Source organism: Schistocerca gregaria, chromosome 8 (assembly GCF_023897955.1).
Source record: "Schistocerca gregaria isolate iqSchGreg1 chromosome 8, iqSchGreg1.2, whole genome shotgun sequence".
NCBI classification, from domain to species: Eukaryota; Metazoa; Arthropoda; class Insecta; order Orthoptera; family Acrididae; genus Schistocerca; species Schistocerca gregaria.
The window spans coordinates 43,051,125-43,123,213 of NC_064927.1; positions in this window are offsets into that span (position 1 = coordinate 43,051,125).

The window sequence follows — 72,089 nt, forward strand, 5'->3', positions numbered from 1 at the left end:
GCAAATGTAGAAAACGGTCGGATTTCTCAGGTTTTTACTAAATATGAACACTTTTCACATTCTCCCGTGCAACGTGGCTGCTAGACCTCCCTTCATGCAAAATCGTAAGTTCTTAGCTCATGTCCAAAGTTCCAAAGTCGGCTTAAAAGTCAATAATCGTTAACTAAAACTTTAATTGTACTGCTTCTTACTGGCTATTACATCAGCTTAGAAGCTTCGTCTGTATTGTACTATGGTGCTTTCAGTCTCTCCGGATACCGCAGCAGGCAACATAGCTTTGAGAACGAAAAGTGTAACCGTTTCATAGATAAGAGCTTCCAAAGTGACGATCTGGCATTAAGTCGATTCGATAGCAAATGACAAAAACGGGCGGATTTCACTGATTTTTACTACATATTAACACTTTTCAATCTATCCCGTGCAACGTGGCTGATAGACCCCCTTTCATGCAAAATCGTAAGGTCTTAGCACATGTCCAAGGCACAAAAGCCGGATTAAAAGTCAATAATCGATAAGTAAAACTTGAATTGTACTGCTTCTTGCTGTTTATTACATCAACTTAGAAGCTTCTTCTGTGTTCTACTATGGTGTTTTTAGTGTCTCGGCATAGCGCACCACGCAACATAGCTTTACAGACGATAAGTGTAACCGTTTCATAGAGAAAAGTGGCCAAACAGACGATCTGGCATTAAGTCGTTTCGATATCAAATGACCAAAACAGGCGGAATCCTCAGGTTTTTACTACATATTAACACTTTTCGATCTATCCTGTGCAACGTGGCTGGTAGACCCCCTTTCATGCAAAATCGTAAGGTCTTAGCTCATGTCCAAGGCACAAAAAACGGATTAAAAGGCAATAATCGATAACTAAAACTTGAATTGTACTGCTTCTTGCTGTGTAATACATCAACTTAGAAGTTTCTTCTGTGTTCTACTATGGTGCTTTCAGTGTCTCCGCATACCACAGCACGCGACATAGCTTTGCATAGAGAAGAGCGGCCAATGTGTCGATGTGGCATTAAGTCCATTCAATAGCAAATGACGAAAACCGGCAGATTTTTCAGGTGTTTACCACATATGAACAGTTTTCACATTCTCCCGTGCAACGTGGTTGCTAGGCCTCCCTTCAGGCAAAATCTCAAGGTCCAAGCTCATGTCCTTGGCACCAAAGAAGGCTAAAAAGTCAATAATAAATAACTAAAACTTGAATTGTACTACTTCATACTGTCTGTTTCATGAACTTAGAAGCTTCTTCAGTGTTCTACTATGGTGCTATTAGTGTCTCCGCATACCGCAGCACGCGACATAGCTTTGCAGACGACATATGTAACCGTTTCATAGAGAAGAGCGGCCGATGTGACGATCTGGCATTAAGTGGATTCGATAGCAAATTAAGAAAACGTGCGGATGTTACAGGTTTTTACTACATATGGACATTTTACTCATTCTACCGTGCAACGTGGCTGCTAGACCTCCCTTCGTGCAAAACCTTAAGGTCCTAGCTCAAGTCCAAGGCACCAAAGCCGGCTAAAAAGTCAATAATCGATAACTATAACTTGAATTGTACTTCTTCTTACTGGCTATTACATCAACTTAAAACCTTCTTCTGTGTTTTATTATGTTGCTTTACGTATCTCCGCATTCCGCAGCACCCGACATAGCTTTGCAGAAGAAAAATGTAACCGTTTCATAGATGATAGCGGCCAATGTGACGATCTGGCATTAAGTCGATTCCATAGCAAATGAAGAAAACGGGCGGATTTATCTGGTTTCTACTACATATGAACACTTTGCACATTCTCCCTTGCAACGCGGCTGCTAGACCTCCCTTCATGCAAAATCGTAACGTCTTAGCTCATGTCCAAGGCACCAAAGCCGGCTAAAAAGTCAATATTCAATAAATAAAACTTGATTTGTACTGCTTCTTACTTGCTATTACATCAACTTAAAAGCTTCTTCAGTGTTTTACTATGGTGCTTTTAGTGTCTCCGCATACCGGAGCATACGACATAGGTTTGCAGACGAAAAGTGTAACCGTCTCATAGAGAAGAGCAGCCGATGTGACGATCTGGCATTAAGTCGATTCGATAGCAAATTTAAATACGGGCGGATTTTACAGGACTTTACAACATATGAATATTTTTCACATTCTACCGTGCAACGCGGGCTGCTAGACCTCCCTTCATGCAAAATTTTAAGGTCCTAGCTCAAGTCCAAAGCACCAAAGCCGGCTACAAAGTCAATATTCGATAACTAAAACTTGAATTGTACTGCTTCTTACTGGCTATTACATCAACTTAGGAGCTTCTTCAGTGTTCTACTATGGTGCTTTTAGTGTCTCCGCATACCGCAGCAGCAGACATAGCTTTGCAGACGAAAAGTGTAACCGTTTCATAGAGAAGAGCGGCCAATGTGATGATCTGTCATTAAGTCGATTCGGTAGCAAATGCCGAAAACGGGTAGATTTTACAGGTTTTTACTACATATGAACACTTTTCACATTCTCCTGCGCAACGTGGTAATAGACCTCTCTTCAGGCAAAATCTTAAGGTACTAGCTCATGTCGAAAGCACCAAAGCCGGCTAAAGAGACAATAATCGATAACTAAAACTAGAATTGTAGTGCTTCTTACTGGCTAATACATCAACTTAGAAGCTTCTTCTGCGTTCTACTATGGTGATTTTAGTGTCTCCGCATACCGCAGCACGCGACATAGCATTACAGACGAAACGTGTAACCGTTTTATAGAGAAGAGCGGCCAATGTGACGAACTGGCATTAAGTCGATTCGATAGCAAAGGACGAAAACGGGCGGGTTTTACGGTTTTTTACTACATATGAACACTTTTCACATTCTCCCGTGCAACGTGGATAATAGACCTCTCTTCAGGCAAATTATTAAGGTCCTAGCTCATTCCCAAGGCATCAAAGCCGGCTAAAGAGACAATAATCGATGACTAAAACTCGATTTGTACTGCTGCTTACTGGCTATCACATCAACTTACGAGCTTCTTCAGTGTTCTACTATGGTGCTTCTAGTGTCTCCGCATACCGCACCACTCCACATAGCATTGCAGACGAAAAGTGTAACAGTCTCATAGAGAAGAGCGGCCGATGTGACGATCTGGCGTTAAGTTGATTCGATAGCAAATTTCGAAAACGTGCGGATTTTACAGGTTTTTACTACATATGAACATTTTTCACATTCTACCGTTCAACGTGGCTGCTAGACCAACCTTCGCGCAAAATCTTAATGTCCTAGCTCATGTCCAAGGCAAAAAGCCGGCTTAAAAGTCAATAATCGATAACTAAAACTTGATTTGTACTGCTTATTACTGGCTATTACATAAAGTTACAAGCTTTTTCTATGTTCTACTATGGTGCTTTTAGTGTCTCCGCATACCGCAGCACGCGACATAACATTACAGACTAAACGTGTAACCGTTTTATAGAGAAGAGCGGTCAATGTGACGATCTGGCATTAAGTCGATTCGGTAGCAAATGCCGAAAACGGGTAGATTTTACAGGTTTTTACTACATATGAACACTTTTCACATTCTCCTGCGCAACGTGGTAATAGACCTCTCTTCAGGCAAAATCTTAAGGTACTAGCTCATGTCGAAAGCACCAAAGCCGGCTAAAGAGACAATAATCGATAACTAAAACTAGAATTGTAGTGCTTCTTACTGGCTAATACATCAACTTAGAAGCTTCTTCTGTGTTCTACTATGGTGATTTTAGTGTCTCCGCATACCGCAGCACGCGACATAGCATTACAGACGAAACGTGTAACCGTTTTATAGAGAAGAGCGGCCAATGTGACGAACTGGCATTAAGTCGATTCGATAGCAAAGGACGAAAACGGGCGGGTTTTACGGTTTTTTACTACATATGAACACTTTTCACATTCTCCCGTGCAACGTGGATAATAGACCTCTCTTCAGGCAAATTATTAAGGTCCTAGCTCATTCCCAAGGCATCAAAGCCGGCTAAAGAGACAATAATCGATGACTAAAACTCGATTTGTACTGCTGCTTACTGGCTATCACATCAACTTACGAGCTTCTTCAGTGTTCTACTATGGTGCTTTTAGTGTCTCCGCATACCGCACCACTCCACATAGCATTGCAGACGAAAAGTGTAACAGTCTCATAGAGAAGAGCGGCCGATGTGACGATCTGGCGTTAAGTTGATTCGATAGCAAATTTCGAAAACGTGCGGATTTTACAGCTTTTTACTACATATGAACATTTTTCACATTCTACCGTTCAACGTGGCTGCTAGACCAACCTTCGCGCAAAATCTTAATGTCCTAGCTCATGTCCAAGGCAAAAAGCCGGCTTAAAAGTCAATAATCGATAACTAAAACTTGATTTGTACTGCTTATTACTGGCTATTACATAAAGTTACAAGCTTTTTCTATGTTCTACTATGGTGCTTTTAGTGTCTCCGCATACCGCAGCACGCGACATAACATTACAGACTAAACGTGTAACCGTTTTATAGAGAAGAGCGGTCAATGTGACGATCTGGCATTAAGTCGATTCGATAGCAAATGACGAAAACGGGCGGATTTTACAGGTTTTTACTACCTACAAACAACTTTCACATTCTACCGTGCAACGCGGTCTGCTAGACCTCCCTTCATGCAAAATCTTAAGGTTCGAGCTCATGTCCATAGACCAAAGATGGCAAAAATGTCAATAATCGATAACTAAAACTTGAATTGTAGTGCTTCTTACTGGCTATTACACCAACTTAGAAACTTCTTGTGTGATCTACTATTGTGCTTTTAGTGTCTCCGCATACCGCAGCACGCGACATAGCATTACAGACGAAACGTGTAACTGTTTCATAGAGAAGAGCGGCCAATGTGACGATCTGGCATTAAGTCGATTCGATAGCAAATGACGAAAACGCTCGGATTTTACAGGTTTTTACTACCTACAAACAACTTTCTCATTCTACCGTGCAACGCGGTCTGCTAGACCTCCTTTCATGCAAAATCTTAAGGTTCGAGCTCATGCCCATGGACCAAAGGTGGCAAAAATGTCAATAATCGAAAACTAAAACTTGAATTGTACTGCTTCTTACTGGCTATTACACAAACTTAGAAACTTCTTGTGTGATCTACGATTGTGCTTTTAGTGTATCCGCATACAGCAGGACGCGACATAGCTTTACAGACGAAACGTGTAAGAGTCTCATAGAGAAGAGCGGCCAGTGTGACGATCTGGCTTTGAGTCGATTCGATAGCAAAGGACGAAAACAGGCGGATTTTAGGGGTTTTTACTACATTCGAACACCTTTCACACCCTTCCGTGCAACGTGGCTGCTAGACCTCACTTCATGCAAAACCTTAAGTTCCTAGATTTTGTCCAAGGCACCAAAGCCGGCTAAATAGTCGATAATCGACAACTAAAACTTGATTTGTATAGCTTCTTACTGGCTATCACATCAACTTAGAAGCTTCTTCTGCGTTCTACTATGGTCCTTTTAGTGTCTTAGCATACCACAGCACGCGACGTAGCTTTGCAGACGGAAAGTGTAACCGTTTCTTAGAGAAGAGCGGGCAATGTGACGATCTGGCTTTCAGTAGATTCCATAGCAAATGACGAATACGGGCGGATTTTAGAGGCTTTTACTACATTCGAACACCTTTCACATTCTACCGTTCAACGTGGCTGCTAGATCTCTCTTCATGCAATATTTTAAGGTCCTAGCTCATGTCCAACGCACCAAAGCCGGCTAAAAAGACAATAATCGGAAACTAAATTTGATTTCTACTGCTTCTTACTATCTATCACATCAACTTAGAAGTTTCTTCTGCGTTCTACTATGGTCCTTTTAGTCTCTTCGCATACCACAGCACGCGACGTAGCTTTGCAGACGGAAAGTGTAACCGTTTCTTAGAGAGGAGCGACCAATGTGACGATATGTCATTAAGTCGATTCGATAGCAAATGACGAAAACGCTCGGATTTTACAGGTTTTTACTACCTACGAACACCTTTCACATTCTACCGTGCAACGCTTGCTGCTAGACCTCACTTCATGCAAAATCTTAAGGTTCGAGCTCATGTCCATGGACCAAAGATGGCAAAAATGTCAATAATCGATAACTAAAACTTGAATTGTACTGCTTCTTACTGGCTATTACACCAACTTAGAAGCTTCTTGTGTGATCTACGATTGTGCTTTTCGTGTCTCCGCATACCGCAGCACGCGACATAGCTTTGCAGACGGAAAGTGTATCCGTTTCTTAGAGAAGAGCGGCCAATGTGACGATCTGGCATTGAGTCGATTCGACAGCAAGTGACGAAAACGGGCGGATTTTAGAGGTTTTTACAACATACGAACACCGTTCACACCCTTCCGAGCAACGTGGCTGCTAGACCTCACTTCATGCAAAACCTTAATGTCCTAGCTCTTGTCCAAGGAACCAAAGCCGGCTAAAAAGTCAATAATCGACAACTAAAACTTGATTTGTAAAGCTTCTTACTGGCTATCACATCAACTTAGAAGCTTCTTCTGCGTTCTACTATGGTCCTTTTAGTGTCTTCGCATACCACAGCACGCGACGTACCTTTGCAGACGGAAAGTGTAACCGTTTCTTAGAGAGGAGCGGCCAATGTGACGATCTGGCAGTGAGTCGATTCGATAGCAAATGACGAAAACGGGCGGATTTTACAGGTTTTTACTACCTACAAACAACTTTCACATTCTACCGTGCAACGCGGTCTGCTAGACCTCCCTTCATGCAAAATCTTAAGGTTCGAGCTCATGTCCATGGACCAAAGGTGGCAAAAATGTCAATAATCGATAACTAAAACTTGAATTGTACTGCTTCTTACTGGCTATTACACCAACTTAGAAACTTCTTGTGTGATCTACTATTGTGCTTTTAGTGTCTCCGCATACCGCAGCACGCGACATAGCATTACAGACGAAACGTGTAACTGTTTCATAGAGAAGAGCGGCCAATGTGACGATCTGGCATTAAGTCGATTCGATAGCAAATGACGAAAACGCTCGGATTTTACAGGTTTTTACTACCTACAAACAACTTTCTCATTCTACCGTGCAACGCGGTCTGCTAGACCTCCTCCATGCAAAATCTTAAAGTTCGAGCTCATGTCCATGGACCAAAGGTGGAAAAAATGTCAATAATCGATAACTAAAACTTGAATTGTACTGCTTCTTACTGGCAATTACATCAACTTAGAAGCTTCTTTTGTGTTCTACTATGGTGATTTTAGTGTCTCCGCATACCGCAGCACGCGACATAGCATTACAGACGAAACGTGTAACTGTTTCATAGAGAAGAGCGGCCAATGTGACGATCTGGCATTAAGTCGATTCGATAGCAAATGACGAAAACGCTTGGATTTTACAGGTTTTTACTACCTACAAACAACTTTCACATTCTACCGTGCAACACGGTCTGCTAGACCTCCCTTCATGCAAAATCTTAAGGTTCGAGCTCATGTCCATGGACCAAAGGTGGCAAAAATGTCAATAATCGAGAACTAAAACTTGAATTGTACTGCTTCTTACTGGCTATTACACCAACTTAGAAACTTCTTGTGTGATCTACGATTGTGCTTTTAGTTTATCCGCATACAGCAGGACGCGACATAGCTTTACAGACGAAACGTGTAAGAGTTTCATAGAGAAGAGCGGCCAGTGTGACGATCTGGCTTTGAGTCGATTCGATAGCAAAGGACGAAAACGGGCGGATTTTAGGGGTTTTTACTACATTCGAACACCTTTCACACCCTTCCGTGCAACGTGGCTGCTAGGCCTCACTTCATGCAATATTTTAAGGTCCTAGCTCATGTCCAACGCACCAAAGCCGGCTAAAAAGACAATAATCGGAAACTAAATTTGATTTCTACTGCTTCTTACTATCTATCACATGAACTTAGAAGTTTCTTCTGCGTTCTACTATGGTCCTTTTAGTGTCTTCGCATACCGCTGCACGCGACATAGCTTTGCAGACGGAAAGTGTATTCGTTTCTTAGAGAAGAGCGGCCAATGTGACGATCTGGCATTGAGTCGATTCGACAGCAAATGACTAAAACAGGCGGATTTTACAGGTTTTTACTACAAATGTACACTTTTCACATTCTCCCGTGCAACGTGGCTGCTAGACCTCCCTTCAGGCAAAATCTCAGGGAACTAGCTCATGTCCACGGCACCTAAGCCTTCTAAAAATTCAATAATCGATAGCTAAAATTTTAATTGTACTCCTTCTCACTGGCAATTACATCAACTTAGAAGCTTCTTTTGTGTTCTACTATGTTGCTTTTACTGTCTCCGCATACCGTAGCAGCAGACATAGCTTTGCAGACGAAAAGTGTAACAATTTCACAGAGAAGAGCGGCCAATGTGACGATCTGGCATTAAGTCGATTCCATAGAAAATGACGAAAACGGGCAGATTTTACAGGTTTTTACTGCATATGAACACTTTTCACATTCTCCCGTGCAACGTGGCTGCTAGACCTCCCTTCAGTAGCTCATGTCCACGGCGCGAAAGCCAGCTAAAAAAACAATAATCGATAACTCGAACTTGAATTTTACTTCTTCTTACTGGCTATTACATCAACTAAGAAGCTTGTTTTATGTTCTACTATGGTGCTTTTAGTGTCTCCGCATGCCGCAGCAAGTGAAATAGCTTTGCAGACGAAAAGTGTAACCGTTTCATAGAGAAGATCGGCCAATGTGACGATGTGGCATTAAGTCGATTCGATAGCAAGTGACGAAAACGGACGGATTTTAGAGGTTTTTACTACATTCGAACACCTTTCACACCCTTCCGTGCAACGTGGCTGCTAGACCTCACTTCATGCAAAACCTTAAGGTCCTAGCTCTTGTCCAAGGCACCAAAGCCGACTAAAAAATCAATAATCGATAACTAAAATTTGAATTGTACTGCTTCTTACTGGCAATTACATCAACTTAGAAGCTTCTTTTGTGTTCTACTATATTGCTTTTACTGTCTCCAAATACCGCAGCACCCGACTTATCTTTGCAGACGAAAAGTGTTACCGTTTCATAGAGAAGAGCGGCCAATGTGACGATCTGGCATTAAGTCGATTCGATAGCAAATAACGAAAACAGTCAGATTTTACAGGTTTATACTACATACGAACACTTTTCACATTCTCCCGCGCAACGTGGTAATAGACCTCTCTTCAGGCAAAATCTTAAGGTACTAGCTCTTGTCCAAGGCACCAAAGCCGGCTGAAAAGTCAATAATCGACAACTAAAACTTGATTTGTATAGCTTCTTACTGGCTATCACATCAACTTAGAAGCTTCTTCTGCGTTCTACTATGGTCCTTTTAGTGTCTTCGCATACCACAGCACGCGACGCAGCTTTGCAGACGATAAATGTAACCGTTTCTTAGAGAAGAGCGGCCAATGTGACGATCTGGCATTAAGTCGATTCGATAGGAAATGACGAAAACAGTTGGATTTTACAGGTTTTTACTACATATGAACACTTTTTACATTCTCCCGTGAAGCGTGGCTGCTAGACCTCTCTTCATGCATACACTTAAGGTCCTAGTTCATGTCCAAGGCACCAAAGCCGGCTAAGAAGGCATTAATCGATAACTCAAACTTGAATTTTACTTCTTCTTACTGGCTATTACATCAAGTTAAAAGCTTGTTTTAAGTTCTACTATGGTGCTTTTAGTGTCTCCGCATACCGCTGCACGTGTCATAGCTTTGCAGACGAAAAATGTAACCGTTTCAGTGAGAAGAGCGGCCAATGTGACGATCTGGCTTTAAGTCGATTCGATAGCAAATGAAGAAAACTGGCCGATTTTACAGGTTTCTGCTACATATGAACACTTTTCACATTCTCCCGTGCAATGTGGCTACTAGACCTCTCTTCATGCAAAATCGTAAGTTCCTAGCTCATGTCCAAAATACCAAAGCCGGCTACAAAGTCAATAATCGATAACTAAAACTTGATTTGTAGTGCTTCTTTCTGACTATCACATCAACTTAGAAGCTTCTTCTGCGTTCTACTATGTTGCTTTTATTGTCTCCGCATACCGCAGCACGTGACATAGCTTTGCAGACGGAAAGAGTAACCGTTTCATAGAGAAGATCGGCCAATGTGACAATCTGGCATTAAGTCTATTCGATAGCAAATGACGAAAAGGAGCAGTTTTTAAGGTTTTTACTACATATGAACACATTTCACATTCCCGCGTGCAACATGGCTGATAGACATCACTTCAGGCAAAATCTTAAGGTAGTAGCTCATGTCCAAGGCACCAAAGCCGGCAAAAAAAACCATAATCGATAACTCGAACTTGAATTTTACTTCTTCTTACTGGCTATTGCATCAACTAAGAAGCTTGTTTTATGTTCTACTATGGTGCTTTTAGTGTCTCCGCATACCGCAGCAAGTGAAATAGCTTTGCAGACGAAAAGTGTAACCGTTTCATAGAGAAGATCGGCCAATGTGACGATCTGGCATTAAGTCGATTCAATAGCAAGTGACGAAAACGGGCGGATTTTAGAGGTTTTTACTACATTCGAACACCTTTCACACCCTTCCGTGCAACGTGGCTGCTAGACCTCACTTCATGCAATACCTTAAGGTCCTAGCTCTTGTCCAAGGCACCAAAGCCGGCTAAAAAGTCAATAATCGACAACTAAAACTTGATTTGTATAGCTTCTTACTGGCTATCACATCAACTTAGAAGCTTCTTCTGCGTTCTACTATGGTCCTTTTAGTGTCTTCGCATACCACAGCACGCGACATAGCTTTGCAGACGGAAAGTGTAACCGTTTCTTAGAGAAGAGCGGCCAATTTGGCGATCTGGCATTAAGTCGATTCGACAGGAAATGACGAAACCGGGCGGATTTTACAGGTTTTTACTACATATGAACACTTTTTACATTCTCCCGTGATACGTGGCCGCTAGACCTCTCTTCATGCATACTCTTAAGGTCCTAGCCATTGTCCAAGGCACCAAAGCCGGCTACAAAGTCAATAACCGATAACTAAAACTTGAATTGTACTGCTTCTTACTGGCTATTACATCAACTTCGGAGCTTATTTTATGTTCTACTTGGTGCTTTTAGTGTCTCCGCATACAGCAGCAAGCGACATAGCTTTGCTGACGATAAATATAACCGTTTCATAGAGAGGAGCGGACATTGTGACGATCTGGCATGAAGTCGATTCGATAGCAAATTACGAAAACGGGCGGATTTTACAGGTTTTTACTACATATGAACACTTTTCACATTCTACCGTGCAACGCGGGCTGATAGACCTCCCTTCATGCAAAATCTTAAGGTCCTAGCTCGTATCCAAGGCACTATAGCCAGCTAAATAGACAATAATAGAAAACTTAAACTTGATTTGTATTGCTTCTTACTGGCTATCACGTCAACTTACAAGCTTCTTCTGCGTTTTACTATGGTGCTTTTAGTGTCTTCGCATACCACAGCACGCGACATAGCTTTGCAGACGAAAAGTGTAACCGTTTCATAGAGAAGAGCGGGCAATGTGACGATCTGGCTTTCAGTCGTTTCGATAGCAAAGGACGAAAACGGGCGGATTTTTACAGGTTTTTACTACATATGAACACTTTTCACATTCTCCCGTGCAACTTAGATAATAGACCTCTCTTCAGGCAAAATCTTAAGGTTCCAGCTCATGCCCAAGGCATCAAAGCCGGCTAAAAAGACAATAATCGATGACTAAAACTCGATTTGTAGTGCTTCTTACTGGCTATCACATCAACTTAGAAGCTTCTTCTGCGTTCTACTATGGTGCTTTTAGTGTTTCCGCATACCGCAGCACGTGACATAGCTTTGCAGACGAAAAGTGTAACCGTTTCATAGAGAAGATCGGCCAATGTGACGATCTAGTAATTAAGTCGATTCGATAGCAAATGACGAAAACGAGCTGTTTTTAAGGTTTTTACTAGATATGAAATCATATCACATTCCCGTGTACAACATGGCTGCTAGACCTCGCTTAAGGCAAAATCATAAGGTACTAGCTCATGTCCAAGGCACCAAAGCCGGCTAAAAAGTCGACAATCGATAACTAAAACTTGAATTGTACTGCTCCTTACTGCCTATTACATCAACTTAGAAACTTCTTCTGTATTCTACTACGGTGCTTTTAGTGTCTCCGCATACCGCAGCACGCGACATAGCTTTACAGACGAAACGTGTAACCGTTTCATAGAGAAGAGCGGCCAATGTGACGATCTGGTATTAAGTGTGAGATGATCCACATGAGTTCCAAAAGAAATCCGCTGAAATTCCATTACTCGATAAATAGTATAATTCTCAAGGCTGTCAATTCAACTAAGTACCTGGGTGTTAAAATTACGAACAACTTCAGTTGGAAGGACCACATAGAAAATAATGTCGGGAAGGCGAGCCAAAGGTTGCGGTTCATTGGCAGGACACTTAGAAAATGCAACAACTCCACTAAAGAGACAGCTTACACTACACTCGTTCGTACTCTGTTAGAATATTCATGCGCAGTGTGAGATCCTTACCATGTGTCTCCACATACCGCAGCACTCGATATAGCTTTGCACACGATAAATTTAACCGTTTCAGGGAGAAAAGTGGCCAATGTGACGATCTGGCATTAAGTCGATTCGATAACAAATGACGAAAACGGGCGGATTTCTCAGGTTTTTACTACAAATGAACACTTTTCACATTCTCCCGTGCAACGCGGCTGCTAGTCCTCCTTTAATGCAAAAATCTTTAATGCCTAGCTCATGTCCAAGGCACCAAAGAGGGGTAAAAAGTCAATAATCCATAACTACAACTTCAATTGTACTGCTTCCTACTGGCTATTACATCAACTTAGAAGCCTCTTTTGTGTTGTACTATGGTGCCTTTAGTGTCTTCGCATACCGCAGCACGCGACATTGCTTTGCAGACGATAAATGTAACCATTTCAGGAAGAAGAGCGCCAATGTGAAGATCTTGCTTTAAGTCGATTCGATAACAAATGACGAAAACGGACTTATTTTTCAGGTTTTTACTATATCTGAACAATTTTCACATTCTCTCATGCAGCGAGGCTGCTAGTCCTCCTTTCATGCAAAATCTTAAGGTACTAGCTCATGTCCATGGTATCAAAGCCGGTTAAAAAGTCAGTAATCGATAACTAAAACTGGAATTGTACTGCTTCTTAGTGGCTGTTACATCAACTTAGAAGCTTCTTCTGTATTCTACTATGGTGCTTTTAGTGTCTCAGCATACTGCAGCACGCGACATAGCTTTGCAGACGATAAATGTAACCATTTCAGAGAGAAGGGCGGCCAATGTGACGACCTGGCTTTAAGTCGATTCGATAATAAATAACGAAAACGGACTTTTCACTACATGTGAACACTTTTCACATTCGTCCGTGCAACGCGGCTCCCTGACTTCCCTTCATGCAAAATCTTTAGGTCTTAGCTCATGTCCAAGACACCACAGCCAGCTAAAAAGTCAATAATCGATAACTAAAACTTGAATTTTACTGCTTCTAACTGGCTATTACATCAACTTCGAAGATTCTACTGTGTTCTACTGTGGTTCTTTTCGTGTCTCCACGTACCGCAGCACGCGATATAGCTTTGCAGACGATAAATTTAACCGTTTCCGAGAGAAGAGCGGCCAATGTGACGATCTGGCTTTAAGTCGATCGATAACAAATGGCGAAAAGGACGGATTTCGCAGGTTTTTACTATATATGAACACATTTCATATTCTCCCGTGCAACGTGTGTGCTAGACCTCCCTTCATCGAAAATCGTAAGGTCCTAGCTTATGTCCAAGACACCAAAGGCGGCTAAAAAGTCAATAATCGTTAACTAAAATTTGAATTGTACTGCTTCTTACTGGCTATTGTATCAACTTAGAAGCTTCTTCTGTGTTCTACTATGGTGGTTTTAGTGTCTCCGCATACCGCAGCACGCGACATAGCTTTACACACGAAGGATATAACCGTTTCAGAGAGAAGAGCGGCCAATGTGGCGATAAGGAATGAAGTCGATTCGATAGCAAATTACGAAAACGGTCGTATTTCTCAGGTTTTTAGTAGATATAAACACTTTTCACATTCTTTCGTACAACGCGGTTCCCTGACCTCCCTTCATGCAAAATCTTAAGGTCTTACCTCATGTCCAAGGCACCAAAGCCAGCTAAAAAGTCAATAATCGATAACAAAAACTTTAATTTTACTGCTTCTAACTGGCGATTACATCAACTTCGAAGCTTCTTCTGTGTTGTACTGTGGTTCTCTTTGTGTCTCCACGTACCGCAGCACGCGATATAGCTTTGCAGACGTTAAATGTAACCCTTTCAGAGAACAGAGCAGGCAATGTGACGATCTGGCCTTAAGTCGATTCGATACTAAATTACGAAAACGGACGGATATCTCTTGTTTTTACTACATATGAACACCTTTCACATTCTCCCGTGCAACGTGGCTGCTAGACCTCGATTCATGCAAAATCGTAAGGTACTAGCTCATGTCCAAGGCACCAAAGCCGGTTAAAAAGTCAATAATCGATAACTAAAACTTGAATTGTACTGCTTCTTAATGGCTATTACTTCAACTTAGAAGCTTCTTCTGTGTTCTACTATGGTGCTTTTAGTGTCTCCGCATACCGCAGCACGCGACATAACTTTGCAGACGATAAATTTAACCGTTTCTGAGAGAAGAGCGGCCAATCTGACGGTCTGGCTTTAAGTCGATTCGATAACAAATGACGAAGACGGATGGATTTATTATTTTTTTAATACATATGAACACTTTTCACATTCTCCCGTGCAACGCGGCTGCTAGTCCTCCTTTCATGCAAAATCTTAAGGTCCCGGCTCATGTCCAAGGCATCAAAGAATGGTAAAAATTCAATAATCGATAACTAAAACTTGAATTGTACTGCATCTTCCTGGCTATTACATCAACTTAGAAGCCTCTTCTGAGTTCTACTATGGTGCGTTTAGTGTCTCCGCATACCACAGCATGCGACATAGCTTTACACACAACAAATGTAACGGTTTCAGACAGAAGAGCGACCAATGTGGCGGTGTGGAATGAAGTCGAATCGATAGCAAATGACGAAATCGGCCGTATTTCTCAGGTTTTAACTACATATGAACACTTTTCTCATTCTTCCGTGCAACGCGGCACCCTGACCTCCCTTCATACAAAATCTTAAGGTCTTAGCTCATGTTCAAGGCACCAAAGCCAGCTAAAATCAATAATCGATAACTAAAATTTGAATTGTGTTGCTTCTAACTGCCTATTACATCAACTTCGAAGCTTCCTCTGTGTTCTACTGTGGTTCTTTTAGCGTCTACACGTATCGCAACACGCGATATAGCTTTGCACACGATAAATGTAACCGTTTCAGAGAGGAGAGCGGCCAATATGACGATCTGGCATTAAGTCGATTCGATAACAAATGACGAAAACGGGCGGTTTTCTCAGGTTGTTACTACATATGAACACTTTTCACATTCTCCCGTGCAACGCGACTGCTAGTCCTCCTTTCATCCTAAATCTTAAGGTCCTACCTCATGTCCAAGGCACCAAAGAAGGGTAAAAAATCAGTAATCGTTAACTAAAACTTGAATTGTACTCCTTCTTACTGCCTTTCACAACAACTTAGAAGCTTCTTCTGTGTTCTACTATGGTGCTTTTAGTGTCTCCGCATACCGCACCACGCGACATAGCTTTTCAGACGATAAATGTAACCGTTTCAGAGAGAATAGCAGCCAATGTGACGATCTGGCATTAAGTCGATTCGACAGCAAATGACGAAAACGGGCGGATTTTACAGGTTTTTACTACAAATGTACACTTTTCACATTCTCCCGTGCAACGTGGCTGCTAGACCTCCCTTCAGGCAAAATCTCAAGGAACTAGCTCATGTCCAAGGCACCAAAACCGACTAAAAATTCAATAATCGATAACTAAAATTTTAATTGTACTCCTTGTCACTGGCAATTACATCAACTTAGAAGCTTCTTTTGTGTTCTACTATGTTGCTTTTACTGTCTCCGCATACCGTAGCAGCAGACATAGCTTTGCAGACGAAAAGTGTAACAATTTCACAGAGAAGAGCGGCCAATGTGACGATCTGGCATTAAGTCGATTCCATAGCAAATGACGAAAACGGGCAGATTTTACAGGTTTTTGCTACATATGAACACTTTTCACATTCTCCCGTGCAACGTGGCTGCTAGACCTCCCTTCAGGCAAAATCTCAAGGAACTAGCTCATGTCCACGGCGCGAAAGCTGGCTAAAAAAAAATAATCGATAACTCGAACTTGAATTTTACTTCTTCTTACTTGCTATTGCATCAACTAAGAAGCTTGTTTTATGTTCTACTATGGTGCTTTTAGTGTCTTCGCATACCGCAGCAAGTGAAATAGCTTTGCAGACGAAAAGTGTAACCGTTTCATAGAGAAGATCGGCCAATGTGACGATCTGGCATTAAGTCGATTCGATAGCAAGTGACGAAAACGGGCGGATTTTAGAGGTTTTTACTACATTCGAACACCTTTCACACCCTTCCGTGCAACGTGGCTGCTAGACTTCACTTCATGCAATACCTTAAGGTCCTAGCTCTTGTCCAAGGCACCAAAGCCGGCTAAAAAGTCAATAATCGACAACTAAAACTTGATTTGTATAGCTTCTTACTGGCTATCACATCAACTTAGAAGCTTCTTCTGCGTTCTACTATGGTCCTTTTAGTGTCTTCGCATACCACAGCACGCGACGTAGCTTTGCAGACGGAAAGTGTAACCGTTTCTTAGAGAGGAGCGGCCAATCTGTCGATCTGGCATTGAGTCGATTCGATAGCAAATGACGAAAACGGGCGGATTTTACACGTTTTTACTACATATGTACACTTTTCACATTCTCCCGTGCAACGTGGCTGCTAGACCTCCCTTCAGGCAAAATCTTAAGGTAGTAGCTCATGTCCAAGGCACCAAAGCCGGCTAAAAAACCATAATCGATAACTCGAACTTGAATTTTACTTCTTCTTACTCTCTATTACATCAACTTAGAAGCTTGTTTTATGTTCTACTATGGTGCTTTTAGTGTCTCCGCATACCGCAGCAAGTGAAATAGCTTTGCAGACGAAACGTGTAACAGTTTCATAGAGAAGAGCGGCCAGTGTGACGGACTGGCTTAGAGTCGATTCGATAGCAAAGGACGAAAACGGGCGGATTTTACAGGTTTTTACTACATACGAACACCTTTCATATTCTACCGTTCAACGTGGCTGCTAGACCTCTCTTCATGCAATATTTTAAGGTCCTATCTCATGTCCAAGGCACCAAAGCCGGCTAAAAAGACAATAATTGAAAACTAAATTTGATTTCTACTGCTTTTTACTATCTATCACATCAACTTAGAAGCTTCTTCTGCGTTCTACTATGGTCCTTTTAGTGTCTTCGCATACCACGGCACGCGACATAGCTTTGCAGACGGAAAGTGTAACCGTTTCTTAGACAAGAGCGGCCAATGTGGCGATCTGGCATTAAGTCGATTCGATAGCAAATGAAGAAAACTGGCCGATTTTACAGGTTTCTGCTACATATGAACACTTTTCACATTCTCCCGTGCAATGTGGCTACTAGACCTCTCTTCATGCAAAATCGTAAGTTCCTAGCTCATGTGAAAGATACCAAAGCCGGCTACAAAGTTAATAATCGATAACTAAAACTTGATTTGTAGTGCTTCTTTCTGACTATCACATCAACTTAGAAGCTTCTTCTGTGTTCTACTATGTTGCTTTTAGTGTCTCCGCATACCGCAGCACGTGACATAGCTTTGCAGACGGAAAGAGTAACCGTTTCATAGAGAAGATCGGCCAATGTGACAATCTGGCATTAAGTCTATTCGATAGCAAATGACGAAAAGGAGCAGTTTTTAAGGTTTTTACTACATATGAACACATTTCACATTCCCGCGTACAACATGGCTGATAGACCTCACTTCAGGCAAAATCTTAAGGTAGTAGCTCATGTCCAAGGCAGCAAAGCCGGCAAAAAAAACCATAATCGATAACTCGAACTTGAATTTTACTTCTTCTTACTGGCTATTACATCAACTTAGAAGCTTGTTTTATGTTCTACTATGGTGCTTTTAGTGTCTCCGCATACCGCAGCAAGTGAAATAGCTTTGCAGACGAAACGTGTAACAGTTTCATAGAGAAGAGAGGCCAGTGTGACGATCTGGCTTAGAGTCGATTCGATAGCAAAGGACGAAAACGGGCGGATATTACAGGTTTTTACTACATACGAACACCTTTCACATTCTACCGTTCAACTTGGCTGCTAGACCTCTCTTCATGCAATATTTTAAGGTCCTATCTCATGTCCAAGGCACCAAAGCCGGCTAAAACGGCAATAATTGAAAACTAAATTTGATTTCTACTGCTTCTTACTATGTATCACATCAACTTAGAAGCTTCTTCTGCGTTCTACTATGGTCCTTTTAGTGTCTTCGCATACCACAGCACGCGACATAGCTTTGCAGACGGAAAGTGTAACCGTTTCTTAGAGAAGAGCGGCCAATTTGGCGATCTGGCATTAAGTCGATTCGACAGGAAATGACGAAACCGGGCGGATTTTACAGGTTTTTACTACATATGAACACTTTTTACATTCTCCCGTGATACGTGGCCGCTAGACCTCTCTTCATGCATACTCTTAAGGTCCTAGCCATTGTCCAAGGCACCAAAGCCGGCTACAAAGTCAATAACCGATAACTAAAACTTGAATTGTACTGCTTCTTACTGGCTATTACATCAACTTCGGAGCTTATTTTATGTTCTACTTGGTGCTTTTAGTGTCTCCGCATACAGCAGCAAGCGACATAGCTTTGCTGACGATAAATATAACCGTTTCATAGAGAGGAGCGGACATTGTGACGATCTGGCATGAAGTCGATTCGATAGCAAATTACGAAAACGGGCGGATTTTACAGGTTTTTACTACATATGAACACTTTTCACATTCTACCGTGCAACGCGGGCTGATAGACCTCCCTTCATGCAAAATCTTAAGGTCCTAGCTCGTATCCAAGGCACTATAGCCAGCTAAATAGACAATAATGGAAAACTTAAACTTGATTTGTATTGCTTCTTACTTGCTATCACGTCAACTTACAAGCTTCTTCTGCGTTTTACTATGGTGCTTTTAGTGTCTTCGCATACCACAGCACGCGACATAGCTTTGCAGACGAAAAGTGTAACCGTTTCATAGAGAAGAGCGGGCAATGTGACGATCTGGCTTTCAGTCGTTTCGATAGCAAAGGACGAAAACGGGCGGATTTTACAGGTTTTTACTACATATGAACACTTTTCACATTCTCCCGTGCAACTTAGATAATAGACCTCTCTTCAGGCAAAATCTTTAGGTTCCAGCTCATGCCCAAGGCATCAAAGCCGGCTAAAAAGACAATAATCGATGACTAAAACTCGATTTGTAGTGCTTCTTACTGGCTATCACATCAACTTAGAAGCTTCTTCTGCGTTCTACTATGGTGCTTTTAGTGTTTCCGCATACCGCAGCACGTGACATAGCTTTGCAGACGAAAAGTGTAACCGTTTCATAGAGAAGATCGGCCAATGTGACGATCTAGTAATTAAGTCGATTCGATAGCAAATGACGAAAACGAGCTGTTTTTAAGGTTTTTACTAGATATGAAATCATTTCACATTCCCGTGTACAACATGGCTGCTAGACCTCGCTTAAGGCAAAATCATAAGGTACTAGCTCATGTCCAAGGCACCAAAGCCGGCTAAAAAGTCGATAATCGATAACTAAAACTTGAATTGTACTGCTCCTTACTGCCAATTACATCAACTTAGAAACTTCTTCTGTGTTCTACTACGGTGCTTTTAGTGTCTCCGCATACCGCAGCACGCGACATAGCTTTACAGACGAAACGTGTAACCGTTTCATAGAGAAGAGCGGCCAATGTGACGATCTGGTATTAAGTGTGAGATGATCCACATGAGTTCCAAAAGAAATCCGCTGAAATTCCATTACTCGATAAATAGTATAATTCTCAAGGCTGTCAATTCAACTAAGTACCTGGGTGTTAAAATTACGAAGAACTTCAGTTGGAAGGACCACATAGATAATAATGTCGGGAAGGCGAGCCTAAGGTTGCGGTTCATTGGCAGGACACTTAGAAAATGCAACAACTCCACTAAAGAGACAGCTTACACTACACTCGTTCGTCCTCTGTTAGAATATTCATGCGCAGTGTGGGATCCTTACCAGGTGTCTCCACATACCGCAGCACTCGATATAGCTTTGCACACGATAAATTTAACCGTTTCAGGGAGAAAAGTGGCCAATGTGACGATCTGGCATTAAGTCGATTCGATAACAAATGAAGAAAACGGGCGGATTTCTCAGGTTTTTACTACAAATGAACACTTTTCACATTCTCCCGTGCCACGCGGCTGCTAGTCCTCCTTTAATGCAAAAATCTTAAGGGCCTAGCTCTTGTCCAAGGCACCAAAGAAGGGTAAAAAGTCAATAATCGATAACTAAAACTTCAATTGTACTGCTTCTTACTGGCTATTACATCAACTTAGAAGCTTTATCTGTTTTATACTATCGTGCATTTAGTGTCTCCGCATACCGCAGCACGCGCCATAGCTTTGCACACGATAAATGTAACCGTTTCAGAGAGAATAGCGGCCAATGTGACGTTCTGGTTTTAGGTCGATTCTATAACAAATGACGAAAACGGGCGGATTTCTCAGGTTTTTACTACATATTAACACTTTTCACATTCTCCCGTGCAACACGGCTGCTAGTCCTCCTTTAATGCAAAAATCTTTAATGCCTAGCTCATGTCCAAGGCACCAAAGAGGGGTAAAAAGTCAATAATCCATAACTACAACTTCAATTGTACTGCTTCCTACTGGCTATTACATCAACTTAGAAGCCTCTTTTGCGTTGTACTATGGTGCCTTTAGTGTCTTCGCATACCGCAGCACGCGACATTGCTTTGCAGACGATAAATGTAACCATTTCAGAAAGATGAGCGCCAATGTGAAGATCTGGCTTTAAGTCGATTCGATAACAAATGGCGAAAAGGACGGATTTCGCAGGTTTTTACTATATATGAACACATTTCATATTCTCCCGTGCAACGTGTGTGCTAGACCTCCCTTCATCGAAAATCGTAAGGTCCTAGCTTATGTCTAGGACACCAAAGGCGGCTAAAAAGTCAATAATCGTTAACTAAAATTTGAATTGTACTGCTTCTTACTGGCTATTGTATCAACTTAGAAGCTTCTTCTGTGTTCTGCTATGGTGGTTTTAGTGTCTCCGCATACCGCAGCACGCGATATAGCTTTGCAGACGTTAAATGTAACCCTTTCAGAGAACAGAGCAGGCAATGTGACGATCTGGCCTTAAGTCGATTCGATACTAAATTACGAAAACGGACGGATATCTCTTGTTTTTACTACATATGAACACCTTTCACATTCTCCCGTGCAACGTGGCTGCTAGACCTCGATTCATGCAAAATCGTAAGGTACTAGCTCATGTCCAAGGTACCAAAGCCGGTTAAAAAGTCAATAATCGATAACTAAAACTTGAATTGTACTGCTTCTTAATGGCTATTACTTCAACTTAGAAGCTTCTTCTGTGTTCTACTATGGTGCTTTTAGTGTCTCCGCATACCGCAGCACGCGACATAACTTTGCAGACGATAAATTTAACCGTTTCTGAGAGAAGAGCGGCCAATCTGACGGTCTGGCTTTAAGTCGATTCGGTAACAAATAACAAAGACGGATGGATTTCTAATTTTTTTAATACATATGAACACTTTTCACATTCTCCCGTGCAACGCGGCTGCTAGTCCTCCTTTCATGCAAAATCTTAAGGTCCCGGCTCATGTCCAAGGCACCAAAGAATGGTAAAAATTCAATAATCGATAACTAAAACTTGAATTGTACTGCATCTTCCTGGCTATTACATCAACTTAGAAGCCTCTTCTGAGTTCTACTATGGTGCGTTTAGTGTCTCCGCATACCACAGCATGCGACATAGCTTTACACACAACAAATGTAACGGTTTCAGACAGAAGAGCGACCAATGTGGCGGTGTGGAATGAAGTCGAATCGATAGCAAATGACGAAATCGGCCGTATTTCTCAGGTTTTAACTACATATGAACACTTTTCTCATTCTTCCGTGCAACGCGGCACCCTGACCTCCCTTCATACAAAATCCTAAGGTCTTAGCTCATGTTCAAGGCACCAAAGCCAGCTAAAATCAATAATCGATAACTAAAATTTGAATTGTGTTGCTTCTAACTACCTATTACATCAACTTCGAAGCTTCCTCTGTGTTCTACTGTGGTTCTTTTAGCGTCTACACGTATCGCAACACGCGATATAGCTTTGCACACGATAAATGTAACCGTTTCAGAGAGGAGAGCGGCCAATATGACGATCTGGCATTAAGTCGATTCGATACAAATGACGAAAACAAGTTGATTTCTCAGGTCTTTACTACATACGAACACTTTTCACATTCTCCCGTGCAACGCGGCTGCTAGTCTACCTTTCATGCAAAATCTTAAGGTCCTAGCTCATGTCCAAGGCACCAAAGCCGGCTAAAAGTTTAATAATCGACAACTAAAACTTGCATTGTACTGCTTCTTACTGGCTATTACATCAACTTAGAAGCTTCTTCTGTGTTCTACTATGGTGCTTTTAGTGTCCCCGCATACCGCACCACGCGACATAGCTTTGCACACGATAAATGTAACCGTTTCAGAGACAATAGCGGCCAATGTGACGATCTGGCTTTAAGTCGATTCGATAACAAATGACGAAAACGGGCGGTTTTCTCAGGTTGTTACTACATATGAACACTTTTCACATTCTCCCGTGCAACGCGACTGCTAGTCCTCCTTTCATGCAAAATCTTAAGGTCCTACCTCATGTCCAAGGCACCAAAGAAGGGTAAAAAATCAGTAATCGTTAACTAAAACTTGAATTGTACTCCTTCTTACTGCCTTTCACAACAACTTAGAAGCTTCTTCTGTGTTCTACTATGGTGCTTTTAGTGTCTCCGCATACCGCACCACGCGACATAGCTTTTCAGACGATAAATGTAACCGTTTCAGAGAGAATAGCGGCCAATGTGACGATCTGGCTTTAAGTCGATTCGATAACAAATGACGAAAACGGGCGGTTTTCTCAGGTTGTTACTACATATGAACACTTTTCACATTCTCCCGTGCGACGCGGCTGCTAGTCCTCCTTTCATGCAAAGTCTTAAGGTCCTAGCTTGAAACGTCCCCTTTGAAAAATTTATACACGACTGTGCTTAAACTGACACACAATATTTTAGCGCAACGCAATCTGACTTCCAAAAATCCCTACGAAAGAATGGCCCTGATTAACATTAACGTATACGTTTCACAAATCACTTACCTCAGAAAAATCTTCGTTACTCGAACTACCGCAATACAGCGAGCGCCACTACTGCCAGCTAACTAAAAGAATCAAACTACGGAAGGCACTAACTACTGATAGGTACAGTTAGCAAATGAAAGATTTTAATAGAGAACAAACAATGTATTTACCTTAATAGTCATAATATATATATCAGTTCATGACACCAATTCTTACAAATTTCAAAACTCCGCCATCTCTCTCCCCACGTCCACCACTGCTGGCGGCTCACCTCCAACTGCGCAACGCTACGCGCTGTTAGCCTCCAGCTGCCGCTGCCCAACACTACAATGGCAGACAACAATGCAAACTAAACACAGACTGCACACGGCACAGCCAGTGATTTTTTCATACCGAGCGCTATGTGGCGTTACAAGTAAGAAGACCTAAACAGCCTACTTACATAGCCCCCATGCTCCCCACAAAAAATTTTTACAAATTGTTAAGGGCAGTGGCCAATAATGATTTGATAAAATTTTTCATAATTACTATAACAAAGATATCAAATACACACACTTATTGATACAATGTTGGACAGAAGCTAAAACTTTCTCACAGTCCATAAAGACAGTCCTGATCGTTCATCATAGTAAAATAGTAGTGTTTTTGATCAATGTCTATGCAGTAAAAGAAAATGCACACTGAAGTAGTGGATTTCCATGCAGTCTTGAAGAAGTAGTGTTTTCCTTCCAACAGAAAGACAGTGCTGGCTCTTCAGATGCTGACAGGTAATGGGCCACCACATAGCAAACCCACAGCAAAATGGCTCTGAGCACTATGCGACTTAACATCTGTGGTCATCAGTCGCCTAGAACTTAGAACTAATTAAACCTAACTAACCTAAGGACATCACACACACATCCATGCCCGAGGCAGGATTCGAACCTGCGACCGCAGCAGTCGCGCGGTTCCGGACTGAGCGCCTAGAACCGCGAGACCACCGCGGCCGGCAAAAACCCACAGCAGAGTCAGCCCAAGTTTTGAAGAATATTGGTAGGTAGGTCGTCACAGAATAGGCCCATTGTAGTCCTGGTAGAGATTACGGTATTGGTGGGCCACCAGAGGTGCAGACCCATTGCAGTCCTTGTAGAAATAATGGTATTGGTGAGTCATCAAAGGTGTAGACCCACTGTAGTCCTTGTAGAGATGGCCAGCAGCTATCTGTTTGACTGTGCAGGCGCACAATCACCATTGAAGAGTCTTGCGGATAATATAACAAGAACATAACCACCACTTGTGCACTCAGAAAAATTGTTTTTGAATTGTCCTTAGAACCAGCAATGCTGTTATCCATTCCCTTACTGAGTTATTAACACACGTGCAAACACTATCAGTCCCTACTTCTCACATATTGTCCATATACTATGACCAACAGAAACGTATGACGTGAAATGTAATTTACAAGTTACTTAATTTGATGAACTGGTGTCAATTACAATTTTATAACATAAGAATGCAATAACAAAGGTACAAAATACATCTTTAAAGAACATAACAATACAGATAACATTTGCAGTAGTACAGGCTTTACAAAAGAATCGAAATAGCAAATATATCAGTGTTACAAAAATTACAACAAAAGTACATACATAAGGTTCAGAATAACTTTTGAAACATCAACTTCACACATGAGCATTAAAACAAAACACTATAAATAATGTCTGAACATATTTACAAAGAAAATGACATAGTATTTGAAAAATTCTACAACATAAATCTTATTAGCTAAACACATAAAGACAGGAAAAAGACAAATACACAAGGGTACATAAACACATAGAGGGATAATACGAAAGGAAAGGACAGGGTTTGTTTTACTGCAGTATTTTGCATAGAGATCTCCCTTAGTTCATCATTTTTCCAAAAAGTCCTATCTAAACCTGCTTTCTGTATTCGGTTCACATCCTCTTTCAAAAATAGTTTTTCTCCACTGTACACTACTTTTTTGGCCAAACCAGTTTCTTAAAGCTTCTCAATGCTTTTCTTCCAATTCATCATAGTTAGTTTCTTATATAGTCTACCCCCTCTTAAGCTAACTTAAATCTACTGAGCTCAGATACGAAACTAAGGGACGAGGCAATGCAGCAGCACAAAACAATTAACACAAACAGCAATGATAAAAAAATGGAAATTGGCAAAAAAAGGCAGCAATATTACAACTAATATAAGGCAAACAAGAAAAATAAATCAGTAATAAAATTAGCTTAACCTAGTAATACAAAGTGACATTCAGTAGCACTATGAATGGCAAGCAGCCGCAGCAAATGCTATAACTTATACCTAAACATGACAAAGCTGAAGCAGAAAAAATATTACAGTATAAATGTTTAATACCTATGTCACATCTTAACACTAGAGTGATGCATCACGAAAACATACACTAGCAGATAAGTTACCAAATCGTAAAAAGATTATTTTTGCAATTCCTGTGAAGGGAAATGTCTATTTGTGTTCTCTTTTCTAAGAAAGTATCATAAAATGATTCTTTACTGGGTCTGTAGACAGAAAATAGTGATATTAGTACATCTATTAAATTTTGTTTTAGCCAATGCTGCAGTGCAGATAGAAACTGGATATTAAAGAAAATGAGCAATCTCTCAGCAATAAAGACAATAGATATAAAATATTTCTCATCATTTCATTTCAGTAAATATCATAAATTAAGAGCTTCACAGTGTAATCATATGTTTTCAGGTTTGGGCGTGGCGTATTTGCGATGCTTTCTACAAAGGAATGAATGTCAATAGCGAGGATAATGGCCTCTTTTTTTTTACCTGTGTCGCTGAAAGGCACACACTAATGGCTTTCTTTTTGTCAGGTGGTTGTCGCGCAGCTGGGTGCCCACGACGCATTACATGCAGGTGGTCACTTAACTGTCTTATCGAAATATTTACGACACCAGTTTCCTCTACAGTGGCAGGCTCATATAAAAAAATTCACAGGTCAAGAATTTGCGTTACACATCTGTAGAAACAAAATACTATTGATATAACAGTGTCCAAAAAATTTTCGTCGGCATTGTAATACGTTCACGCATTTACATACATTTCATAACTCTTAAAGTACGATTCTTGGTTTCCAACAACTTTTTTCACAAACCAGAGTCCCTAACCTCTTCTCATTATTTCTTACCTTATTCGTCGACACTTCTTCAATATTTCATCATAACAGATACATAGCATAATCAAATGACTCATATAGCATCGGCTTATCGATCATAAACATACCGCAAGAGCATAATACACATAGTAATCGTAATAATAACATCATAACACCTCAGTCAACTCTCAAAATCTCCGTAACTTCCTCCAATAATTTCAAAACCTAAAAAAAAAAAATTCTCTGCTCATGTCAAAAGTGTCATCTGCCTCAAACGTACTTTAAAAATCGTGATCCCATACCAAATATGTCATTCAAAGCTCTCATAGTATCACAATGGTTCCGAAAAAATATGAACAGTTCACAAAGTACAGACAAAATACAACTTCGTAAGTGTGAAGTTATCCAATGGTGTAATTACGTAAACATCTGTCGCTGATGTAGTAAAGTAAATGTTTGTCTCTCTCAGTTAAATGATCAGATAGCTGTGTAATTTATGTGTTAGAGAAATATGGTACCGATGTGTAAAGTTGTATAAGCAAATACCATATTAGCTAGGGCTCCTTGTGCTTGCCAAACACATGGTACACAAAGCATGCGTGTACCCCCCTGAGGATAATGTAATTATATCCTCAAGTGTTACAGATTACAGCAATGGAATGAAATGTATTACGGAAAACTTTCTTTGTAATTAAAACATGTTGAAAAATAAATAGTTTAATGCGTGTCCTGTAGCGCTAAATGTGCGTCTTGCTGTAAGACAATCTCTGTGGAAGTGTCGTAGTTGTTGTCCTCCGAAGGCTAAGTTCTGCAGAAGTCAATGTACTTACCTCATGATAAACGAAATTGAAATGCTATGCGTATAGATATCATAGTTATTACACTTATTGCCGTGATGAAGTAAGTACTGTACTGTACGTATTGTTGTGCTACAGAAAAGGCTGTCTCATTGTAGCTATACCACAAACGTTACTACTAAAACATGTTTTACTTTCCAGAAAAATTCAGAAAAACTGTGTAGATATAAAACAGATAAACTGCAAAAGCAACGTTGTAAATTGTCACTCATCAGTAGTGTCGTGATAAAATCGTGTAGCTGTCACATAAACTAACCACTGTATCATCTGGTATCTCACAGAAAGTACTTTAAATCCAGAATGTATTTTCAAGTAAACCAAAATGTTGCATTAAAATCCCATTAGCAATACTGGTAAATGTTCTAAGTATGTGAACCTTATGGTCGTTACGTAATCGTGCAACTAACAAGCAAGAATGTACACGCACAATAACACTGTGACGTCTGTTCACTATAACAATGCATTCGTAATTTCTGTTTAAATATGTTCCGTAGGTTCTAAACTGGATAGTAAACTTCAAACATTGTTGCATGTTAACAGTTTCTCAGTGTGACAAAGCATACTAGAAATGTGAAGTGAAATGTTTTATGGCAAAGACAAAGTTAAAAAGCAGATTATCTTTCAATAAACGGTTTTACATGTGAAATGTGGTGTAAACCTTTACTCTTCCTAGTACGCAGAGTTTCAACTTCAACGCAATTATCATGTGGTATACGTCGGATTCTGCAAGGTCCATTGTAAACTAGAAAGAATTTGTGACTCAAGTGTTGCTTCTTATGTGACAATGGATGAGCTTTAATGAGAACTTTCTGACCAATATATAATTTCTTTGCATTTGCTTTACCGTGTAATTTTTTCCTTTTGTCTGCAGCAGAATTTATATTTTTAATAGCCAAATCAATTATGTCTCTGTGTCGAAGTTTACGTGTATTCGGAAAAGGTACAAGCTCTCTGATTCTGTTTGCTGGTTCTTTATTCTTCAGTACAAGAACAGGTGGTAAAGCAGTGGAGTCATGAGGCATTTCATTCAGCACGTTTTGAAATAAGTGTAAATATCTGTCCCAATGTTGATGCTTTCTGTGACAATAAAGTCTGCAAAGCTTATTGATTTCTTTCATAATCCGTTCAGACGGGTTACAATGTGGTGAGTACAATGAAATAAAAACAGATTTGATTTTATGGTTACGAAGCATGCGTGACCAAACAGCAGATCTGAATTGCGGTCCGTTATCTGAAATTACTTTACTAACGTGTCCAACTTCACGTAAGAAATTTCTAACAAAGGCGTTGGATACAGACCGTCCAGTGGCTTTACGTAACGGAGTGAAAGAAACGAATTTTGAAGTAAGTTCAACAGCGACTAGAACGTACGAAAATCCATTAGATGTTCTGACAAGCGGTCCCAAGAGATCAACAGCAGCAAATTCTTTTCATTTAGAAGGAATGATAGGAAACAATGGAGCACGATGAGTGACAGTAGATGGTTTCGCCTTTTGACAAAGTTTACAAGTAGACAAGACTCTTCGAATTCTCTTTTCCATATTGTTAAAATAACAAGTCGTTCGAAGAATATGATAACATTTTCGTGGACCAAAATGTGCATAGCTGAAATGAATGTACCAAATGAGCTTATTAACAAAATCGTCTGGAATGCAAAGTACCCATAGCTTGTCATCAACAGTGCATCGTTTGAACAGTATGTTGTTTCTAACCAGATAATAAAGCCGAATCTGTGTGTGTGTCTTTTCATGCCATTTACTTTTGATGTCTTTCCAAATCGGATCTTTGTCTTGTTCATGAGCAATGTCCTTTAAAGATGTGGTGATGAAGTTTTCAAAGGCGACTTTCTTGATGTAAAGAATACTGAAATTTCTCTCGAGGTTGCTTTCTGTGTTACTTTTCTCAAGCCCAGCCGGTGCGCGTGACAGTGCGTCCGCAACAATGTTCTCCTTGCCGGGAATGTAGACTATTGTGAAGTGGAATTCTTGCAGAAACAATGCCCAACGTTTTAACCTGTCATGATTTAATTTTGAAGACATAAGAAATTGTAATGTACGGTGGTCACTGTATACTTTTACGTGCTTACCACAAAGAAAGAAACGGAATTTGTTAAATGCCCAAACGATAGCTAAAGCTTCTAATTCAGTAACGGAATAATTTTTTTCAGATTTTGTTAGCACTCGGCTAGCAAAAGCAATGGGTTTCTGAACAGTAATGTCATTTTCTGTGGCTTCTTGAAATAAATGGGCACCAAGACCGACTTTAGAAGAATCCGTGCTTAGGCAAAAGTCTTGTGAAAGATCTGGATGAGCTAGTATTGGCGCGTTAAGGAGCGATTCTTTCAAAGAATTGAATTCCAACTGTGCTTGTTCGTCCCAGTTCCAAATAGTATTTTTTCCAGTGAGAGAACAAAGTTTTGGTGTAACTAGAATTTGCATATTCAGAAAACGACGGTAAAAATTTACGAGACCTAGAAAACTGCGGACTTGTTTTTTTGTGGATGGAATTGGAATGGCTCTGATTGCTTCTAACTTTTCAGGAACCGGCTGGATGCCTTCAGAAGAAATAATATGTCCCAAAAACTTCACTTTTGTCCTACCGAATTCAGACTTTTCCAAGTTAACTGTAATTCCAGATTCTGCAAAAATATGTAACACGCTGTTGAGGATGCGATTATGTTGTTCCCATGAGGCTTCTGCTATCAGAATATCGTCCACATATAAGGTGATGTGACGTTTTAAGAGCTCAGGTAATATGGAATTTAGCCCGCGAATGAATGCTGCCGGGGAAATGTTCAAACCAAAAGGAAGTTTCCGAAACTGATAACAAACGCCAAACAAAGAAAAGCTGTATATTTTCTACATTCTGGATGAAGTTCGATCTGATAAAAGCTGGATCTGAGATCAATGGAAGACAACACTTTTACACCATTAAAATTTTGAAGAAGTTCTTCCAACGTTTGCGGCCTGTCTGTTTCAGGAATAATGATAGTATTGATTTGTCTCGAATCTAAGACAAGCCTGATCGATCCATTTTTCTTCTCAACAACATGTAATGGATTGTTGTATGAGCTTACTGCAGGCTCAATAATGCCGTCGTCAAGCATGGATTGTATTTCTGTTCTAACACGGTCCCTATAATGTGCTGGAATTACGTATGGTCTAACACAAAATTTAGTATGCTCATGAACACGAAATTGGTATTGAAATCCCTTGATTGTTCCTGTTTTGTGAGTAAAAACTGTGGAATGTGCTTGTAAAATCTCAGAAAGGTCCTGCCTATCAGTGTCATTACAATTCTCAATTGTTTGAATTTTATTCTGAATTAACTCATTAGTTTCAATTGTGCCGTCGATATCATCCCTGTCAGTACTTGCAGAGCGACTGTTAGTGTCTAGTTCCGTAGAAAATTCCTAACTGTTGTCTAACAGAAGGTAAATCCGATTAATTTCCTCGTCATGGTTTGAGAGCCAATCTTCAAATTTCAAAGCTATTGACTTACCTTCTTTCTCTAAACTTATTTCAGCATCGTGAAAGTTTAAGATTGCTTTGTATTCATTCAAAAAGTCTACTCCCAGTATAATTTCCGTCGACAACAATGGAACAATAAGAAAGTTCATAGAGAAGCTGTGGCCTGACAAAAGAATTCTAAGTTGGTTTGTTGGTGTACATCTACACTTTTTCCAATGACTGCACTTTGTAATTTAATCTTGCGTAACGGAAGTGTGGGGCAATCGTTCGATTTATTGCATTTGCTAAAAGCTGTTTCACTAATTACTGAAATGGGACTGCCTGAGTCAAGTACTGCCGTAAATTTTACGTCATTTACAGTAATGTGAATCACAGGATATGCAATGTTGTTGTGTTTTACGTCGTGTTCCTGGAGTAATATGTCCCTAATGTCTTCCATTTTAACGTAATTACTAGCTACGGCAGCTGCGTCGTCAGTTTGATAAGTACGTTTTGAGGCTGCCAGCGGTATGAGTCATTGCCTATTGTGTCTTTGTTGGCGCGCGTCGTTATTGGGATTTGGAGACCTAACTTCTACAAATTCACCTTGTCGAGAGGGCCCTGCTCTGTTTGATTCCCGCCAGTTCTGCTGCAATTCAGGTCTGTCGTTACGATCATATCGTCTGTCGTCATGTCGGTAGATTCCATAGTTTCTTTCTTGTCGGTCACGTGGTGGAGAATTTCTCTCTGAATCGTAACTGCGCGCTGGACCGTTGCGTCTAAAGTTATTCTGTCTCCCTTGATAGTAATTATTTTGGTTCCCATATTGTCTGTTTCTCTGATTGTCTCTGTGATAGTCAATACTGCGGAGAGGTGACCTTTCCCTGTAATTATTACTACTCTGCCAACGGTTGTCATACGGGTGGTGTCTGTTTTGGTCACGATTTGTATTGTGAGAATAGCCTTGTCGTGTCCAGTTATTATTTCTTTCATCGCGGAATTGCGACGGATGTGACCTGTAATTGTTGTGTTCCTGTTTTCACGTTCCGCGATTGTCAGTGTCAATTTCTAATTCTTGTAAGAGTCCCTGAAAAGCTTCAATGTCGTCTTTGCAACGGCCTGCCAAAATAATATGCCGTAAATGTTCAGGCAATTTGATTAAGCAAATGCGGATGAGTTCTGACAGGCTGTATGGGTTTGACAGGTACTGATTCTTGTGCAACATGTCTTCAAAATATTTCACAAGACTGGAAAATTCAGATTGTTCGAAATGTTTCATCATCATGATGCCATGTTTTACTGGGTCTTGTGTGGCTTGCGGCCAATATGCTGAGAGGAAGGCATGGTAAAATTCTCCTTCACTGTGGCAATCGTGAATGACCGATCGCATTCTTACAGCTGGTTCATTCTCTAAGCGGCCATACATAAATTCTAATCTGTGCTCTAGTGACCAGTTGGGAGGAAAACAATGAGAGAATTGATGGAGCCACGCTTGTGGATGAATGTCGTTGCCAGAATTCTTAAATGTTTTGAATTTACGTGCAGTAATGAACAGCTTATAGTCAAAATCATCGTCTCGGCGGGTAGCATATCGGTCATTGTTACGTCGTGTCGGCGGTTCCATCTCAGAATTCGGTGTACCTTGCCAATTTCTTTCATAATTTCCGAAGTGCCCTGTGATATTATTTTGTGGCTGTTCCGTATTTCTATGTCCCTCTTTCCGTGTTGGAGCGCGAGTGTCCTCTGAAATACGTAATTGTTGTATTACCTGTGTCAGCTGATCTTGTACTTCCCGGATTTCTCTTTGGTGTTGCGTACTAATTTGATTCAGACTTTGTTTGAATTTCCTAATTTGTTCGCACTCTTCTGTGTCATTAAAGACTACCGGTTTTGTGTCATTCAAATTATCATCTACCTTCGTAGATAAATTAGTGAACTGATCCGAAAGTTCGGCTACTTTCTCCGATAGTGAACACATTTCCTCAGTGTGATTTTCTGAACCAAATTTCAGAATGTCCATTTGTGTTGAAATCGAATCTACTGTGTCCTTTAAGTTTTCCTGAGTTCTTGCAAGTTGCATAACCGAATCGGTGGATGCAACTGAGTCCATTTTAGCTTGCAAGGTGTCGTGATTTTCACGAACAACAGTTTGCAATTCTTTTATGGCTGCTTCGTGATTCTGTAATGAGTTTTCATGCCGCGAAAAAATAGGTTGAAAATGCTCACAAATTTGTGTTTTTACGTCATTACAGATTTTTTGACATTTCGATTCAATGTTATGTAACTCAGTAGTTAAATCTTCACGTGTTTGTTCAAGTGTGGTGTCTAACTTCCAAAGATTATGTTCCATTGTGTCCAACTGTTGCTGTGTTTGTCTCTGATTTTGTTCCATTGTGTCTAACTTTTGAAGATTTTGTTCCATTGTGTCTAACTTTTGAAGATTATGTTCCATTGTGTCTAACTTTTGAAGATTTTGTTCCATTGTGTCTAACTGTTGCTGTGTTTGTCTCTGGTTTTGTTTCATTTGTTGCATTAATTGCAATAATAATGTATTAGTGTCTGGAATTTGATCATCTATGCTTTTCGGCAGTGCATTTGCACCGGCAACATTCACAGTTTGACAAGCAGAAAATGTGTCTCGGCTTATTTGAGAAAACGGTGAGGACGCAAAACCTGAATGTACAGTATTTGCAAGATTGTGTCCTGTCATATCGGATTCCTGACGCGAGCTGTTGCCGACCAATCGATCGATAATGCTTCCCTGTTCACTAACTGTTTCACTTCCTACACCATTATTTGCAGCCCACTCCATTTTCCTATGCACTATTACCAAATTACTACTTTGAACATTTGTGAATTCATTACATGGTGGCGCTAACACATTGCTTCCGTCTTCACTGTCATTTCCCAGTTTACTTTGTAGCCTAGTATTACGTTTTTCACACGCCATTATTGTCACAATATTTCACACGATAAAACAGAAAAGCACAATTTGAAGAGCAAAAATAACAGAACACATTAACATAGCACTGAAAATAATATCTAGTTAATTGCAAGCGCAGCTGCGAAATACTTGGTGCAACTCTACATGCATGCCACAACTGTTGTACTGTACAACAATGAAAGACTACAACTACGAAGGAAATTCACTCTAAGATTAGGCGCTAGCAATAAACAAAAGCTACACTAATTACACAAACTACAAGGAAAAAATCAGAAGATTCCAGTGAGGTATCCTCGGCTAAGGGTCGACATATGAAACGTCCCCTTAGAAAAATTATACAAGACTGTGCTTAAATTGACACACAATAGTTTTCAGCGCAACGCAATCTGACTTTCAATAATCCCTACAAAAGAATGGCCCTGACTAACGTTAACCTATATGTTTCACAAATCACTTACCTCACAAAAATCTTCGTTACTCGAACTACTGCAATACAGCGAGCGCCACTACTGCCAGCTAACTAAAAGAATCAAACTGCGGAAGGCACTAACTACTGATAGGTACAGTTAGCAAATGAAAGATTTTGATAGAGAACAAACAATGTATTTACTTTAATAGTCATAATATATATATATCAGTTCATGACACCAATTCTTACAAATTTCAAAACTCCGCCATCTCTCTCCCCACGTCCACCACTGCTGGCGGCTCACCTCCAACTGCGCAACGCTACGCGCTGTTAGCCTCCAGCTGCCGCTGCCCAACACTACAATGGCAGACAACAATGCAAACTAAACACAGACTGCACACGGCACAGCCAGTGATTTTTTCATACCGAGCGCTATGTGGCGTTACCAATAAGAAGACCTAAACAGCCTACTTACAAGCTCATGTCCAAGGCACCAAAGATGGGTAAAAAATTAATAATCGATAACTAAAACTTGAATTGTACTACTTCTTACTGGCTATTACATCAACTTAGAAGCTTCATCTGTGGTATACTATGGTGCTTTTAGTGTCTCCGCATACCGCAGCACGCGACATACCTTTGCAGACGATAAATGTAACCGTTTCAGAGAGAAAAGCGGCCAATGTGACGATTTGGGCTTAAGTCGATTCGCTAACAAATGACGAAAACGGACGGATTTCTCAGGTTTTTACAACATATGAACACTTTTTACATTCTTCCGTGCATCGCGGCTGCTAGTGATCCTTCCATGCAAAATCTTAAGGTCCTAGCACATCTACAAGACACCAAAGAAGGGTAAAAAGTGAATAATCGATAACTAGTACATGAATTGTACTGCTTCTTACTGGCTATTACATCAACTGAGAAGCTTCTTCTGTGTTCTGCTATGGTGCTTTAAGTGTCCCCGCATACCGCACCACGCTACATAGCTTTGCAGACGATAAATGTAACCGTTTCAGACAGAAGAGCGGCCAATGTGACGATCTGGCTTTAAGTCGTAACGATAACAAATGACGAAAACGGACGGATTTCTCTGGTTCTAACTACATATAAACTCTTTTCACATTCTCCCGTGCAACGCGGCTGCTTGTCCTCTTTTCATCCAAAATCGTAAGGTCCTAGCTCATGCCCAAGGCAACAAAGAAGGGTAAAAGGTGAATAATCGATAAGTAAAACTTGAATTGTACTGCTTCTTACTGTTTAATACACCAACTTAGAAGGTTCTTCTGTGTTCTACTATGTTGCTTTTAGTGTCTCCGCATACCGCAGCACGCGACATAGCTTTGCAGACGATAAATGTAACCGTTTCAGAGAGAAGAGCGGCCAATGTGACGATCTGGCTATAAGTCGATTCGATAGCAAATGACAAAAACGGATGGATTTCTCAAGTTTTTACCACATATGAACACTTTTCACATTCTCCCATGCAACACTGCTGCTAGTCCTCCTTTCATGCAAAATCTTAAGGTCTTAGCTCTTCTCCTAGGCACAAAGACCGGCTAAATCGTCAATAATCGATAATTAAAACTTGAATTGTACTGCATCTTACTGGCTATTAAATCAACGTAGAAGTTTCATCTGTAATCTACTATGGTGCTTTTAGTGTCTCCGTATACCGCAGCACGCGACATAGCTTTGCAGACGATAAATGTAACCGTTTCAGAGAGTATAGCGGCCAATGTGACGATCTGGCTTTAAGTCGATTCGATAACAAATGACGAAAACGGACGGATTTCTCAGGTTTTTACCACATATGAACACAGTTCACATTCTCCCGTGCAACACGGCTGCTAGTCCGCCATTCATGCTAAATCTTAAGGTCCTAGCTCATGTCCAAGGATCCAAATAAGGCTAAAAAGTCAATAATCGATAACTAAAACTTGAATTGTACTGCTTCTTGCTGGCTTTTACATCAACTTAGAAGCTTCTTCTGTGTTCTACTATGGTGCTTCTAGTGTCACCGCATACCGCACCACGCGACATAGCTTTGCAGACGATAAATGTATCCGTTTCAGAGAAAATAGCGGCCTTTGTGACGATCGGGCTTTAAGTCGATTCGATAACAAATGAAGAAAACGGACGGATTTCTCAGGTTTTTACTACATATGAACACTTTTCACATTTTCCCGTGCGACGCGGCTGCTAGTACGCCTTTCACGCAAAATCTTAAGGTCCTAGCTCATGTCCAAGGCACCAAGGAAGGCTAAAAAGTCAATAATCGATAACTAAAACTTGAATTGTACTGCTCCTTACTGGCTATTACATCAACTACTATGGTGCTTTTAGTGTCTACGCATACCGCAGCACGCGACATAGCTTTTCAGACGATAAATGTAACCGTTCCAGAGAGAATAGCGGTCAATGTGACGATCTGGCTTTAAGTCAATTCGATAACGAATGGCAAAAACGGACGGATATCTCATGTTTTTACCACATATGAACACTTTTCACATTCTTCCGTGCGACGCGGCTGATAGTACGTCTCTCACGCAAAATCTTAAGGTCCTAGCTTATGTCCAAGGCACCAAGGAAGGCTAAAAAGTTAATAATCGATAACTAAATTTTGATGTACTGCTTCTTACTGGCTTTTACATCAACTTAGAAGTTTCTTCTGTGTTCTACTATGGTGCTTTTAGTGTCTCCGCATTTCGCAGCACGCAGCATAACTTGCAGGCGATAAATGTAACTGTTTCAGAGAAAATAGCGGCCAATGTGACGATCTGGCTTTAAGTCGATTCGATAACAAATGACGAAAACGGACAGATGTCTCCGGTTTTTACTACATATGAACACTTCTCACATTCTCGCGTGCAACGCGGCTGCTAGTCCTCCTTTCATGCAAACTCTTAAGGTCCTACCTCATGTCCATGGCACCAAAGAATGGTAAAAAGTCAATAATCCATAGCTAAAACTTGAATTGTACTGGTTCTTACTAGCTATTACATCAACTTAGAAGTTTCTTCTGTGTTCTACTATGGTGCTTTTAGTGTCCCCGCATACCGCACCACGCGACATAGCTTTGCACACGATAAATATAACCGTTTCAGAGACAATAGCGGCCAATGTGACGATCTGGCTTTAAGTCGATTCGTTGACAAATGACGAAAACCGGCGGATTTCTCAGGTTTTCACTACATATGAACACTTTTCACATTCTCCCAAGCGACGCGTCTGCTAGTTCTCCTTTCATGCAAAATCTTAAGGTCCTAGCTCATGTCCAAGGCATCAAAGCCAGATAAGAATTCAATAATCGATAACTAAAACTTGAGTAGTGCTGCTTCTTACTGGCTATTACATCAACTTAGAAGTTTTTTCTGTGTTCTACTATTGTGCTTGTAGTGTCTTCGCATACCGCAGAACGCGACATAGCTTTGCAGACGATATATGTAACCGTCCCAGAGAAAAGAGCGGATAATGTGACGATCTGGCTTTGAGTCGATTCGATAACGAATGACGAAAACGGACATATTTCTCCTGTTTTTCCTACATATGAACACAGTTCACATTCTGCCGTGCAACGCGGCTGCTAATCCGCCATTCATGCAAAATCTTAAGGTCCTAGCTCATGTCCAAGGCACCAAAGCCAGTTAAAAAGTCAATAATCGGCAACTAAAATTTGAGTTCAACTGCTTCTTACTGGCTATTACATCTACTTAGAAGCTTCTTCTGTGTTCAACTATGGTCTTTTTAGTGTCTCCGCATACCGCCGCACGCGACATACCTTTGCAGACGATAAATGTAACCGTTTCAGAGAGAATAGTGGCCAATGTGTCGATCTGGCTTTAAGTCGATTCGATAACAAATGACGAAAACGTACGGATTTCTCAGGTTTTTACCACATATGAACACAGTTCACATTCTCCCGTGCAACGCGGCTGCTAGTCCGCCATTCATGCTAAATCTTAAGGTCCTAGCTCATGTCCAAGGAACCAAATAAGGCTAAAAAGTCAATAATCGATAACTAAAACTTGAATTGTACTGCTTCTTGCTGGCTTTTACATCAACTTAGAAGCTTCTTCTGTGTTCTACTATGGTGCTTCTAGTGTCACCGCATACCGCACCACGCGACATAGCTTTGCAGACGATAAATGTATCCGTTTCAGAGAAAATAGCGGCCTTTGTGACGATCGGGCTTTAAGTCGATTCGATAACAAATGAAGAAAACGGACGGATTTCTCAGGTTTTTACTACATATGAACACTTTTCACATTCTCCAGTGCGACGCGGCTGCTAGTACGCCTTTCACGCAAAATCTTAAGGTCCTAGCTTATGTCCAAGGCACCAAGGAAGGTTAAAAAGTTAATAATCGATAACTAAATTTTGATGTACTGCTTCTTACTGGCTTTTACATCAACTTAGAAGTTTCTTCTGTGTTCTACTATGGTGCTTTTAGTGTCTCCGCATTTCGCAGCACGCGGCATAACTTGCAGGCGATAAATGTAACTGTTTCAGAGAAAATAGCGGCCAATGTGACGATCTGGCTTTAAGTCGATTCGATAACAAATGACGAAAACGGACAGATGTCTCCGGTTTTTACTACATATGAACACTTCTCACATTCTCGCGTGCAACGCGGCTGCTAGTCCTCCTTTCATGCAAACTCTTAAGGTCCTACCTCATGTCCAAGGCACCAAAGAATGGTAAAATGTCAATAATCCATAGCTAAAACTTGAATTGTACTGGTTCTTACTAGCTATTACATCAACTTAGAAGTTTCTTCTGTGTTCTACTATGGTGCTTTTAGTGTCACCGCATACCGCAGCACGCGACATAGCTTTGCAGACGATAAATGTAACCGTTCCAGAGAGAAGAGCGGCCAATGTGACGATCTGGCTTTGAGTCGATTCGATAACGAATGACGACAACGGACATATTTCTCCTGTTTTAACTACAGATGAACACAGTTCACATTCTCCCGTGCAACGCGGCTGCTAATCCGCCATTCATGCAAAATCTTAAGGTCCTAGCTCATGTGCAAGGAACCAAGGATAGCTAAAAAGTCAATAATCCATAACTATAACTTGAATTGTACTGCTTCTTACTGGCTTTTACATCAACGTAGAAGTTTCCTCTGTGTTATACTATGGTGCTTTTTGTGTTTCCGCATGCCGCAGCACGCAAAATAGCTTTGCAGACGATAAAAGTAAACGTTTGAGAGAGAATAGCGGCCAATGTGACGATCTGTCTTTAAGTCGATTCGATGACAAAAGACGAAAACGGACGGATTTCTCAGGTCTTTACTACATATGAACACTTTTCACATTCTCCCAAGCAACGCGTCTGCTAGTCCTCCTTTCATGCAAAACCTTAAGGTCCTAGCTCATGTCCAAGGCACCAAAGCCAGCAAAAAAGTCAATAATCGATAACCAAAACTTGAGTTCAACTGCTTCTTACTGGCTATTACATCAACTTAGAAGCATCTTCTGTGTTCAGCTATGGTGTTTTTAGTGTCTCCGCATACCGCCGCACGCGACATACCTTTGCAGGCGATAAATGTAACCGTTTCAGAGAGAATAGCGGCCAATGTGACGACCTCTTTAAGTCGATTCGATAACAAATGGCGAGAACGGACGGGTTTCTCAGGTTTTTACTACATATGAACACTTTTCACATTCTCCCGTGCAACGCAGCTGCTAGTCCTCCTTTCGTGCAAAATCTTAAGGTCCTAGCTCATGTCCAATGCACCAAAGAATGGTAAAAAATCAATAATCGATAGCTAAAATGTGAATTGTACTGCTTCTTACAGGCTATTACATCAACTTACAAGCATCTTCTGTGTTCTACCATGGTGCCTTTAGTGTCTCCGCATACCGCAGCACGCGACATAGCTTTTCAGACGATAAATTTAACCGTTTCAGAGAGAATAGCGGCCAAAGTGACGATCTGGCTTTAAGTCGATTCGATAACAAATGACGAAAGCGGACGGATATCTCAGGTTTTTACTAGATATGAACACTTTTCACATTTTCCCGTGCAAGGCGGCTGCTAGTCCTCCTTTCATGCAAAATCTTAAGGTCCTAGCTCATGTCCAAGGCACCAAAAAAGGGTAAAAAGTCAGTAGTCGATAGCTAAAACTTCAATTGTACTGCTTTTTAAAGGCTATTACATCAACTTAGATGCTTCTTCTGTGTTCTACTATGGTGTTTTTAGTGTCTCCGCATACCGCAGCACGCAACATAGATTTGCAGACGTTAAATGTAACCGTTTCAGAGAGAATAGCGGCCAATGTGGTGATCCGGCTTTTACTCGATTCGAGAACAAATGACGAAAACGGACGTTTTTCTCAGGTTTTTTCTACATATGAACAGTTTTTACATTCTCCCGTGCAACGCACCTGCTAGTCCTCTTTTCATGCAAAATCTTAAGGTCCTAGCTCGTGTCCAAGGCACCAAAGAAGGGTAAAAAGTTAATAATCGATAGCTAAAACTTGAATTGTGCTGCTTCTTACTGGCTATTACATCAACTTAGAAGCTTCTTCTGTGTTCTACTATGGTGCTTTTAGTGTCTTCGCATACCGCAGAACGCGACATAGCTTTGCAGACGATAAATGTAACCGTTCCAGAGAGAAGAGCGGCCAATGTGACGATCTGGCTTTAAGTCGATTCGATAACAAATGACGAAAATGGACGGATTTCTCATGTTTTTACTACATATGAACACAGTTCACATTCTCCCGTGCAATTCGGCTCCTAGTCCGCCATTCATGCTAAATCTTAAGGTCCTAGCTCATATCCAAGGAACCAAATAAGGCTAAAAAGTCAATAATCGATAACTGAAACTTGAATTGTACTGCTTCTTGCTGGCTTTTACATCAACTTAGAAGCTTCTTCTGTGTTCTACTATGGTGCTTTCAGAGTCTCGGCATTCCGCAGTACGCGCCATAGCTTTGCAGACGAAAAATGTAACCGTTCCATCGACAAGTGCGGCCAATGTGACGATCTGGCTTTGAGTCGATTCGATAACGAATGACGAAAACGGACGGATTTATCCTGTTTTTACTACATATGAACACAGTTCACATTCTCCCTTGCAACACGGCCGCTAGACCGCCATTCATGTACGATCTTGAGGTCCTAGCTCATGTCCAAGGAACCAAGGAAGGCTACAAAGTCAATAATCGATAACTAAAACTTGAATTGTACTGCTTCTTACTGGCTTTTACATCAACTTAGAAGTTTCTTCTGTGTTCTACTATGGTGCTTTTAGTGTCTTCGCATACCGCAGAACGCGACATAGCTTTGCAGACGATAAATGTAACCATTCCAGAGAGAATAGCGGTCAATGTGACGATCTGGCTTTAAGTCGATTCGATAACAAATGATGAAAACGCACGGATGTCTCAAGTTTTTACTACATATGAACACTTTTGACATTCTCCCGTGCAACGCGTCTGCTAGTCCTAATTTCATGTTAAATCTTAAGGTCCTAGCTCATGTCCAAGGCACTAAAGCTGGCTAAAATGTCAATAATCGATAGCTAAAACCTGAACTGTACTGCTCCTTTCTGGCTATTTACATCAACTTAGAAGGTTCTTCTGTGTTCTATTATGGTGCTTTTAGTATCTCCGCATACCGCAGCTCGCGACATAGCTTTGCAGACGAAAAATGTAACCGTTTCAGCGAGAACAGCGGCCAATATGACGATCTGGCTTTAAGTCGATTCGATTAAAAATGACGAAAACGGACGGGTGGCGTAGGTTTTTACTACATATGAACACTTTTCACATACTCCCGTGCAACGCGGCTGCTAGTCCTCCTTGCATGCAAAATCCTAAGGTCCTAGTTCATGTCCAAGGCACCAAAGAAAGGTAAAAAATGAATAATCGATAACTAAAACTTGATTTGTACTGCTCCATACTGACTACTACATCAACTTAGAATCTTCTGCTATGTTCTACAATGGTGCTTTTAGTGTCTCCGCATACCGCAGTACGCTACATAGCTTTGCAGACGATAAATGTAACGGTTTCAGAGAGAAGAGCCTCCAATGTGACGATCTGGCTTTGAGTCGATTCGATAACGAATGACGAAAACGGACGGATTTATCCTGTTTTTACTACAAATGAACACAGTTCACATTCTCCCGTCCAACGCAGCTGCTAGACCGCCATTCATGTAAAATCTTAAGGTCCTAGTTCATGTCCAAGGAACCAAGGAAGGCAAAAAAGTCAATAATCGATAACTAAAACTTGAATTGTACTGGTTCTTACTGGCTTTTACATCAACTTAGAAGTTTCTTCTGTGTTATACTATGGTACTTGTTGTGTCTCCGCATACCGCAGCACGCGACGATAAATGTAACCGTTTCAGAGAGAATAGCGGCCAATGTGACAATCTGGCTTTAAGTCGATTTGATAACAAATGACGAAAACGGACGGATTTCTCAGGTTTTTACTACATATGAAAACCTTTCACATTCTTCCGGGCAAAGCGGCTGCTAGTCCTCCTTCCATGCAAAATCTTATGGTCCTAGCTCATGTCCAAGGCACCTAAGCCCGCTCAAAAGTCAATAATCGATAACTAAAACTTGAATTGTACTGCTTCTTACTATCTATTACATCAACTTAGAAGCTTCTTCTGTGTTCTACTAAGGTGCTTTTAGAGTCTCGGCATTCCGCAGCACGCTACATAGCTTTGCATACGATAAATGTAAGTGTTTCAGAGAGAATAGCGGCCAATGCGACGATCTGGCTTTAAGTCAATTCGATAACAAATGACGAAAACGGACGGATTTCTCAGGTTTTTACTACATATGCTTTTAGTGTCTCCGCATACCGCAGCACGCTACATAGCTTTGCAGACGATAGATGTAACCGTTCGAGAGAGAAGAGCGGCCAATGTGACGATCTGGCTTTGAGTCGATTCGATATCGAATGACGAAAACGGACGGATTTCTTCTGTTTTTACTACAAATGAACACAGTCCACATTCCCCCGTGCAACGCGGCTGCTAGTCCGCCATTCATGCAAAATCATAAGGTCCTAGCTCATGTCCAAGGAACCAAGTAAGGCTAAAAAGTCAATAATCGATATCTAAAACGTGAATTGTACTGCTTCTTACTGGCTATTACATCAATTTAGAAGGTTTATCTGTGTTCTACTATGGTGCTTTTAGTGTCTCCGCATACCGCAGCACGTGACATAGGTTTGCAGACGATTAAAGTAACCGTTTCAGAGAGAAGAGCGGCCAATGTAACGATCTGGCTTTTAGTCGATTCTATAACAAATGACGAAAACGGACGGATTTCTCATGTTTTTACTACATATGAACACAGTTCACATTCTCCCGTGCAATTCGGCTCCTAGTCCGCCATTCATGCTAAATCTTAAGGTCCTAGCTCATATCCAAGGATCCAAATAAGGCTAAAAAGTCAATAATCGATAACTGAAACTTGAATTGTACTGCTTCTTGCTGGCTTTTACATCAACTTAGAAGCTTCTTCTGTGTTCTACTATGGTGCTTTCAGAGTCTCGGCATTCCGCAGTACGCGCCATAGCTTTGCAGACGAAAAATGTAACCGTTCCATCGACAAGTGCGGCCAATGTGACGATCTGGCTTTGAGTCGATTCGATAACGAATGACGAAAACGGACGGATTTATCCTGTTTTTACTACATATGAACACAGTTCACATTCTCCCTTGCAACACGGCCGCTAGACCGCCATTCATGTACGATCTTGAGGTCCTAGCTCATGTCCAAGGAACCAAGGAAGGCTACAAAGTCAATAATCGATAACTAAAACTTGAATTGTACTGCTTCTTACTGGCTTTTACATCAACTTAGAAGTTTCTTCTGTGTTCTACTATGGTGCTTTTAGTGTCTTCGCATACCGCAGAACGCGACATAGCTTTGCAGACGATAAATGTAACCATTCCAGAGAGAATAGCGGTCCATGTGACGATCTGGCTTTAAGTCGATTCGATAACAAATGATGAAAACGCACGGATGTCTCAAGTTTTTACTACATATGAACACTTTTGACATTCTCCCGTGCAACGCGTCTGCTAGTCCTAATTTCATGTTAAATCTTAAGGTCCTAGCTCATGTCCAAGGCACTAAAGCTGGCTAAAATGTCAATAATCGATAGCTAAAACCTGAACTGTACTGCTCCTTTCTGGCTATTTACATCAACTTAGAAGGTTCTTCTGTGTTCTATTATGGTGCTTTTAGTATCTCCGCATACCGCAGCTCGCGACATAGCTTTGCAGACGAAAAATGTAACCGTTTCAGCGAGAACAGCGGCCAATATGACGATCTGGCTTTAAGTCGATTCGATTAAAAATGACGAAAACGGACGGGTGGCGTAGGTTTTTACTACATATGAACACTTTTCACATACTCCCGTGCAACGCGGCTGCTAGTCCTCCTTGCATGCAAAATCCTAAGGTCCTAGTTCATGTCCAAGGCACCAAAGAAAGGTAAAAAATGAATAATCGATAACTAAAACTTGATTTGTACTGCTCCATACTGACTACTACATCAACTTAGAATCTTCTGCTATGTTCTACAATGGTGCTTTTAGTGTCTCCGCATACCGCAGTACGCTACATAGCTTTGCAGACGATAAATGTAACGGTTTCAGAGAGAAGAGCCTCCAATGTGACGATCTGGCTTTGAGTCGATTCGATAACGAATGACGAAAACGGACGGATTTATCCTGTTTTTACTACAAATGAACACAGTTCACATTCTCCCGTCCAACGCAGCTGCTAGACCGCCATTCATGTAAAATCTTAAGGTCCTAGCTCATGTCCAAGGAACCAAGGAAGGCAAAAAAGTCAATAATCGATAACTAAAACTTGAATTGTACTGGTTCTTACTGGCTTTTACATCAACTTAGAAGTTTCTTCTGTGTTATACTATGGTACTTGTTGTGTCTCCGCATACCGCAGCACGCGACGATAAATGTAACCGTTTCAGAGAGAATAGCGGCCAATGTGACAATCTGGCTTTAAGTCGATTTGATAACAAATGACGAAAACGGACGGATTTCTCAGGTTTTTACTACATATGAAAACCTTTCACATTCTTCCGGGCAAAGCGGCTGCTAGTCCTCCTTCCATGCAAAATCTTATGGTCCTAGCTCATGTCCAAGGCACCTAAGCCCGCTCAAAAGTCAATAATCGATAACTAAAACTTGAATTGTACTGCTTCTTACTATCTATTACATCAACTTAGAAGCTTCTTCTGTGTTCTACTAAGGTGCTTTTAGAGTCTCGGCATTCCGCAGCACGCTACATAGCTTTGCATACGATAAATGTAAGTGTTTCAGAGAGAATAGCGGCCAATGCGACGATCTGGCTTTAAGTCAATTCGATAACAAATGACGAAAACGGACGGATTTCTCAGGTTTTTACTACATATGCTTTTAGTGTCTCCGCATACCGCAGCACGCTACATAGCTTTGCAGACGATAGATGTAACCGTTCGAGAGAGAAGAGCGGCCAATGTGACGATCTGGCTTTGAGTCGATTCGATATCGAATGACGAAAACGGACGGATTTCTTCTGTTTTTACTACAAATGAACACAGTCCACATTCCCCCGTGCAACGCGGCTGCTAGTCCGCCATTCATGCAAAATCATAAGGTCCTAGCTCATGTCCAAGGAACCAAGTAAGGCTAAAAAGTCAATAATCGATATCTAAAACGTGAATTGTACTGCTTCTTACTGGCTATTACATCAATTTAGAAGGTTTATCTGTGTTCTACTATGGTGCTTTTAGTGTCTCCGCATACCGCAGCACGTGACATAGGTTTGCAGACGATTAAAGTAACCGTTTCAGAGAGAAGAGCGGCCAATGTAACGATCTGGCTTTTAGTCGATTCTATAACAAATGACGAAAACGGACGGATTTCTCAGGTTTTTACTGTATATGAACACAGTTCACATTCTCCCGTGCACCGCGGCTGCTAGTCCTCTTTTCATGCAAAATCTTAAGGTCCTAGCTCATGTCCAAGGCACCAAGGAAGGGTAAGAAGTCAATAATCGATAGGTAAAACTTGAATTGTACTGCTTCTTACTGGCTATTACATCAACTTAGAAGCTTGTTCTGTGTTCTACTATGGTGCTTTTAGTGTCGCCGCATACCGCAGCACGCGACATCGCTATTCAGACGATAAATGTAACCGTTCCTAGAGAGAAGAGCGTCCAATGTGACGATCTGGCTTTAAGTATATTCGAAATCGAATAACGAAAACGGACGGATATCTCAGGTTTTTACTACATATGAACACTTTTCACATTCTCCCGTGCGACGCGGCTGCTAGTACGCCTTTCACGCAAAATCTTAAGGTCCTAGCTCATGTCCAAGGCAACAAGGAAGGCAAAGAAGTTAATAATCGATAACTAAATTTTGATGTACTTTTTCTTACTGGCGTTTACATCAACTTAGAAGTTTCTTGTGTGTAATACTGTGGTGCTTTTTGTGTCTCCGCATACCGCAGCACACGACATTGCTTTGCAGACTATAAATGTAACCGTTTCAGTGAGAATAGCGGTCAATGTGACGATCTGGCTTTAAGTCGATTCGATAACAAATGACGAAAACGGACGGATTTCTCAGGTTTTTACTACATATGAACACCTTTCACATACTCCCGTGCAACGCGGCTGGTAGTCCTCCCTTCATGCAAAATCTTAAAGTCCTAGCTCATGTCCAAGGCACCAAAGCCGGCTAAAAAGTCAATAATCGAAAACTAAAACTTGAATTCTGCTGCTTCTTACTGGCTATTACATTATTTTGGAATCTTCTGCTGTGTTCTACTATGGTGCATATAGTGTCTCCGCATACCGTAGCACGCGACATAACTTTTCAGACGATAAATGTAACCGTTTGAGAGAGAATAGCGGCCAATGTGACGATCTGGCTTTAAGTCGATTCGATAACAAATGAGGAAAACAGACTGATTTCTTAGGTTTTTACTACATATGAACACTTTTCACATTCTCCCGTGCAACGCGTCTGTTAGTCCTCCTTTCATTCAAAATCTTAAGGTCCTATCTCATGTCCAAGGAACCAAAGCCGGCTAATAAGTCAATAATCGATAGCTAAAACTTGAATTTTACTGCTTCTTTGATCTACTATGACGCTTTTAGTGTCTCCGCGTACCGCAGAACGCGACATAGCTTTGCAGACTATAAATGTAACCGTTTCAGAGAGAAGAACTGTCAATGTGAAGATCTGGCTTTAAGTCGATTCGATAACAATGGAGGAAAACGGACGGATTTTTCAGGTTTTTACTACATATGACCACTTTTCACATTATCTCGTGCAACGCGGCTGGTAGTCCTCCTTTCATGCAAAATCTTAAAGTCCTAGCTCATGTCCAAGGCACCAAAGCCGGCTAAAAAGTCAATAATCGCTAACTAAAACTTGAATTGTACTGCTTCTTACTTGCTTTCACATCAACTTGGAAGCTTCTGCTGTGTTCTACTATGGTGCATATAGTGTCTCCGCATACCTCAGCACGCGACATAGCTTGGCAGACGATAAATGTAACCGTTTCAGAGAGAAGAGCGGTCAATGTAAATATCTGGCTTTAAGTCGATTCGATAACAAAGGAGGAAAATGGACGGATTTTTCAGGTTTTTACTACATATGAACACTTTTACATTCTCTCGTGGAACGCGGCTGCTAGTCCTCCTCTCATGCAAAATCTTAAGGTCCTAGCTCATGTCCAAGGAACCAAGGAAGGCAAAAAAGTCAATAATCGATAGCTAAAACTTGAATTGTACTGCTTCTTACTGGCTTTTACATCAATTTTGAAGTTTCTTCTGTGTTCTACTATGGTGCTTTTAGTGTCTCCGCATACCGCAGCACGCGACATAGCTTTGCAGACGAAAAATGTAACCGTTCCAGAGAAAGAGCGGCGGCCAATGTGACGATCTGGCTTTAAGTCTATTCGATAACGAATGACGAAAACGGACGGATATCTCAGGTTTCTACTACATATGAACACTTTTCACATTCTCCCGTGCACCGCGGCTGCTAGTCCTCACTTTTTTATGAAAATCATAAGATTCTAGCTCATGTCCAAGGCACCAAAGAAGGTTAAAAAGTGAATAATTGATAACTAAAACTTGAATTGTACTGCTTCTTACTGGCAATTACATCAACTACTATGGTGCATTTAGTGTCTCCGCATACCGCAGCACGCGACATAGCTTTGCAGACGATAAATGTAACCGTTCGAGAGAGAAGAGCGGCCAATATGACGATCTGGCTTTGAGTCGATTCGATAACGAATGACGAAAACGGACGGATTTCTTCTGTTTTTACTACATATGAACACTGTTCACATTCTCCCGTGCTACGCGGCTGCTAGACCGCCATTCATGTAAAATCTTAAGGTCCTAGCTCATGTCCAAGGAACCAAGCAAGGCAAAAAAGTCAATAATCGATAACTAAAACTTGAATTGTACTGGTTCTTACTGGCTTTTACATCAACTTAGAAGTTTCTTCTGTGTTCTACTATGGTGCATATAGTGTCTCCTCATACCGTAGCACGCGACATAACTTTGCAGACGATAAATGTAACCGTTTGAGAGAGAATAGCGGCCAATGTGACGATCTGACTTTAAGTCGATTCGATAACAAATGACGAAAACGGACGGATATCTCAGGTTTTTACTACATATGAACACTTTTCACATTCTCCCTTGCAACGCAGCTGCTAGTCCTGCTTTCATAAAAAATCTTAAGATCCTAGCTCATAGCCAAAGCACCAAAGCCAGCTAAATTGTCAATAGACGATAGCAAAAACTTGAATTGTACTGCTTCTGACTGGCTATTACATCAACTTGGAAGCTCATCTGTGTTCTACTATTGTGCTTTTAGTGTCTCCGCATACCGCAACACGCGACATAGCTTTGCCGAAGATAAATGTAACAGTTCCAGAGAGAAGAGCGTCCAATGTGACGATCTGGCTTTAAGTCTATTCAATAACGATGACGAAAACGGACGGATTTCTCCTGGTTTTACTACATATGAACTCTTTTCACATTCTACCGTGCGACGCGGCTGCTAGTACGCCTTTCACGCAAAATCTTAAGGTCCTAGCTCATGTCCAAGGCACCAAAGAAGGGTAAAAAGTCGATAATCGATAGCTGAAACTTGAATTGTACTGCTTCTAACTGGCTATTACATCTACTTAGAAGCTTCATCTGTGTTCTACTATGGTGCTTTTAGTGTCTTCGCATACCGCAGCACGCGACATAGCTTTGCAGACGATAAATGTAACCGTTTAAGCGAGAAGAGCGGCCAATGTGACGATCTGGCTTTGAGTCGATTCGATAACGAAAGACGAAAACGGACGGATTTCTTCTGTTTTTACTACATATGAACACAGTTCACATTCTCCCGTGCAACGCGGCTGCTAGTCCGCCATTCATGCAAAATCTTAAGGTCCTAGCTCTTGTCCAAGGAACCAAGGAAGGCTACAAAGTCAATAATCGATAACTAAAACTTGAATTGTACTGCTTCTTACTGGTTTTTACATCAACTTAGAAGTTTCTTCTGTGTTATACTATGGTGCTTTTTGTGTCTCCGCATACCGCAGCACGCGACATAGTTTTGCAGACGATAAATGTAACCGTTTCAGAGAGAATAGCGGTCAATGTGACGATCTGGCTTTAAGTCGATTCGATAACAAATGACGAAAACGGACGGATCTCTCAGGTTTTTACTACATATGAACACCTTTCACATTCTCCCGTGCAACGCGACTGGTAGTCTTCCTTTCATGCAAAATCTTAAGGTCCTAGCTCATGTGCAAAGCACCAAAGCCGGCGAAAATATCAATAATCGATAACTAAACCTTGAATTGTACTGCTTCTTACTCGCTATTGCATCAACTTGGAAGCCCATCTGTGTTCTACTATGGTGCTTTTAGTGTCTCCGCTTACCGCAACACGCGACATAGCTTTTCCGACGATAAATGTAACCGTTCCAGAGAGAAGAGCGTCCAATGTGACGATCTGGCTTTAAGTCGATTCGATATCGAATGACGAAAACGGACGGATTTCTCCTGTTTTTACTACATATGAACACAGTTCACATCTCCCGTGCAACGCTGCTGCTAGTCCGACATTCATGCAAAATCTTAAGGTCCTAGCTCATGTCCAAGGAACCAAGGAAGGCAAAAAAGTCAATAATCGATAGCTAAAACTTGAATTGTACTGCTTCTTACTGGCTTTTACATCAATTTTGAAGTTTCTTCTGTGTTATACTATGGTGCTTTTAGTGTCTCCGCATACCGCAGCACGCTACATAGCTTTGCATACGATAAATGTAACTGTTTCAGCGAGAATAGCGGTCTTTGTGACGATCTGGCTTTAAGTCGATTCGATAACAAAGGAGGAAAACGGACGGATTTTACAGGTTTTTACTACATATGAACACTTTTCACATTCTCCCAAGCGACGCGTCTGATAGTCCTCCTTTCATGCAAAATCTTAAGGTCCTAGCTCATGTCCAAGCCACCAAAGCCGGCTAAAAAGTCAATAATCGATAACTAAAACTTGAGTAGTACTGCTTCTTACTGGCTATTACATCAACTTAGAAGCTTGTTCTGTGTTCTACTATGGTGCTTTTAGTGTCTCCGCATACCGCAGCACGCGACATAGCTTTGCAGACGAAAAATGTAACCGTTCCAGAGAAAGAGCGGCGGCCAATGTGACGATCTGGCTTTAAGTCTATTCGATAACGAATGACGAAAACGGACGGATATCTCAGGTTTCTACTACATATGAACACTTTTCACATTCTCCCGTGCACCGCGGTTGCTAGTCCTCACTTTTTTATGAAAATCATAAGATTCTAGCTCATGTCCAAGGCACCAAAGAAGGTTAAAAAGTGAATAATTGATAACTAAAACTTGAATTGTACTGCTTCTTACTGGCAATTACATCAACTACTATGGTGCATTTAGTGTCTCCGCATACCGCAGCACGCGACATAGCTTTGCAGACGATAAATGTAACCGTTCGAGAGAGAAGAGCGGCCAATATGACGATCTGGCTTTGAGTCGATTCGATAACGAATGACGAAAACGGACGGATTTCTTCTGTTTTTACTACATATGAACACAGTTCACATTCTCCCGTGCTACGCGGCTGCTAGTCCGCCATTCATGCAAAATCTTAAGGTCCTAGCTCATGTCCAAGGAACCAAGTAAGGCTAAGAAGTCAATAATCGATAACTAAAACTTGAATTGTACTGCTTCTTGCTGGCTTTTACATCAACTTAGAAGTTTCTTCTGTGTTATAGTATGGTGCTTTTAGTGTCTCCGCATATCGCAGCACGGGACATAGCTTTGCAGAAGATAAATGTGACTGTTTCAGAGAGAATAGCGGTCTTTGTGACGATCTGGCTTTACGTCGATTCGATGACAAACGACGGAAACGGACGGATTTCTCATGTTTTTACTACATATGAACACTTTTCACATTCTCCCGTGCAACGCGGCTGCTAGTCCTCATTTTTTTATCAAAATCATAAGATTCTAGCCCATGTCCAAGGACAAAAAGACGGGTAAAAAGTGAATAATCGATAACTAAAATGTGAATTGTACTGCTTCTTACAGGCTATTACATCAACTTAGAAGTTTCTTCTTTGTTCTACCATGGTGCTTTTAGTGTCTCCGCGTACCGCAGCACGCGACATAGCTTTGCAGACGATAATTGTAACTGTTCCAGAGAGAAGAGCGGCAGACAATGTGACGATCATTTTTTAAGTCTATTCGATAACGAATGACGAAAACGGACGGATATCTCAGGTTTTTACTACATATGAACACTCTTCACATTCTCCCGTGCAACGCGGCTCCTAGTACTCTTTTCACGCAAAATCTTAAGGTCCTAGCTCATGTCCAAGACAACAAGGAAGGCTAAAAAGTCAATAATCGATAACTAAAACTTGAATTGTACTGCTTCTTACAGGCTATTACATCAACTACTATGGTGCTTTTAGTGTCTCCGCATACCGCAGCACGCGACATAGCTTTTCAGACGATAAATGTAACCGTTCCAGAGAGAAGAGCGTCCAAAGTGACGATCTGGCTTTAAGTCTATTCGATAACGAATGACGAAAGCGGGCGGATTTCTCAGGTTTTTACTAGATATGAACACTTTTCACATTTTCCCGTGCAACGCGGCTGCTAGTCCTCCTTTCATGCAAAATCTTTAGGTCCTAGCTCATGACCAAGGCAGCAAAGAAGGGTAAAAAGTCAATAGTCGATAGCTAAAACTTGAATGGTACTGCTTTTTAAAGGCTATTGCATCAACTTAGAAGCTTCTTCTGTGTTCTACTATGGTGCTTTTAGTGTCTCCGCATACCGCAGCACGCGACATAGATTTGCAGACGACGAATGTAACCGTTTCAGAGAGAATAGCGGCCAATGTGGCGATCTGGCTTTTACTCGATTCGAGAACAAATGACGAGAACGGACGGGTTTCTGAGGTTTTTTCTACATATGAACACTTTTTACATTCTCCCGTGCAACGCACCTGCTAATCCTCCTTTCATGTGAAATCTGAAGGGCCTAGCTCATGTCCAAGTCACCAAAGAAAGATAAAAAGTCAATAATCGGTAACTAAAACTTGAATTGTACTGCTTCTTACTGGCTATTATATCAACTTAGAGCTTCTTCTGTGTTCTCCTATGGTGCTTTTTGTGTCTATGCATACCGCAGCACGTGACATAGCTTTGCAGACGATTAATGTAACCGTTTCAGAGAGAATAGCGGCCAATGTGACGATCCCTTTATGTCGATTCGATAACAAATGACGGAAACGGACGGGTTTCACAGGTTTTTCTACATATGAACAATTTTCACATTCTTCCGTGCAACGCATCTGCTAGTCCTCCTTTCATGCAAAATCTTAAGGTCCTAGCTCATGTCCAAGGCACCAAAGCCGGCTAAAAAGTCAATAATCGATAACTAAAACTTGAATTCTACTGCATCTTACTTGCTTTTACATAAACTTGGAAGCTTCTGCTGTGTTCTACTATGGTGCATATAGCGTCTCCGCATACCGTAGCACGCGACATAACTTTGCAGACGATAAATGTAACTGTTTGAGAGAGAATAGCGGTCAATGTGACGATCTGGCTTTAAGTCTATTCGATAATAAATGAGGAAAACGGACGGATTTCTTAGGTTTTTACTACATATGAACACTTTTCACATTCTCCCGTGCAACGCGTCTGCTAGTCCTTCTTTCATTCAAAATCTTAAGGTCCTATCTCATGTCCAAGGCACCAAAGCCGGCAAATAAGTCAATAATCGATAGCTAAAACTTGAATTTTACTGCTTCTTACTGGCTATTACATCAACTTAGAAGTTTCTTCTTTGATCTACTATGACGCTTTTAGTGTCTGCGCATACCGCAGAACGCGACATAGCTTTGCAGACTATAAATGTAACCGTTTCAGAGAGAAGAACGGTCATTGTGAAGATCTGGCTTTACGTCGATTCGATAACAAAGGAGGATAACGGACGGATTTTTCAGGTTTTTGCTACATATGACCAGTTTTGACATTCTCTCGTGCAACGCGGCTGCTAGTCCTCCTCTCATGCAAAATCTTAAGGTCTTACCTCACGTCCAAGGCACCAAAGAAGGGTAAAAAGTCCATTATCGATAGCAAAACTTGAATTGTGCTGCTTCTTACTGGCTATTACATAAACTTAGAAGCTTCTTCTGTGTTCTACTATGGTGCTTTTAGTGTCACCGCATACCTCAGCACGCGACATAGCTTGGCAGACGACAAATGTAACCGTTTCAGAGAGAAGAGCGGTCAATGTGAATATCTGGCTTTAAGTCGATTCGATATCAAAGGAAGAAAATGGATGGATTTTTCAGGTTTTTACTACATATGAACACTTTTCACATTCTCCCGTGCGACGCGGCTGCTATTACGCCTCTCACGCAAAATCTTAAGGTCCTAGCTCATGTCCAAGGCACCAAGGTAGGCTAAAAAGTCAATAATCAATAGCAAAAACATGAATTGTACTGCTTCTTACTGGCAATTACATCACCTTAGAAGCTTCTTCAGTGTTCTACAATGACGATTTTAGTGTCTCCGCATTCCGCAGCACGCGACATAACTTTGCAGACGATAAATGTAACTGTTTCAGAGAGAATAGTGGCCAATGTGACGATCTGGCTTTAAGTCGATCCGATAACAAATGACGAAAACGGACAGATTTCTCCGGTTTTTACTACATACGAACACTTTTCACATTCTCGCGTGCAACGCGGCTGCTAGTCTTCCTTACATGCAAATTCTTAAGGTCCTACCTCATGTCCAAGGCACCAAAGAAGCGTAAAAAGTGAATAATCCATAGCTAAAACTTGAATTGTACTGCTTCTTACTGGCTATTACATCAACGTAAAAGCTTCTTCTGTGTTCTAATATGGTGCTTTTAGTGTCTCCGCATTACGCCGCACGCGACATACCTTTGCAGACGATAAATGTAACCGTTTCAGAGAGAGGAGCGGCGATTGTGACGATCTGGGTTTAAATCGATTCGATAACAAATTACGAAAACGGACGGAATTCTCAGGTTTTTACTACATATGAATACATTTCACGCTCTCCCGTGCAACGCGGCTGCCAGGAATCCTTTCATACAAAATCTTAAGATCCTAGATCATGTACAAGGCACCAAAGAAGGGTAAAATCTCAATTATCGATTACTAAAACATGAATTGTACTGCTTCTTACTGGCTATAACATCAATTTAGAAGTTTCTTCTTAGTTCTACTATGACGCTTTTAGTGTGTCCGCATACCGCAGAACGCGACATAGCTTTGCAGACGATAAATGTAACCGTTTCATAGAGAACAGCGGCCAATGTGTTGATCTGGCTTTAAGTCGATTCGATAACAAACGACTTAAACGGACGGGTTTCTCATGTTTTTACTACATATTATCACTTTTCACATTCTTCCGTGCAACGCGGCTGCTAGTAATTTTTTCATGCAAAATCTTAAGATCCTAGCTCTAGTCCAAGGCTCCAAAGAAGGGTAAAAAGTCAATAATCGATTACTAAAACTTGAATTGTACTGCTTCTTACTGGCTATTACATCAACTTAGAAGCTTCTTCTGTGTTCTGCCATGGAGCTTTTAGTGTCTCCGCATACCGCAGCACGCGACATAGCTTTTCAGACAATAAATTTAACCGTGTCAGAGAGAATAGCATCCAATGTGGCGATCTGGCTTTTAGTCGATTCGAGAACAAATGACGAGAACGGACGGGTTTCTCAGGTTTTTTCTACATATGAACACTTTTCACATTCTCCCGTGCAACGCACGTGCTAGTCCTCCTTTCATGTGAAATCTTAAGGTCCTAGCTCATATCCAAGGCACCAAAGAAGGGTAAAAAGTCATAATCGATAGCTAAAACTTGAATTGTACTGCTTCTTACTGGCTATTACATCAACTTAGAAGCTTCTTCTGTGTTCTCCTATGGTGCTTTTAGAGTTTTCGCATACCGCAGCACGCGACATAGCTTTTCAGACAATAAATGTAAGCATTTGAAAGAGAATTGCAGCCAATGTGGCGATGTGGCTTTAAGTCGATTCGATAACAAATGGCGGAAACGGACGGGTTTCTCAGGTTTTTGCTACATATGAACACTTATCACATTCTCCCGTGCAACACGGCTGCTAGTCCTCCTTTCATGCAAAATATTAAGGTCTTAGTTCGTGTCCAAAGCACCAAAGAATGGTAAAAAAATCAATAATCGATAACTAAAATATGAATTGTACTGTTTCTTACAGGCTATTACATCAACTTAGAAGCTTCATCTGTGTTCTACCATGGAGCTTTTAGTGTCTCCGCATACCGCAGCACGCGACATAGCTTTTCAGACAATAAATGTAACCGTTTCGAAGAGAATTGCTGCCAATGTGGCGATCTGGCTTTAAGTCGATTCGATAACAAATGACGAGAACGCACGGATTTCTCAGGTTTTTAGTGCATATCAACACTTTTCACATTTTCCCGTGCAACGCAGCTGCTAGTCCTCCTTTCATGCAAAATGTTAAGGTCCTAGCTCATGTACAAAAGCACCAAAGAAGGGTAAAAAGTCAATAATCGATAACTAAAACTCGAATTGTACTGCTTCTTACTGGCTATTAGATCAACTTAGAAGCTTCTTCTGTGTTCTACTGTGGTGCCTTTAGAGTCTCCGCATACCGTAGCACGTGACATAGCATTGCAGACGATAAACGTAACCGTTTCAGAAAGAAGAGCGGACAATGTGACGATCTGGTTTTAAGTCGATTCGATATCAAATGACGAATACGGACGGATTTCTCTGGTTTTTACTACATATGAACACTTTTCACAATCTGCAGTGCAACGCGGCTAATAGTCCTCCTTTCATGCAAAATCTTAAGTTCCTAGCTCATGTCCAAATTCACCAAAGAAAGGTGTCGATGAAAACACAGAAATTGCATGGCGATTGAATACAACAGGCACCATGCGGACTTTTCCCCATAGGAGTAATGTCTCAAAAACTCTCCACGCTTTGATCGTTCCCTAGCAGACCAATAGTAGTTTCCGAAGCACATCTGGAGGCAGTTTGTAATCTGTGGACCTTCAGAGTGTTGATGAAACACAGAAGTTGCACCGAGATGGAATACAACATTCACCATGCGGACTTTTCTCCTTGGGAGTAATGTCTCAAACTGTCTGCGCTTTGATCGATTCCTTGGAGACCAGTAGTGGTTTCTGAAGCACATCTGGAGGCAGTTTGTAATTGTGGACCTTCAGAGTGTTGATGGATCACAGAAATTGTATCGAGATTGAATACAACAGGCACCATGCGAAATTTTCTCCATAGGACTAATGTCTCAAACTGTCTACGCTTTGATCGTTCCCTGGAAGACCAGTAGCAGATTCCGGAGCACATCTGCAGGAACTCTGTAATCTGTGGACCTTCCTTTCAGAGTGTTGTTGAAATATTAAAATTGTATCCTGATTGAATACAACAGGCACCATGAGGACTTTTCTCCATGCGAGTAATGTCTCTAACTGTCTATGCTTTGATCGTTCCCTGGAAGACCAGTAGTAGTTTCCGAAACACATTTGGAGGCATTCTGTACTCAGTGGAGCTTCAGAGTGTTGATGAAACACAGAAATTGCATCGTGATGGAATAAAATATTCACCTTGCGGACTTTTCTGGATGGGAGTAATGTCTCAAACTGTCTACGCTTTGATCGTTCCCTGGAAGACCAGTAGTTGTTTACAAAGCACAACTGGAGGCATTCAGTATTCTTTGGACCTTAAGAGTGTTGAAGAAACACAGATATTGCATCGGGATTGAATACAACATGCCTCATGCGGACTTTTCTCCATGGGAGTAATGTCTCAAACTGTCTACGATTTGATTGATTTCTGGGAGACCAGTAGTGGTTTCCGAAGCCCATCTGGAGGCATTCTGTGATCTTTGGACCTTCAGAGTGTTGATGAAACACAAAAATTGCATCGGGATTGAATACAACAGGCACCATGCGGACTTTTCTCAATGGGAGTAATGTCTCAAACTGTGTACGCTTTGATCGTTCCCTGGAAGAACAATAGTAGTTTCCCAAGCATATCTGGAGGCTGTTTGTAATCTGTGGAACTTCAGAGTGTTGATGAAACACAAAAATTGCGTCGGGTTTGAATACAATAGTCACCATGCGGACTTTTCTCCCTGAAGTCACGTGTCAAACTGCCTACGCAATGACCGTTCCCTGGAAGACCAGTAGTAGTTTCCGAAGCAAATCTGGAGGCATTCTATAATCTGCGGACCTTAAGAGTGAAGGTGAAAAACAGAAATTGCATCGTGATTGAATACAGCATTCACCATGCGAACTTTTTTCTATGGGAGTAAGGTCTCAAACTGTCTACGCTTTTATAGTTCCCTGGAAGACCAGTAGTAGTTTCCGAAGCATATCTGGAAGCTTTGTGTAATCTGTGGACCTTCAGTGTGTTGATGGAACACAGAAATTGCATCGGAATTGAATACAACAGGCACCATGCGGACGTTTCTCCATTGGAGTAATTTCTTTAACTGTCTACGGTTAGTTTGTTCCCTGGAAGACCAGTAGTAGTTTCCGAAGCCCATCTCAAGGCATTCTATAATCTGTGGACCTTCAGAGTGTTGATGGAACACAGAAATTGCATCGGGATTGAATACAACTGGCACCATGCGGAGTTTTCTCCATGGGAGTAATGTCTCAAACTGTCTACGATTTGATCGATTCCTGGGAGACCAGTAGTGGTTTCCGAAGCCCATCTGGAGGCATTCTGTAATCTGTGGACCTTCAGAGTGTTGATGAAACACAAAAACTGCATCGGGATTGAATACAACAGGCACCATGAGGACTTTTCTCCATGGCAGTAATGTCTCGAACTATGTACGCTTTGATCGTTACCTGGATGAACAATAGTAGTTTCCCAAGCATATCTTTAGGCTGTTTGTAATCTGTGGACCTTCAGAGTGTTGATGAAACATAGAAATTGCATTGGGATTGAATACAAGATGCACCATGCGGCTTATCTTCATGGGAGCAATGTCTCAAACTTTCTACGCTTTGATCGATTCCTGGGAGACCAGTAGTGGTTTCCGAAGCCCATCTGGAGGCATTCTGTAATCTTTGGACCTTCAGAGTGTTGATGAAACACAAAGATTGCGTCGGGATTGAATACGACAGCCACCATGCGGACGTTTCTCCATTGGAGTAATTTCTTTATCTGTCTACGGTTAGTTTGTTCCCTGGAAGACCAGTAGTAGTTTCCGAAGCCCATCTCAAGGCATTCTATAATCTGTGGACCTTCAGAGTGTTGGTGAAACACAGAAATTGCAAAGTAAAGGAATACAACATTCACCACGTGGACTTCTCTCCGTGGGAGTAAAGTCTCGAAGTGTCTACGCCTTGATCGTTCCCTGGAAGACCAGTGGTAGTCTCCGAAGCACATCTGGAGGAATTCTGTAATCTGTGCAACATCAGAGTGTTCATGAAACACAGAAATTGCATCGGGATTGAATACAACAGGCTATATGCAGACGTTTCTCCATGGGAGTAATGTCTCAATCTGTCTACGTTTACATCGTTCCCTGGAAGACAAGTAGTAGTTTTCGAAGCACATCTGGAGGCATCCTGTAATCTGTGGACTTTCAGAGTGTTGATGAAACACAGAAATTGCATCGGGATTGAATACAACAGGCACCATGCGGACTTTTCTCCATGGGAGTAATGTCTCAAACTGTATACGATTTGATCGATTCCTGGGAGACCAGTAGTGGTTTCCGAAGCCCATCTGGAGGCATTCTGTAATCTGTGGACCTTCAGAGTGTTGATGAAACACAAACATTGCATCGGGACTGAATACAACAGGCACCATGTGGACTTTTCGCCTCATTAGTAATGTCTCAAACTGTCTACGCTTTGATCGATTCCTGGGAGACCAGTAGTGGTTTCCGAAGACCATCTGGAGACATTCTGTAATGTGGGGACCTTCAGAGTGTTGATGATACACTAAAATTACATCGGGGTGAATACAACAGGCACCATGCGGACTTTTCTCAATGGGAGTAACTTCTGAATCTGTCTACGCTTTGATCGTTCCCTGGAAGACCAGTAGCAATTTCTGAAGCACATCTGGAGGCATTCTGTAATCTGTGGACCCTCAGAGTGTTGATGATACACAGAAATTGCATCGAGATTGAATACAACAGGGACCGTGCGGACTTTTCACCATGGGAGTAATGTCTCAAACTGTCTACGCTTTGATCGATTCCTGAGAGACCTGTAGTATATTCCGAAGCACATCTGGAGGCATTCAGTAATCTGTGGACCTTCAGAGTGTTGATAAAACTCAGAAATTGCATCGGGATTGAATACAACAGGCACCATGCGGACGTTACTCTATGGGAGTAACGTATCAAGTGTCTACGCTTAGATCGTTCATTGGAAGACCTGTAGCAATTTCCGAAGCACATCTGGAAGCATTCTGTAATCTTTGGACCTTCAGGGTGTAGGTGAAACACAGAAATTGCATCGGGATTGAATCCATCAGTAACCAAGCGGACTTTTCTCAATGGGAGTATTGTCTCAAACTGTCTACGCTTTGAACGTTCCCAGGAAGACCTGTAGCGATATCCGAAGCACATCTGGAAGCATTCTGTAATCTGTGGACCTTCAGAGTGTTGATGAAACACAGAAATTGCATCGGGATTGAATACAACAGACACCATGCCTACTTTTCTCCACGGGAGTAGTGTCTGAAATTGTCTACGCTTTGATCGTTCCCTGGAGACCACTAGTAGTTTCCAAAGCACAACTGGGGGCATTAAGTAATCTTTGGACCTTCAGAGTGTTGGTGAAACACAGAAATTGCATCGGGATTGAATCCAAAGGGCACCATGCGGACTTTTCTCAATGGGAGTATTGTCCCAAACTGTCTACACTTTGATCGCTCCCAGGAAGACCAGCAGCAATTTCTGAATTACATCTGGAGGCATACTGTAATCTGTGGACCTTCAGAGTGTTGATGAAACACAAAAATTGCAACGGGATTGAATACAACAGGCACAATGCGGACTATTCTCCATGGGAGTAATGTCCTAAACTGTCAACGCTTTGATCGTTCCATGGAAGACCAATAGTAGTTTCCGAAGCACATGTGTAGGCAAATCGTAATCTGTGGACCTTCAGAGTCTTGATGAAACATAGAAATTGCATCGGGACTGAATACAACATTCACCATGCGGACTTTTCTCCATAGGTGTAATGTCTCAAACTGTCTACGATATGATCGTTCCCTGGCAGACCAATAGTAGTTTCCGAAGCATATCTGGGGCAGTTTGTATTCTCTGGATTTTCAGAGTGTTGATGAAACACAAAAATTGCATCGAGATTGTATACAACAGGCACCATTCGGGCTTTTCTCCATGGGAGTAATGTCTCATACTGTCTTCGCTTTGATCGTTCCCTGGAAGACTAGTAGTAGTTTCCGAAGCACATCTGGAGGCATTCTGTAATCAGTGGACCTTCAGAGTGTTGATGAAACACAGAGATTTCATCGGGATTGAATACAACAGTGACCATGCGGATCTTTCTCCATGGGAGGCATGTCTCAAACTTCCTACGCTTTGATCGTTCCCTGGAAGACAAGTAGTAGTTTCCCAAGCAAATCCGGAGGCATTCTATAATCTGTGGGCCTTCAGAGTGTTGGTGAAACACAGAAATTGCATCGAGATGGTGTACAACCTTCACCATGCGGAATTTTCTCCATGGGAGTAATATCTCAAACTGTCTATGTTTTGATCTTTCCCAGGAAGACCATTAGTAGTTTCCGAAGTACATCTGGAGGCATTCTGTAATCAGTGGACCTTCAGAGTGTTGGTGAAACAAAGAAATTGCATCGTGATGGAATACAACATACACCATGCGGACTTTTCCCCATGGGAGAAATGTCCTAAACTGTCAACGCTTTGATCATTCCCTGGAATACCAATTGTAGTTTCCGAAGCACATCTGGAGGCAGTTTGTAATCTGTGGACCTTCAGAGTGTTGATGAAACACAGAAATCGCATCGCGATTGAATACAACAGCCACCATGCGGACTTTTCTCCATGGCAGTATTGTCTCAAAGTGTTTACGCTTTGATCGATTCCTGATAGACCAGTAGTAGTTTCCGAAGCCCATCTTTAGGCATTCTGTAATTTGTGGACTTTCAGAGTGTTGATGAAACAAAAAATTGCATCTGGATTGAATTAAATATGCACCATGCGGAGTTTTCTCCATGGGAGTAATGTCTCAAACTGTCTACGCTTTGATCGTTACCTGGAAGACAAGTAGTAGTTTCCCGAAGCAAATCTGGAGGCATTCTATAATCTGTGGACCTTCAGAGTGTTGGTGAAACACAGAAATTTCAACGAGATGGTATACAACATTCAACATGCGGAATTTTCTCCATGGAACTAATGCTCAAACTGTCTATGCTTTGATCGTTCCCAGGAAGACCAGCAGTAGTTTCCGAAGTACATCTGGAGGCATTCTGTAATCAGTGGACCTTCAGAGTGTTGGTGAAACAAAGAAATTGCATCGTGATGGAATACAACATTCACCATGCGGACTTTTCTCCATGGGAGTAATGTCTCACACTGTCTAGGTTTACATCGTTCCCTGGAAGACCAGTTGTATTTTCCGAATCACACCTGGAGGCACTCTGCAATCTTTGGACCTACAGTGTGTTGATGAAACACAGAAATTGCATCGGGATTGAATACAACAGGTACCATGCGGACTTTTCTCCATGGGAGTAATGTCTCAAACTGTCTACGCTTTGATCGTACCCTGGAAGACCAGTAGTAGTTTCCAAAGCATATCTGGAGGCATTCAGTAATCTTTGGACATTCAGAGTGTTGATGAAACACAGAAATTGAATCGGCATTGAATACAACACGCACCATGCGTACTTTTCTCCATGGGAGTAATGTCTCAAATTATCTCCGGTTTGATCGTTCCTGGGAGACCAGTCATAGATTCAGAAGCACATCTGGAGCCATTCTTTAATCTGCGGACATTCAGATTGTTGAAGAAACACAGAAATTGCATCGGGATTGAATACAACAGGCGTCATGGAAGTAATGTCTCAAACTGTCTACACTTTGATCGTTCCCATGAAGAACCAGTAGTAGTTTCCAAAGCACATATGGAGGCATTCAGTAAACTTTGGACCTTCAGAGGTTTGATGAAACACAGAAATTGATAAGGGATTGAATACAACAGGCACCAGGCGGACGTTTCTCCATGGGAGGAATTTCTGAAACTGTCTACGCTTAGATATTTCACTGGAGGACCAGTACTAGTTTCCGAAGCACATGTGGAGGCATTATATAATCTGTGGACCTTCAGAGTGTTGGTGAAACAAACAATTGCATCGTGATGGAATACACCATTCACCATGCGGAATTTTCTCCATGGGAGTAATGTCTCACACTGTCTACGCTTTGATCCTTGCCTGCAAGACCAGTAGTTGTTTCCGAAGCACATTTGGAGGCATTCTGTAATCTGTTGACCTTCAGAGTGTTGATGAAACACCGAAATTGCATCGTGATAGAATACAACATTTACCAAGCGGACTTTTCTCCATGGGAGTACTGTCTCAAACGTCTACGCTTTGACCGATTCCTGGGAGACCAGTAGTAGTTTCCGATGCAAATCTGGATGCATTCAGGAATCTTTGGGCATTCAGAGTGTTGACGAAACACAGAAATTGCATCGGGATTGAATACAACAGGCACCATGCAGACTTTCCTCCATGGGAGTAATGTCTCAAACTGTTTACGCTTTGATCTATTCCTGGGAGACCTGTCATAGATTCCGAAGCACATGTGCAGGCATTCTGTAATCTGTGGACCTTCAGAGTGTTCATGAATCACAGAAAGTGCATCGGGATTAAATACAACAGGCACCATGCGGACTTTTCTCGATGGGAGTAATGTCTCAAACTGTCTACTCTTACATCGTTCCTGGAAGACCAGTAGTAGTTTCCGAAGCACATCTGGTGGCACTCTGTATTCTGTGGACGTCCAGAGTGTTGATGAAACATAGAAATTGTATTGTGATTATATACAACAGGCACCATGCGGACTTTTCTCCATGTTAGTAATGTCTCAAACTGTCTACGCTTTGATCGTTTACTGAAAGACCAGCAATAGTTTCCGAAGCACATCTGGAGGCATTCTGAAATCTGTGGACCTTCAGAGTGTTCATGAAACACAGAAAGTGCATCGGGATTGAATACAACAGGCACCATGCGGATGTTCCTCCGTGGGAGTAAAGTCTCAAACTGTCTGGATTTACATAGTTCCCTGGAAGACTAGTAGTAGTTTCCGAAGCACATCTGGAGGCACTCTGCAATCTTTGGACCTTCAGAGTGTTGATGACACACAGAAATTGCATCGGGATTGAATACAACAGGTACCATGCGGACTTTTCTCCATGGGAGTAATATCTCAAACTGTCTACGGCTTGATCGTTCCCTGGAAGACCAGTAGTATTTTCCAAAGGACATCTGGACGCATTCAGTAATCGTTGGACATTCAGAGTGTTGATGAAACACAGAAATTGCATCGGCATTGAAAACAACAGGCACCATGCGGACTTTTCTCCATGGGAGTAATGTCTCAAACTGTCTACGCTTTGATCGTTCACTGAAAGACCAGCAATAGTTTCCGAAGCACATCTGGAGGCATTCTGAAATCTGTGGACCTTCACAGTGTTCATGAAACTAAGAAAGTGCATCGGGATTGAATACAACAGGCACCATGCGGATGTTCCTCTGTGGGAGTAAAGTCTCAAACTGTCTGGATTTACATAGTTCCCTGGAAGACTAGTAGTAGCTTCCGAAGCACATCTGGAGGCACTCTGCAATCTTTGGACCTTCAGAGTGTTGATGACACACAGAAATTGCATCGGGATTGAATACAACAGGTACCATGCGGACTTTTCTCCATGGGAGTAATATCTCAAACTGTCTACGGCTTGATCGTTCCCTGGAAGACCAGTAGTAGTTTCCAAAGGACATCTGGACGCATTCAGTAATCGTTGGACATTCAGAGTGTTGATGAAACACAGAAATTGCATCGGCATTGAAAACAACAGGCACCATGCGGACTTTTTTCCATTGGAGTAATGTCTCAAACTGTCTACGCTCTGATCGTTCCCTGGAAGACCAGTAGTAGTTTCCGAAGCACATCTGGAGTCATTATGTAATCTGTGGACCTTCAGAGTGTTGATGAAACACAGAAATTGCATCGGGATTGAATACAACAGGCACTAGATTTTTCTCTATGGGAGTAATGTCTCAAACTGTCTACGCTTTGATCGTTCCCTGGAAAACCAGTAGTAGTTTCCGAAGCACATCTGGAGGCATTCAGTAATCTTTGGACATTCAGAGTGTTGATGGAACACAGAAATTGCATCAGCATTGAATACAACAGGCAACATGGGGACTTTTCTCCATGGGAGTAATGTCTCAAACTGTCTACACTTTGATCGTTCCCTGGAAGACTAATAGTAGTTTCCAAAGCACAACTGGAGGCATTATGTAATCGGTGTACCTTCAGAGTGTTGATGAAAGATAGAAATTGCATCGGAATTTAATACAACAGGCACCATGCGAACTTTTCTCCATGGTTGGAGGGGAATGTAGAAAATTGGGATGTGGAAGTAGGTGAGAACCAATGATTATGCAACACTGAGTCTGTGACAATGGCAAAAAAGAAGAGAGACAGTGTGTCAGTGAGAAGATACAGCAGCAGTAGGAAGGAGTGAAACAGATAGTAGCAGTAAGATAGAGCAAGGCAGAGACAGTGACAGCAAGAGGAAATACTACTACTACTACTACTACTAGTACTACTAGTAGTGGTAGTAGTAGTAATAGTAGTAGTGAATGAGTGAGAATGGGCAAGCCGCTGTGAGGGGTATGAGTGACATATTAGTGAGAAGAGAACAAGTATATTTGTGTACCAAAAGTTTTGGGAAATTTTTGGGAAGGTGCTGTGTAAAGTAGGATGAGGCAGCTAGAATCAGATTTTTCAGTCAATTATTTAAAAAGGAGCATATACACTTATTTGTGTTTAGAGAGGAGCATTTTCCCATTGGTAGATGAAACACTCAAAAAATATTACGTGTAACTGAACCAAGACATCAGATTCTTCCATTTTGTCCCTATATAACACTTAAAATGCTGAGATGAAGTGAGAGATATGATGCTGCGCGAAGAGTTTGACAGAGCACTGAAAGACCTAAGTTGAAACAAGGCCCTGGAAGTTGGCAACATTGCATTAGAACTACTGACAGCCTTTGGAGAGCCAGTCCTGACAAAACTCTACCATCTGGTGAGCAAAATGTATGAGACAGGTGAAATACCCTCAGACTTCAAGAAGAATATAATAATTCCAATCCCAAAGAAAGCAGGTGTTGACAGATGTGAAAATTACCGAACTATAAGTTCAATAAGTCACAGGTGCAAAATACTAACGAGAATTCTTTACGGATGAATGGAAAAACTGGTAGAACCTGACCTCGGGGAAGATCAGTTCGGATTCCGTAGAAATATTGGAACACGTGCAGCAACACTGACCCTATGACTTATCTTAGAAGCTACATTAAGAAAAGGCAAACCTGTGTTTATAGCATTTCTAGACTTGGAAAAAGCTTTTGACAATGTTGGCTGGAATACAGGGAGTCGTTTCTGAAAGTATTTGTATGGAGTGTAGCTATGTATGAAAGTGAAACATGGATGATAAATAGTTGGACAAGAAGAGAATAGAAGCTTTCAAAATTTGGTGCTACAGAAAAATGCTGAAGATTAGATGGGTAGATCACATTACTAATGGGGAGGTATTGCATAGAATTGGAGAGAAGAGGAGTTTGTGGCACAGCTTGACTTGAAGTAGGGATTGGTTGGTAGGACATGTACTTAGGCATCAAGGGATCACCAATTTAGTATTGGAGGGCAGTGTGGAGGGTAAAAATCATAGAGGGAGACCTAGAGATTAATACACTAAGCAGATTCAGAAGGATGTAGGCTACAGTGTGTACCGGGAGATGAAGAAGCTTGCACAGGATAGAGTTGCATGGAGAGCTGCATCAAACCAATCTCAGGACTGAAGATCACAACAACAACAACAACAACAACAACACTAAAAATCTTGAAAACGGCTTAATGTTTTTACCATTTGTGTGTTATTATTAGTGTATCAAAGAAATAAAAGAAGAAACTACTCCGTCTTCATCAGTGACCCATTATAAAGTTAGTTAGTTACACATTCCATGGACAATTTTGCATGACAGATTGTAATGATGTGGAGAAAGTCATTTTACATTGACATTCCAAGTTAATTTGTACATATAATTACTTTCCGATCATTTCCTAGTTTGTGTTTTTTCTTTATTATTTACAAAAAGAAAAGTGTGTTCAGATTTAAGTAAGTAATTACTGTTCACCATAGTATCCTTTGCATCACATACATGATGTAGGTATTGTCATAATGAGATACAGCATACATACATCACAATTCTAGATGTTAATATAACTAATATGAAATTAACATTATACAATGTGTTTAAAAAATTTCATAATGGACTAATGGATTGGTATTAGATGAGCCCTATAACAATTTTGACATACAAGCAGTACACTTCAAGAAACAAGAATATACAAACAATATTTAATATTTACAATCAGAACAGCATGTTTGAATGACAATGAAAAGAAAACAAGTGGTTATTAGTCATCAAGGAATTCAAAATACTCATCCATGATATAGAAACATTAATTTAATACTTAAGTTTTATTTCTGACTTAAATTTTTTGTCATCCATAATTCCCTTGATCTAAATTGACAGTGTGTTATACAGCTTTATTCCATAATGGCTCAACCTGTTTTGAGTTTTTGTTTTTATAGCTCTTTCTACATGCAGATTCTTACTGACGTGTGTTGTACTTCTGTAAATCTGAATTCATATGTAAATTACTTGTGTGTGTACTTCTATCAGACATACTTTTGAATATGAACAACAATGGTACTGTAAGTATTATTAAATGCATGAATAAGGGCTTGCAGTGTGTTTGTGGAGAGCTGTATTTAATAATTTTAATGACATTTTCCTGTCATTTCAAAGTATCTGCAAGTGAGGTTTTTTGACACCTCAGAATATTCTTCTATAAGATACAGCAGACTGGAAATAAGCAAAATACACTAACGTTGTACATTGTTTGTAACAAATTCCATAAATTATGCTCGGTGCAAAACATGCAGAATTGAGTTTTTGGGATATGTAAATGCAATGGCTTTTCCAGCTGAAGACATGGTCAGTGTGCATGCCCAATAATTCTGTAAACTTTACTTTCTCTATTTCGTGGGCACTCAATAAAAACTGGAGGATATACTTCTCATTTCCTTTACTGTACTGTAGCTAATTTATTTTATTTAAATTAAATGTTAACTTATTAGGAAGAAACTGCTGCAGCACGCATTTCACAACTTTTTCAGCAGTAATAGATAAGGATTTTCCATCATCACCAAATTATGGTTGTATGGTCTGCAAATAACATCATTTTTGACAAACTGTTTGGGCTTTTAATGTCAATTATATAGATCAGAAATTATAGGTGGGGCCATGAACAGTACCCTACAGGACACCTTTTGCCACCCTCTTAGCATCTGATAGCCACTTTATTTTTTGCCTGTTTTGAGACCCTGTGAGTTCCAAAACCTGTGTTCTATGTTGTAGATAGGATTAAGTTAGTTCCTTGCCAATATCTTTGATGCTATAGCTTCCCAGTTTCTCATGGAGTATTTAGTGGTTTACTGTATCAAAGGCATTGATAAGATCTTGGTTGATTGCTACAACACTTTTGTTATGGTCGAAATTCCTTCTGGCTCCTTCATGAGGCTTGTATGGCTCCTGTGTTATAACCTGTATGAAAGCTGTGTTGATTACAATTCAGAAGATTGGAGGTGTCGAGATAGCTTATGATCCTGATTTTCATCAACTTCCTAAAGATTTATGAAAGAGATTGAAGGAGGGACATACGTCTGCAGTTTTCTACCTAGCATGAATACCCATTTTTGAACAGAGTTCTAACCTTAGAAATTTTCATCCTCTGTGTGAACACACCTTCACTGAATGTGAAATTGGCAGTATGTACCTGTGGCTACAAAATTTGTGGCACAACTTTTTTATTTGTGACACTTGCACTTTATCCATTTCTGCAGACATTTTTGGCCTCAGACTATTAATTACTTCCACATTTCATATTCATTAGTGGAACTTGGAACTTATTCTCCTACTGATGCCTACTTTGGTGCTGGTTTTTACTTTTGTTTGTTAAAGTTCATGCTTAGTTTCTCAAGTACACTTAGAAAGTAGTTAATAATGTAATTGAGCAATGCTTCTTTTTTTAGTTGATTGTTATCTCCAGATATAAGTATAGTCTCCTGTTCCTTACTGCTTTTCCCAGTTCTCTTTAACTATTTACCATGTTCTGCTTGATTCATTGTCTGACTCCCTTACCAATCTATAATTATGTAATATGTATGCTACATTAATTATCCTTTTTATACACTTACATTTGCAGTTTCATACTTTTTTTTTCTTTTTTAGTGTCAGAAAAAATTTTCACTTCAGTGTAGAAGTTTCTCAGTGTGTTTTTGTAAGTGTATGTGAGTGGACTTTCATGAATCTTTATAGACAGCACATTTCCAGATCTATCATGGAAAGAGAGAACATGTCATTTGTATTTGTTTGTGACAATACGTATGCTGAGGATTGGTCAGTCAGTGTGGTAGTAAACTGGTGGCAGTTTTCAGGGGAGAAAATTCTTTTGTACCTATGATGTACTATTGTTGTATTTACGGGAAGTGTGAGAACTGTAATGAGTGCATTGTGGTCAGATAAGCCTAGGTCAATGTTCCTTACTTCTATATCTGAGGTTTCTAGATTTGAAGATGTATTGTCTATGAAACTTTTTGAAGAGTTTGTTAGCATAGCTGGGATATTTATACACATGCCGGAAAAGTTTTGCATCATCCCAGTTCCAAGAACTCCTGAAGATAGATGTTGACTGTGGATATTGTATTACAGACACAGTCCCTTTGACTGTTAAGAGATGTCACTAAACCCACCCAAAGATGTAAACAACCATGCATGAGCAGCACCTATTAGACGGAGGGGCTCCGACAGCCAATAAGTTCGAGTCATTCCACCTGGAAGGAGGTAGACAGCTCATGTTGTCTGAAGTTCAGCCATGCCTAGATGGCCAATACTGTGGTTTGATCACATCCACTTAGTTACTTTGTGCTAGGAAGGTCTCTCAACAGGGGAAGTGTCCAGGCATCTCGAAGTGAACCAAAGTGATAATGTTCAAACATAGAGGACCTACAGAGATACAGGAACTCCTGATGACAATCCTCGCTCAAGCCACCCAAGGGCTACAACTGCAGTGGATGACTGCTAGCTATGGATTATGGCTCATAGGAACCCTGACAGCAATGCCAGAATAATGCTTTTTGTGGAGCCACAGGATGTCGTGTTATGACTCAAACTGTGCACCACAGGCTGTATGATGGGCAGCTCCACTCCTGACATCCATGGTGAGGTTCATTTTTGCAACCATGACAACATGCAGTGTCTTACAGATGGGTCCAACAACATGCTGAACAGACCACTCAGGATTGGCATCACATTCTCTTCACTAATGAGTATCATATATGCCTTCAACCACACAATCGTTGGAGACGTGTTTAGAGGCAACACGGTGAAGCTGAACACCTAAGACACACTGTACAGCAGGTGTAGTTTCATTATGTGGGGCTGATGTATGTTGCTGCTGGTCATGGAAGGCATCATAATGGCTGCATGATACATGAATGCCATTCTCCAACAAATAGCGCAATGATATCGGCAGCATATTCGTGAGGCATTAATTGTTGTGGACGAGAATTCATACCCCCATGAATGACTTCCTTCGGGATAATTATATTGTTTAACTAGAGTGGCCAGCATGCTCTCCAGACAGAACCCATCAAACTTGTCTGGGATTTATTGAAAATGGCTGTTTATGGATAACATGACCCGCCAACCACTCTTGGGGATCTATGCCAAATTGCCGTTGAGGACTGTGACAATCTGGACCAACAGTGCCTTGATGAACTTGTGGATGGTATGCCATGACAAATACAGGCATGCATCAATGCAAGTGGATGTGCTATTGGGTATTAGAGGTACCAGTGTATACAGAAATCTAGACCCCCTACCTGTGAAGGTATCACTGTATAGTGGTACAACATGCAGTGTGTGGTTTTTATGAGCAATAAAAAGGGCAGAAATGTTGTTTATGTTGATTTCTATTCCAATTTTCTGTACAGGTTCTCTACTCTCCAACTCTAGGGAATGAGGTTATGCAAAACTTTTTTGATGTGTGTATTAGAATAAAAGTTGAAACTACATAGAAAGTTAAGGAACGGAATTTTAATTGCACTGTGTACCAACATATTGACATTATAAAGTCCCCAGATACAATTATTGACTTTTTCTCACCACATAAGATGCGCAATATAATTAATAAAAATGTCTGGATCTCAGTTCTAGTTTCTAGAACACTTTCACAGCTGCAACACTTTCTATACCAAGAAGTCCCTTCCATACAGCCTAGTCATCCATGGCTGTTGCATCAGTAGTGATGAGCAGTTCCTCTGAAAATATGCTGAGGATCTCACTGAGGCCTTCACACACTGTTATTACCTTCCCAGCTTCGTACAACAACACATCCCCATGCCTTATTGCTCCAGTCACCCACCACCTCCCAAAGGTGCAGCATTCCACTCATGAATGGTAGCACAATCAGGACTGGAGCAACCATATCATATTCTCCTTCTCCCCTGCAGGTCCGGGGTATTCCTGCCTGTCGTACAAGGTGACTAAAAGGAGTTTCACTTGTTTCAGCCTTTATGTGATGGCCCCCTGTAGGGTTTGACTTCCATTCTTCAAACATTTCCAAAAGAATGAGCCAACTGGAGAAGGGAGCCTTAAAAGGTCCATCGTGTTCTTCGTGAATTAAGATCTTTAGACCCATAACCACACAGGCATTGTGCTGCTGATGACTGCACTGTTAACTCCCTGCATATGCCAAGGGGTAGATGCCCATCCTCCTGAGGCATCAGGACTCCCAGCAAAGGCCA